Source organism: Labrus bergylta, chromosome 15 (assembly GCF_963930695.1).
Source record: "Labrus bergylta chromosome 15, fLabBer1.1, whole genome shotgun sequence".
In the NCBI taxonomy this organism is placed as follows: Eukaryota; Metazoa; Chordata; class Actinopteri; order Labriformes; family Labridae; genus Labrus; species Labrus bergylta.
The window spans coordinates 26,951,477-27,012,424 of record NC_089209.1 but is presented as its reverse complement, the minus strand read 5'-3'; the positions used below and the strand labels follow the sequence as shown (position 1 = coordinate 27,012,424).

The following is a 60,948-nucleotide window of genomic DNA, read 5'->3' as shown; positions in this document are numbered from 1 at the left end:
TTCAGTGTTTATCCAGCTCTGCATGGGTCTGTAAACCTTTCTGTGTTCTAACCTCCCTCCATTTTTCAAAATCATCTCCAATATTGATCCTAGTTTGAGCACGTTTCTGCTCGTGGAGCTTATTAGAAACATGCAGAGGCTTTTTAGGTCGGGTACAATCACTTCTATCTGAACCACTTCTCTTGCCCGCTTCCATCACTGCAACACCTGTTGACCTGATAACTTCTCTCATATCTGACAAACCGAGGGGCGTCCAAAACGGCCATGTGGGGGTGTCTTAAAAGCGCCTACCTTCTCTGGTCCAAACAAATCCAGAGCATTCAGGAGCAGAATCTAAAGTTAGAAGGAGGACATACTGGCTGCTGCATTGTTGTCAGAGAAGCCAGCACTTCAACATAGCATGTTTCATTAATGTCTGATGATATAGCAAGGAAAACATTTATTTTTCTACTTCAGGAACAAAACCTGGAAGTTCTCGTAGACCTCAGCTCCGTGCCAGTATTTTTACACGAGTAAAAAAAAACGTGCACATTTTCTTCCCTGCTTTTATTTCAAGCCTGCTTCATGATCTGCTTAACAAACCTGAACAATATTAATAAGCAATCAATAAATCAGCTCAGATAAATCATGATTTATGTTTGATTTCTATTAAAAATTAAAATTTACTGAGACTTCTTTTTTTTTTTTTATAAAAAATATTCAAAAACATCTATACACTATTTGGCACCCCTGCAGGTTTTTGAATAACATTCAGACCTTCCAGTAATCAGTGCCATAGCTTTCATTAGAGGATCACAGAGACATTCATACTCTGACAGAAACCCTTCCATTGTTAACAACCTTGCGCTTCAACACTGGGGACTCTTCTCTCTTTTGGTTTGACTGTTCCCGTGCAAACACAGTTTGGGATTGACTTAGGATATACTCAGGCAACAGCCATTTTTAAATACTTCTTTACAACACTCCTTAATCATTTCCTCTTCATAACCTGCACGCCACCGCAGCTTCTCATGCCATTGCCTCACACTTAGGACTCTTGGAATAATGCAGTAGTAAGTGTTAGCCTCCCGCTAATATAAACCTTGACAGTCCTGCTCACAAGATGCAGTGTGCAAGATCATTCTTCACAATGAACACAGTGATGAATGCCATCTGCCCAGTTCAGCTGTTATTCTATTTATAATGTAACAGAAAAGCATGTGGTGTGCTTTCTTTCCAAGGCTGCTTGCGCTCTCTTTTGGTTTTGTTTTCTTCTGCTATTATCGAGGTGTGTGAAGTACGTGGAGAACACAGTTGTCTCCTGCACATGTTTAGTTTTGTAACCCTTTTTGTGTTGTACCTTCACAAACTTTGTCTAAGTGTCCTTGGCTTTACAGACTGCTCTGCCCCTCACTCACTACACGTTTGAGATCAGGACTGCAGAAAGTGAACAAAGAATTGCTAATTGGTAAATGGTTTTACATATTGTATGTTCAGAACTTAGCATTCACAAGTTCTAGTAAGTATTTATTTCAGAAACCAAACAGCAAGGGAACAATTTAGAACCGTGAAACATGTTGCAGTTTGTGCAATTAAGACACACCGTCTAAACTGAATGACTGCTCGGGCTGCACTCTACTCTGGCAAGCTCAGCTGCTATTGGTTGGGAGTGACCAGAGCCCGTTCCTCTAGGAACATCTTGCACTCCCCTGCAGCTCAATAGGCATCTCACCATTGGGGAGACACCTGTATTCAACCATTATCTGACAGATACCAGATCCACTGCTCATTGACTACATAACAAACTACTCAGACGTTTGTTACATGATCAGGATTCTCCCTGACTTCAATGCACTCTATCTCCTCTCGTTCTCGCTCTCTCTCTCTTTCCCGTTCCCTCTCCCTTTCCCGCTCTTTACGCTTGGCCCGTTTTTTTTTCTTGTGCCTCTTTTTGGACGGCGGGAAGAAGGTCAGGAAAACGGGCAGGATGACAAAGCAGTGCAGCACGGTGCAGCCCGCGGTGAGGAGGGAGCACTTGAACAGTGTGTAGGTCAGATTGGAAGGCACAAATACCAGGGGCATGATCCCTATCACGAAGCAGGATGCGTTCTGCAGGATGGCCGCCCCGTGCTCCTCCAGCGCCAGCTTGATGCACTGTGTCCTGGTGTGCTCGGTGGCCAGCACAAAAGTGTACAGATGTGGCGCACAGTGATCCATGGCAAAGTTGAGGGTATAAATAAGGCACAGGATCGAGATGCTGTCCATGCCAACGTTCCACAGGGTCATCAGGCCCAAGACGCCCAGCTCTACAGAGGTAACCGTGAGAATGAGCCAGAAGTTCCCCAAGGGGTTGATGACGAGAAAAAAAGTGAGGATGAGGATTGTGAGCACGCTGAAGCCTGAGGTTAGGATGGGCGATATGACGGACGAGCTGTAGCGATCCATGAATACAAATGTAGGATTGAAGGCGATGAACTTGATGCTGTTGATGAGCATCAACGGGCGAAGCTTCTCCAGAAGCTCCACCACCTCCTCCCGCTTCTTTTCTGTCGTCCGCGCCACCAAGTACAACCTTGAGGCGATAATGTCGTACTCGTCGGTCTCGCGGTTCTTGGAGAATATGATGTCCTCTGTGAAGTGCTGGTACTCGGGGCTGCGCAGGAAGGAGCCTTTGAGTATGGAGATGAAGTCGTTTTTTGTCGACGCGCTCACATTCACCACCCTCAGGTAGTGGAAGAAATTGTCCATCCAGGAGATTTTGTTGAAGCCGTGACTAAGAGTCTTCAGATGCTCCTGAACTGTGGAGTTCCAGTACTCGATGGGCTCATAAATGTAGAACCCGATCACAGGACTGTAGTTACTGAAGTACTTCTGCTGGGTCATAGCATACGTCACACTTGGAGAGTTACTAGCCAGCAGGTTGACCACATTGGATCCGTCGCTGATTTGTAAACATCCCATGAATGAGAACGAGGCGTAAATGAGGTACAGGATGACCACAAACGGTTTCACGTAGGTGTTGGTAATCCATTCTGTGTAGTGCTCGCGTAGAAAGTGCTGGATGAAGTGGTTCTGATAGGGGATGCTGTCGTGGTGTGTGGACAAGTCGTGGCCGTCGCTCATCATGGTTTTGAACCATGTGGGCTGGCGGTCCAGGTACTCCACCGAGGGGATTTTACAACAAAAAACGCTGTGGTAGCGGTTCTGCTCCAGCTGTCCGGCGAACACGAGGCAGGAGCCGTAGAAAGAGAAGACATAGAAGTAGTTGACCAGAATGGCGACGCACATGCTCTGGCAGAAGATCTTCACAGACTCTATGTTGGTGAACGGGCTGGCTCCCATTCCGAAGGTGATGATGTAAAGCGAGCTGGTCATGGTGTAGCATACCATCACGTCAGCAAAGGCATCCGCCACGCGCTCCTTGAAGGGGAGGTTTTCCCTCGTTCTCCTCCAGCCCGCCAGCAGCTCAAACACTCCTTTAGTTCCATGGCCTGGAAAGAAAAGAGAGAGAGACTCAGTAAGAATTGTTTTTGATGTGTTAGCACCGTGACAAGAGAAACTCACATTGTCTGATAGTTGTTTTATTTGCATTGCTAGTGAAATGGTGAATGTTTCACAAAGACTACAAGCTGTCAGACGTGTTGGAATCCACCGGAGGAACATCGTGAAAAGAATTCTCAAGAATACCTCGCACTGAATTTTCTTTTTTCATCAAATATAAATTGGAAAACAGATTTATTTAACGCTTTTTGTGCCTTTACTGGAGAGACAGGTCAGCTAGAGTTTGAAATCAGAGCGAGAGAGACAGAGAGAGAGAGTGGGGAATAATATGCAGGAAAGTAGCCACAAGTCAGATTTAAACTTGGTCCACCTGCTTCAGGACTACAGCATCTTTAAATGCGGTGCATACACTAACCACTCGGCCACCAGCGGCCTCCAAAACATACATTTTTGAGTGACCAATAAAAAGAAAGAAAAAAAGACAATCTATGGTTGTAAATCCACGCTTAACTGAAATCTTTTTTTCACATTCAATTTTATCACATGTGGATCTTATCCACACCGTTAACATGGAGATTCAAACTGATATAATGTAAGCATGGTACTCTGATTGTTGAGGCACATAGGGCATCTATACAACGTCCCACATTCAATTTCAGTTAGTGTCTTCAAAAAATACTTATGTGTGAATTTAAAAAAATGAGAATGTTTCATAATGAAATATATAAAGATATATAAAGCAATGGTGACCTTTAACCCCAGCTGTGACCAGAGGGGACGAGGGTTTAAAATATTTATGACCCAGTCACATATCTGTCACAGAGAATGAAGAATATATTGGTGTGTTGCTGAACCAAGTCAAATCAGTTCAAATGTGAACACTCAAAGGTAAAAGGTAACACATATCAGTTCTTAGGGACAACGTCAACAGACCTCAGTTCAACCACTTAATAATGGAAAATGCGCAGCCACCACCATCAGACTGTTTCGTCCCCACTACCACCGCCGTCCTCATTCATACATGACCTGCTCTGACCTCCACCTCAGCAGCAAGGAAGTGTGGACAACAGGAACACGAGGAATACAAAGGAGAAATCCTTCCAGCATATGATCACACATGCTCTTTTGTAAAGCGTATCTAGACAACTCTTGTTATGGATTGATTCTATACAAATAATGATTGATTGATTGATTTGTATTGGACATGTGAAACATGTAGGCCTACAAAGTTTTTGTACATTTTTACAGCAAAAAGTATAATAAAAATGTGAATTCAAACAGGTTGAATTGATCTACCTGACATCGGCTTCCCTTCATATCGAGGACAGAGGTGTACACGCCCCTCTGAACCATGCATCAGTAAGCATTGGACAAACGGGCTGCAGCGAGCCCATTCATGTACTGTAGGTACTCATGTAACTCATGCAACACTTAAAATATAGACATGAATACACAATGTTCACAGAGGCTCTATAGTGCAAAACTCCCACACAGGAACACCCACACACACTGCTGCATTGTGATGGAGGGGTAAACTGAAGAGAGGGAATCTGTTGTAGATTTCTGAGAACTATAATCAATTTAACGTGCTCTCCCTTCAGATAAACATCTCAGAGCACAGAAGAAGACTGTGTTTGGCTCGTCAGTACGTTTCCCCGCAATCATCAAACTACAATATGCTTTTTAAATCTGGAGACTGGACGGTGATGTGAGAGGGATAAGCTAACCCTGACAGGATTATAAATGTCTCCCTGTGTGACACACTGAGAGGACGTTAATTAACGATAAAGGATTAATCCTGATTCCACTAGATGGCTCTTCCTGCTTTTAGTTTTATTAAGCTTCACTGCGAGTCGATTATTCAGTGTCAGCTGGTAAAGAGGGTGAAGAGAAAGAGGAAATTCACGACCGTGTTGTTTTTGCTAACAATACATCAGCTCACCTTTTAGAGTTCTTTGAGATGTGGAAAAAAAAAGATTGATGGATTGAGTAGGTGGGAACCATTCCAACAACAAAGGATTTGATCAAACATGACTCATCACAATGACAGTTGTTTGAGAATCACTACCTGCCCAGTGTCCCCTCATTGTTGTCACAGCACAATTCAAGTCGTTGACCTGCTCTGGTGTCTTTAATACCTGACAGGATTAAAAGCATGATGTCCTTCACTTACATATAAATAAATAATAAATCCTCTTCAATGACAAGAGTGGCATTTAGATCCATGTTAATGTTAAACATAACTGAAATCAGACAGACAGGTCACAGCGCAGGTCAAGTCTTTCTTTCTTTCTCATGTGAGATTTCATGACTTGAACATAATATTAAGATAATGTTTTTTAAAGGAAGAATGTGTGGCTTTTTGATCCAGTAGATGTCGCCATCCGCCACACTGAATCCTCCGCTCTCCTCCAGCGACACAGCGAGTTGTTAAATTGGAACGCACCATAATTAAGCACTAAGCGCAAAATTGCCTTTGTCTCGAGCTGCATTGTTGTGTTAGCATGCTAATGTTAGCGCTCTTTAGTTAGCTTGTAGCTTCACATTGCCTGTAAATTTACAAAGAATGATCATGATCTAAAAACACTTAGTTGACATTCAAATAATCAGTGAGTATGTTCTTCTTCTTCTCTCTAGTCCTTGACTAAATCAGCTTTTATACACAAGGGGAGGAGCCGACCGTCCCGTCCATGTAAACACAGTTCTGACAACAACAAAGCCAGTGGGACTCGAGCTTCTCACTCTTTGTAGACAGTCATGACTCAGAGACACATTTACACAGGATAGACTGGATTTCTTAGATATATTTATGTGTAAAATGTTGCAAATTCTGCCTTAACTAGAGTTGTTAATCTACAACTGAGCCCAACAGCGCAGGTTTCTCCTCAGGAACCTGAAAAGTTTTAATGTCATATAGGACATTTAAACAACAATAAACTGGTCACTCATTGAATCAGTCCTCACATTTTACATTGAATCCTGGTACACCCTTCTCACTGAAAAATGCAAGAAATCATCAAACATGCAGCTAAAATCACCGGCACCACCCAAATCCAAGTGTCAGAACTTAACATGCGTGCAGCACAAAGGAAAGCCGTCTGCATCACTGAGGACCCTTCACATCTCCTTCACCACTCAGTTCAGCTGCTCCACTCAGGCAGACGTTTCAGAGTAAACGTACAGAAACTCTTTTATTCCCACTGCACTATGCATCTTAAACAAGGCCAGATAAACACGACTTTTAAACGTACTCTGCAGATGTTAATGGAACCTTTGGTTTGATTTTTTTTATTTCATGTGAGTCTAAAGGGTTTGAATGTTTTGATGTTATTTGAGCCTCTAACCAAAGGTGACTATTCTGTCACTATATGATGGACATTAAAGTTTTTTTTAATCTTGAATCTTGAATTAAGGTGAAGCACACCATATCCTTTTTTTTCTGGAAGCCCTCTGTTGGGAAGAACACTGCAGGGCTGCCAGGTTATTACTGCTCTCCAGTAACGGCTTACATAGAGTCTTGAAGCCGTAAGGTGAACGTTTTACATCCTGGGATTACTCCAATACACTTTACCTTATTACCTGAAACTTTGCCTATGTTTAGTTTGCACATGCAGCATTGTGACACCATGTTTGAGTTTTAAAATGTGGATTAGGGTCGAGTTTAATAAAGTTGATTAAATGCTGAACTTAAAGGCAGGGTTGGTTATTTTCAAAAACTAGCATGATTTTGAAAGTAGTATTCCCTCAGTGCTCCATCTACACCCACCCCCTACCCTCTGTGCTCCCTCTAAAGCCACGCCCCCTCACTTACACATCGTCTCATGTCTCATTCAGCGGTAAGTAAACACTAAACTTTATCATAATACATCTTTAAAACACACAATTATTTTACTACTCACAACGGCCAACGACAGGGAGGCGTCTGATTGGTTCATCAGATCGGTACCTCGTGGCAGACATTGGTTGTTAGTGTTTTTACAGACTTACAAGTTTTTACAGGCTTACAAACTGATACAGATGACAGATTTTCTTAGTTCCTTTTTCAGAGCACATGAGTTATTAATTTCTGTCAGGACCTAAAGACGATTTCAACCAAAATCTTTAAAAAAGTGGATCAGGAGACATTGATTTATTAAAAACATGATTGATAGCCTTTGTCCTTATATTTTATAAATCCCTAATTAGGGGCTAGTATAGTCACTTCAACCTAAGGTCATGGCAACTTGAACTGAATAGTTATAGTTTGAGTAATCATTCAAACTTTCATCCAGTGACATACAAAGGAGGAAACAAGGAGCTTTGTCAGTATGCCAGATCTTAAATCAATGATGAAGGGGGAAATAGGATGGCTGGAAGCATGAGTGCCGCTCGATGCTAATCAGCTTCGAAGGAAACCGACAATTCTCTAGATGTCTAAATGCTGAAAGATGTAAAAAGACGTCTTGTGTTTTTATTTGGGCCTCTGGGACATAATGAGATGATGCTGGAGGAGCAGGGCCGAGGTAACAAAGCAATAAAGACACAGAGGAACTGTGTTCCTGATTATTGCTGTTATAAAACAGACCAGTGTCACTGTGATGTCCCCTAAACAAGTGCTCCCTCCCTCTCTCTCACTCTCACACACACACACACACACACACACACACACACACACACACACACACACACACACACACACACACACACACACACACACACACACACACACACACACACACACACACACACTCTCTCTTATTTCCACTTTAGAGACATGACTAGCAGTCTGCAGGGAAGACCAGACTCTCATTTGCTGTTTCTCTCTCCATCTTCGCCCACACAAAGACTCCCCCACACACATACTTTGGAACAGAAACACATACGGACAACAAATGAACAAGTCTGCCTCTCTCAACTCCTCTCTCCCTCTATGAGACTGCGGGTGGTTAAAATGCTTCGGTAGTTGCAGTGAAGGCCTCTCACACTTGCTCCTCAATATCTATGAACAGCTGAGAGCACTGACTGGGGATTTATTTAAAAACAAAAGCCTGCTAGCAGAAAGTGAACCTACAAATACAATCAAAGTGTTTCATTTCAACGTGCAGTGCTGCTTTACTACAGCCTGAGTGAAGATGCTGTTTAGGGCAATAAGGTCAAGGTGTCAGTATTCAAACTGAACATTTAGAGGTTCTAGCATCTGTGGGGAGTAAGCACTGTACATTGTGAAATGACTTGAGCTTGTATCGTTCTTTTCTAGTCTTCTCACCACTCTTTACATTTAAACCAGGTTTCTATGTAAAGAGTCCATCAGTATTAACTAATCCATTCATACACATTCATACGCTGCAGCCAAAGCAGCAGGAGCAATTTGGGGTTAAGTGTCTTTCCCAAGGACACATTGGTCATGTGGCTGCACGAGCTGGGCTCCAAAACGGTCGTGTGGGGGTGCCTTAAAACCACCTACCTTCTCTGGTCCAAACAAATCCAGAGCATTCAGGAGTAGAATCTAAAGTTAGAAGGAGGCTGCATTGTTGTCAGAGAAGACAGCACTTCAACATAGCATGTTTCATTAATGATCATATAGTAAGATCACTTCAAGATTTAATTCAGTACTTATCTTACATTTGGGTCCTTTAACTTCATACTTGGGATGCTATTTGACAGCTTGTAAGAATACAATAACATACAATGATAAAAGGTCAACTGCATTTCCCCCCACATTTCTTCCTGAATATCCAGTGAGATCCAAGCTACCTGTCCCTGTTACATAAGAAACGGTCCAACACCTAGTCCAGGTTGTTTGTCAAATTAAGACTCAAAGGCATGCATAGTTTTAAGTTTGAGTGACTGAGCTGTAGTGCGTTGCTCAGCTCAGCTTTAAGTACTCCAGTCATGTTTTATTTGAGGGACATCATTAAGAACAGGTCACAACCTTCTGATTTACAGACCCAATCATACTTGCTTTAATCACCTATGTGCTGGAATACTGTAATGCACTTTATTTCAGCCTCACTTTGACTCATGCTCTCTGAAACTCCTCGCTTTGCACGAGTGTTCTTACTTTCCCTTCCTCTCTAAGTGTGTGGCCTGAATTCTCCTAATTATCCGGCCATAAAAAGAAATGTAGCAGGTATTTAACCTTTGCAATTTTGCCTTCACAGCATCGGTGATCTTTTGCGCTATGAAAGCTATTTAAAAGCACATCTCCACAGCTTCTGTTTACCCTCTGAAAGCTTTTATGAATCCCCTGTTCACGTTCCTTTTTATCAGGGTGCAGCTGGGTGTCTGCCAGCCGCTGCAGCAGTGTGTCTGGAGAGAGGAAAGGATCAAAAGTAGGGATGTAACGGAATGAAAACAATAGTTCTGCTGGGCAAAAAGTGTAGTTTAGTTTCAGTCACAGCAGAGACAGAAGTCAGAACTACAGAGACCATAATCCTTTGTGCTCTAGTGTAACACACACTCCTAACAGTGTTTGTGAGGAGCGAGAAAGGAGAGCAAACTTTGAAATTCTGGATGTTCCAACGAGGTCGACGCAGGCTTTTCTACCACACTGAGAAGATCAGTGTATTCTCAGAGACTGTCCACATCCAATTCTCAAGGTAATCCGTGAGGATGTTTGTATATATTTAAGTGAAAGAGTGTCATTTCTGTTTTTAGCTTACTCAGCAAACCGGACACTGCCATCTTGTTTTGGTCTATTGACCGATCAGAGGCTGTATATGGAATTAGCTAACATGTAAGGGCCATTAAGAAGCCAGTGCAGCCCGAGAAAGACGTCACAGCCTGCTCTCAGCACAGAAATATGAAAAATAGAACTGTTTTGAAAAGATTCATCCTGTTCAGCTTATTCTAGTATCAGTAGATCTGTGCTCTGAATAATGTGTTGATTGTCCTTTGAATTAAATAAATACTTTCACACACTCCCTGACCTTCCAGAGGGCCATGTACTCCCTGGATGTTCAGGGACTTTTTTGTTTATTAAAAGTGCCTTTTAGGTCATTTGACCCTCATCTCATAGCCTGTTTCAATGTCCAATCAATGTTTAAGAAATTGATTTTTTTTTCCAAGTCTTGAATTTTCTTTTTTTAAATATCGCAATAATACCGTGGACTTGTTATCCTGATATTATCGTATCATGAAACTTTCATATCGTTAAATCCCAAATGAAAAGAGAATGAAATATGATAATCTGTTCCCCAGATGCAGACACAACCCTGAGTGGATTGTAGGTGAGCACTTTTTCACTGTCTGTTCTCACTACTTTCTGCTAAGAAGAGGTGTGTATCTCACACTGCTTCACCATGTTGCCCCTACAATGGAGGCCTGGGCTGTTTGTACCCTTTACTCCTCTTCTGGCCCACATTTCAAAGTCAATGAGACCTTCAGGCACATTTATTTTCTAAAACTTCTGAGGCATAAAAAACCCACATTCACATGGCAAGAGAGCATATCAGTTACTCCTGCCCTGCCCACCTTGGATTCTCTTACGGATGACTATCATCTGTGCAGCGTTTTCACACCGCTGGGGATGAAAAAGCAGCAGATATTGTAAAGAGGTCCCACTGCAGAAGAGAGATCAAAACTCATTAAATCAGAGGATGGGACCGGATGTTGGGTTGAGCAAAGGGTGGTCTGCAAAAGCTATCTTGACATCCAAATCGACTAATGGTTTTTTGAAAATCGAAGAACACTTATTTGAATCAAATGTACATCCCTGAAAAAGAGCTCTTGGGGGCTTTATCAAAGGAAGATGAAAACAAATCGCAGCTCTTATTGTTCCTCCATACCTTTTATGTTCATGAATACTGCCCAACTATTTCACGGTTATGATAAAAAAAAAAAAAAGATCTATCAACATTATTCTAAAAATAATCAGAGTCAACCGCTCATCTTTGACGTGAAAGGACTTCAGAGGCAGCGAGTGACATGCAGCGCACAAAAATACCATAACAGACCAAAAATATCTGGTGGACAGGAGCTCGCCCTTTCCTTTATTCACTCGATCCATTCAATATACATGACCTCAGCACTCTTTGATGCTATTCTTAGTGCTGTTAAGAGGGGTCCTTCTGAGACCCCTCTTAATGCTCCAGGTGAATGCTCCATTAAAAATGGATTAGACCCCAACACACCTGCTCATTGACTCTCATTTGTAAAAGTGGCCCTCGTCCGCTCAATATTCACCCTCACACAAACGGCATATCTACTGAGTATGAAATGTGCGCAGGGGAACTGATGTTCAGGTTCTTATTGGGGATTCTTTGGTTGTTGTTTTAGTTCCAACACTGTGCACAATCAAAGCATATTGGTAATTGCTTTAAGGGTATGTTTTAAAGTGCAAATAAGAACCAAAATGTTTATGTTTAGCTTTGACAGATTATTTACGAGACATACACATAATGTTATAATAAAAATCCTGCAGAGCTGAATTAGAATAATAATATATTCTGTTTCCTCTAAATATGTTATGAAGCATCTATTGACATTATTTGGATGGCTCTTATAAAGTTGGAACTGACAATTAAAATATCTTGTTCCAACTTTTTAATGACCATCCAAATAATGTTAATACCTGCTCTACACAGTATTTAGGAACTATTTACAAAGTATTATAAACATCAGTTACAACTTTACAAAAACCATCCAAATAATGTTGATGGGGACATATTATGAAAAATCCACATCTACAGTGTTTCTGAACATATATTTGGGTAACCTGAGTGTCTACAGTCCCACAAAATGAGAAATAAACCCATCCAGTCCTTTGTTTGTGGTCTGCATAAGTCTTACAACACAGAGAAAAATGCTCTGTTTCAAATGTGCTCTCCTTGTGATGTCACAGTGGGATTCTGGTAAAATAAATCCCCTCCCCTCCCCTGATATCTCCACCCATGGACTCCACCCCCAGCCTAGAACAAAACTTTTGCGCAGGTCAGCCATTTTTATTCTCGCTACAGAGGAGTGATGTCTACGGGGAAAACTCAGGGGGGGGGTCATTACATTTAAAGAGACACACACACCAAAACGGAGCGTTCTGAGAGAGCTGGTTTATACAGGGTCACAAACCTCCTCTGCTGCTTGATTCATGTTATATTTTGACCAAAGCACAGCACAGATGTTTCAATTAGACCACATGGGACTGTTTGAAAAGGTGGAAAAGGGGGATAATATGTCCTCTTTAATAGATGTGCTACACAGTATTTATGAACCATTGACAAAGTATTATAAACATCAGTTACAACTTTAAAAATATCATCCAGATAATGATTCTTGATGGTTTACAAACCCATTAATAACCACTGATAAAGTATTAATTATCATTTAAAAAATGTTTATGGATGCTTTACAAAGTATTAATAGGGTATTATAAAATTCAGTTCCAGCTTTATAATAACCATCCAAATAATGTTAATAGACGGTTTACAAACCCATTATTGACGTTAACTAAGTGTTACAAATATCTGGTCCATATTGTTTATAGATGTTTTATAAACCATCTCCTAAAGCTTTACAAATCATTTGGTAATCATTAACTTTTAAAATGTTAACAACATATATCATAGCATTATTAACTATCATTTCATTGTTTGTTACCAGTTAAATTACTATTAACTAAAGGTTTATTAACTATAAATTAACCCTTTATTGATGATAGTTATTATTAAGTGTTACCGACATTTCAAATATACTTTTGCTGCTCCAGGATTCTTCACTCACCCTGCATATTAATATTAATATCATCATTCACAAATAGGAAGTGTGACTACATTTTGCATGTGAAGCGGACACAATCTTGGCCCTCAGTGAGGCTTAGGTTGCAAAGAGGTTGGAATTATTCACCAGGTTATACCAATTTGGTGTTTTGGGCGTAATCTGACTTAAACCAATCAGAGAGTTCACTCTCATTCCCTTTAGTGTTTCAGTATTGATTCTTCAAGAGAGCAGGCTCTGACCAGCTCATGTCATTTCTCTCTTTACAGTTTGCCCCTGACTGCACAGAAACACACACAGGTTGCATAAAATGTTTTTTTCCACTGATTGTAGTTATTATGTTCACTGAAGCATTCACTCAACATCAGGCACATTGGTGACAGTCTTGCTGCTATTTGGCGCATGCCATCCCACACACTCCCTTTCAATCCATCACTGTGTCATGTCCGGTTGGGAGGAGTGAGCACGAGGAACGCTGAGCCCCAGGAAACTTCAACTGATAATTAATTATGAAAAAAGACTCTAATGCAAGGAAGTAACCTATTGAAGTTTGGAATATAAATTGTTAAGCTGTTGATGGCACCAAAAAGATCAAAGATAAAACAGAAGATGGAACTGACAAATCAAAGAGACGTTCCCCCTGTATCACCTGACCACCTGTACTTATGAGCTCTATAATAAGAGAAGAAATAAATGCTGCTATAGATAAACTACAGCCCTTACCTAATTCCATTAAAGAAGATTTGAATAGATGCAACAAGAAACTTACGGATGTTGAGCAAGCCCTTTCGAGCATGGAGAGTCGGATAATTTCGCTGGAGAAATCCAACGAGTTGCTCCAAAATGAGAACAAGGAGCTGAGAGAAAAGGGGAATCCCACCGATTTCATGGCAACCTTCTTTTAAGAGGTTTTTAAAGATAAAGACCTCAAAGGTAACATAATCAGAAGTGCTGCTTGTCAACATGCAAGGCAGGTAACTGCTTGAGGCCCCAGACCAGCAAGGGACTCCAGCAATGACAGTAGGAAACCTCCCTGACGGGGCCCTATCTTGTTGTGTTCCTTATCATCTCATGTATTATTCCTGTGAAAGTCAAAGTCTGTGAATGAGACGCAGGCAGATATAATAGTGGTTGGAGAGGCCCCCAATTAATTTTTGCCTAGGACCCCAAAATACTCTAGAATTGCCCCTGAACATAATTTCCCTGGATACACTAAGCATCCTCCTGGGAATGGCAATGTAGAAAGAAAAAAAAAGCATTTCCCTTGGTAGACTTTGCTGTATAGGCTCTAGATTTCTTGCTCTTCCAGAAAAGGTTTAATATTTAATCTTGGACCATATCACCACAGAACTATATTAAATTATGTATAGACCTGTTTTATGGTTCCTCTGTGCAGCACTTAATAACAACCCTGAGGCTGTCATACCCCCATCATTCCAGAGCCACTTAAAGCAATAACGTTCATATATCGATCATCAGTCACACAGCCCCACTTATTGAAACAGGCAGGAATTCCCATGAGGCTTTTCAACGTTAGCCTCAGAGATAGCCTCCGCCTGAGACTGGCTGCAAATGTTGAGTGTCACTATCTGTCTTGTCTTCACAGGATAAAAAAAGTACAAGTCCGTAGAAAAAAGAAGATCCAGAAAGAGTTAACTTCCAACAGGTTTAAAATCATACAAAACATTGATAGGTTCATATTGGCGTATATAGATGTGACAGAACACAGAAAGCATAGGGGAAGAAAAAACACAACTTACAAGAAAAATATATTTAGCGCAGAAAATGCACGTTATTGCTGCAAGCTGAAATTCATTTGCTCACTCCTTTAAAGAACAAAATGACGGATATCTGTTTGGTGCGCTTTGGCGCCTGTCAATGGTCTCTGAGTGGAACTGCACCGTTGTAAGTCAAACAGTACTGTTCCCTCTCCCTCGAAGACAACGTGCAGAAACGTTGTGAGAAGCCAAAGAACAATGCTAACTGACAAGGTTCAATAATATTACCAAGTTTTGAGCAAATATGACTCTGGAAGCATCTCCAGCCCGTTTTTTGCAAACTAGCATGTGAAGTATGTGTATGTGTATTCCATTGATGCTATTATGTCTACAGTCTGTGGCTAAATGGACAGTTACTCTCTAGGTACCAATATGTTGTTGACTACACTGTCCACATTGTGAGCAACTCGCATAAGCTAAATTGACTTAGTAATGTGCAAGATTACTACAGCGAATGCAAGTAACCGTGGCTAACTAGCGAGCTAGCATAAACTCTCCCTGGTTGGCAGCTTATTTAAGGTCTTTACCTGAAAAACTTAATGTTACATTACATTTTACTTGGCCCTCCTGAGCTCTCACCTGCCCCTCCCCCTTACCGTGCCAGAAGCCCAGGAGGCCTTGTCCGGGCAGCAGAAGCCAGGCTCTAGAGCAGACGGAGCTCCCCCAACCTTTAGAGAGGTCATCTGGCACTACTACCACCCGACGTCCAGCCACTACAATCGGACCGTGTTGTCCCTCAACCACCGCCCGACGCCCAGCCTCCCCCATCAGACTGTGTCGTCCTTGAAACCACCACTGTCCTCATTCACTCACGGCCTGCTCCGACCTCCATCTCAGCGGAAAGGAAGTGTGGACAACAGGAACAGAGGAATACAAAGGAGACATCCTTCCTGCATATTATCCTATACGCTCTATTGTAAAGCGTCTCGAGATAACAACATAACATTATAAATTAGTGCTATACAAATAATGATTGGTTGATTGATTACTTTAGATAGGATTATTAGTCAGCTAACTTTCTTTTTGGCACACCAAGGTGAGATAACTGGATGGAACTCTTTACACACACTAATTCCTCTGAACACAAGTTAACTCTGATAATTATGACAGAACATCAAATGGCGATATTTCCCAATTGATTTGCTAGTTCAGTCAGGGAGAGACTGACGGGGGATGGCACAGAGCGATAGTTTTAATAATTACCTTGAAGATTCGGGGCTTTTGAGGAAAGATGCAGGGCTTAAACCCTGTAATCCAGCCCCGGTCTCCGCCAAAGCTGTGTGGGAAAACTAATCACACATTTGCCACATTACTCCTAGAACGGTATGCAATACATTTATTATTTATGAAAGACATGGCTGCAGCCCACAATGGTCCCATTAAACATTACTGTATATAAACTGGCTTACAACATGCCAAGTATAAATCCTGCATTGCAAATTAATACCTTGCCATTATGAATTATGAAAAAAGGGGAATTTCAATAGGAAATCAGTTTTTAATGTTTTAATTTCATTTGCGCCAAATCAATTCACACTGCAGCAAGAGCTACATCTTTGGGACTCAGCATACTGCTTCTGGGGTTTATAGTATAAATTCAAATAGTGTCAGTGTCACTGTGAGTCAAATATGACGGACGGGACTACATGATTGGACCCTGTCTTTCTCCTATGGGTGCAGTAGCTGCCTGTTATGTTATGGTAAGTAAATATACAGTTTTGGAAAATCAATACTGAGCTGTTATAGGCCTGACAGAGCTGTCACTTCCTCTGTAATCTCACAGCATGTATGTTTCATGAGTCCTGCCTTTGCTTTTTTTCCCTTTCCACCTCTCCCTGCCTGTTTTTGCACTTCCTTCATCCATCACATATCCAGAGAGTGAAGGAGGTGACACCCTCAGCTCAAGAGTAATTGGCCAGTTCAAAGATGACACGGAAGATAGGCACAGGGGAGACCGACGGCAGAATCAGCTGCTGAATATAAAGCAAAGGTTTACCCACTATCTACCTCATGCAGAGCATATTCTCTACTGGAGCCAAAGGTCAGCGAAAAAAACAAGCTTGGTTGTTCAGAGACAAAAGTGGGATGCTAAAGGAGGCTTTGATAGAACAGATAAAGGGAAATTAGAAACTTTAACAAGCTACCTTCAGTCTCAGAGGGGAGAAACTGCTCTTTGAATACTTTGATTCCACACTATCAAACATTGTCAGTGTTGCAAAAATCTTTCTGTGTTTCCCTCTGGAGGTACTTAGGTAGGAACCACTGTATCAACCACGAGTACTTTAATGATACCAATGGAAATATGTCCATATGGCACTCACAACAAAGAAGGTACAACATGTCTTGAGGTTTGGTATCTTACAAACATACACATTTCGTCTGGCATTAAGGTGAGAAATTAGGGTGGCAGTAGCTCACTCCGTAGAGACCTGGGTTGGTTACCATGACGACTAAAGGCTATGGCTAAATGGCAACATTGAAGAGAGTTATTTATTACATGCTAACTGAGACAGGTTTGTAAAGTTCCAACTTTTTATTTTTGCTTGCTCATGGTTTGCTCTCTAGGAGTGTAAAGCACTAGGGTTGTCATGGTAACCAGAAAAATTTGTAACCGCGGTACAATCCAACTGCGGTGAACCGCCATAACCGCACGTGACTTCACCTCAGCCCACCTCATGTTCAGATGGGTACAAATGCAACTTCACTGGTACCTAAATAGAATGTAGCTTTGCCCCTTTGGGAACATTCCAGCTTTCAGCCAAATGAAATGGGAGAACCAGCTGATTTAGACTAGGCAATTTGTCAAATCTGCATCAAAAACATCTGTGTGAAAAAAGAAAACACATCCAATGTGAAGTCTCACCCTGCAAATAGTATCTGGCTGCAAGAACTTTTTTATTGTGACTTTTATTTGTTTTATTATTTTCTTAACAACGTTGCTGTTGACAATCAGTGACAGACACAACAGTGTGGAGCAACGCAGCGCATGAAGTAGACACTACACAGCTCCTGGTGCTGAAATACAGCCCCATCATGTCACCAAGTTATAACCACAACTGTATAGCGATACATGTATTCTGTAGCCAAATTGTTTTTTAAAAAACAAACTGTTTGAGCTTTTTTGTATGCATAAGGCTTAAGAGGAGGTGATTCTGGTGTTTTGTTTAAACACACTGACTAACAGGTAGCTGTTGCTGTGTCACTGGAAATGAAAAACAACCTACATTAGCCTTTCTGCTAAATTTCCCATTTTTAAACGAGCCCATTGTTCTGCAATATAGGTCGTTGAACAACCAACTGATCAAAAAGTTTGAATGTGCACTGCCAATGTGGGCATATTGCAGGTAGCCCCAGAGAGGTCCTCTTTATCTTATAAATTACTGTTTGCACTAATTTAGTTCATTTGACAAAATACGTGAATACAGCTGACATTGCATATTAGATGGTACTGCATTTCCTAAGACCAACCATCAGAAAGCTTCCTTCTTCTTGTAAAAATAAAACTGTAAAGCACCAATACTGAAGTACTTCCTTTGGCTAGATGTCCTTTGCCATAGAGAGCTAAAATATGGAATTTCCTATTGAACTAAAACAAACCACAAGAGCAAAGTTGACAAAATTTTAACTTGAAATTAAGTGTTCAGCCAGGGTGCTAACCATAACCCTATCAGCTGCTCTATCTCTCTCTTAAAAGGGAAACACAAAGACCAAAAATAAATCCTATAAAATGACTATTCTTTAAATTTCAAAGTGGGGTGCTGCATTCTCAAGTTGAGGACGACCAGCTTGATACAATTGCATACAAAACCGAAGGACTATTAATATATTTGAAAGATCCTTAGAAATGATAATCCTTTTACAATTTAACTGCAAAACATAGACGATTTATTAATTGAGCATCTTCTGATTAAACCGAGAAAAGATAGACATTTAAAGGTGCAGTATGTAGATTTGATAGTGACATTTTAAAGTTGGAGAAGTAAAACAATTCTCTGCTATATTTTCTGAACTAAATACAAAAAATGTATTCAAAGGAAAAATTGGGTTCCTGGAACTCTGTTTGGAGCTAGAAAGTGACCAGGAGAGTTAGTCACTGTTATGGGCCCACCACCATAACTTCTCGTGTAGCATTTTATCTTCAAACAGTGTTCAGGGACCAGGAGAGCGGGGAATCATGGGAGTTCTCTCTGCTACTCCCTCCCTCCCCCCAGTGAAAACGAACTCCGTGGTGACTGTAGTCAAGAAGAACGGGCAAAACCGACCTGAGGAAGAGAAGATGTTGCGTTGGTCAACATCTTCTCTTCTCTTCTAAATGTATCCAATTATAATTTACATGACGTTTTTTTTTATCACAGCAGCGCAAACAGCAACAGTACAGCAGCTTTCAGTAGTAGACCATGCAGCGGTCTTTGACGTAACATCCGGTGTTTCCTAGGCAACGATAAACATTTCTTGTCTGTCATGGCGGCTCATCATGGCGGCTGCCGCGACAAGACACGTCCCGTTACAACTATAAAATGAAGGATTTCTCTGACTTTGATAACTGTTGGAAATATTTGAGGTAACGCAAGTACTCAATACTGGAGTAGCGGAGCTAAACCAATCAGAGAGCAGAAGGGGTTATTTGAACAAAAAGAAAACTACACCAGCAGAACATTGTACAAACGCTAACAGGAGAATTATGTGTCTTTGAAATAGAACACTTTAATCCTGAGTGTTATTGTAGCCTCCATGTAGGAGACAAAGATCATTAGAACCAACTAAGAAGCATTGAGAGAGTAAGATAACTTCTCTGAGTTAAGATAATGAGGTCTTTGATATCACCAGGACTGTGCACAATACAGCCCTGAAGTGTCTCATTCATCTCGCTACAGCCAAAGTGTTTGTTAGCATGTGGCCAAGAGCTATCAGCTCAGGATGAAAACAACTTCAAAGGTAAAAATGAATGTTAAAATAGTAAAAAACAAAAACAGGGCAGCTTAATGAATGCACATTAACTGATTTACACAAAGCATTACAAATGATCTGAAACACAAGTGCAGAACTAATCAACAGGATCAATAACTCCTCTTTTCATTAAAGCCATTTTCTCCAAACATATCTTTAATTATGGTTTGGCTGTTCTTTTGGAGATGTCGGATGTTTTTGTGGTGAGGCTAAAGGACGGGATTTTGAGGTCAGAAAGGTGTCGCTGCAGACTGACACAGTGAATTTATTTCACTGAAGCTCTTTTGCTATTCTAGAGATGCTCTCAGCGGTTCACTCACAAAGTTGTCTTGACCTCTCTGACCTCAACTTGACATCAACTGTTCCTGTAAGTTAAAATTTGTATTTACATGAACTGAGAAACCGGCTACCAGAAATCACAATGCTAGCTTCTAATAACCTCTTCTTGCAATGTGGGCACAGTTCATTTATTGTAAGGAATGCTCGGCAGCCGTTTGTGAAATCTAAAGACAGATCTGAAAATCTGAACAGAGTATTTAATAAAGCTTTGAAAGTTGCATCACACTGACGACTGTGAACAAGCCGTATAGCCCTCACACTCTGATGAAGGGAAAAGTTATCTGAGATGTAAAATTCTAGGCACAAACTTTTGCATGATGCTGCTTTACCTGTAAATGTTCTCAAAACTTATAAAAAACAAAAAATATTTTCCAATTATTTTCCAATGTTTGCCTATTGGAGATCAGTTTTACTCACCAAAAACAAATTCTGACAGGAAGTAGCTAAACACTTAATTCTAGTGTGTGTGTGTGTGTGTGTGTGTGTGTGTGTGTGCGTGTGCTTGTGCGTGTACATGTGTGTGTGTGTGTGCTCATTAAGTAATTTATTATGAAGTATTTTGACTGTTTCACTAATAAACTAATTATAGGGGTTTTTAATTAAGTCTGTCCTTGTTCACTATGACCTTATTCCACTGCAGGAACACTGATGGAATATCATAAATGTTAAAAAAAAAAGATAACTCTGTTAAGGGTATTGTTGTTTTTTTCAGGCTAGTTAATCAATAATTAAATAAACTATTCATTATCATATTTACATTTCAATTCATAAGTCCAATAAAAAAGCTTAATTTCAGTTAGAAATCCCATCCCCCCATAGTTGCTCTTTCAATTGTGATGTCATCTCAACAGGGGGCACCACACTGCCGTTCCACATTGGGTATCAGTATCCATTTCAGTTGTCCCTGTCTACCCTGATGTGGCATTGATTTAGTGATAGGGGTGTGTCTCAGTCAGAACCTCCCCAGAGGAAGGTGGACATCTGCTCCCTCTGAGGTCCTGTCATATGAAATTACTTTAATGAAGTCCTCTCTATCTCCTTCACCCTCCTCGACCTCCTCCCTCTCGATGTGACTTTCTCCTCTGCCTCTTACATCTGGATCTGTTTCAGTCTGCTTCCCCCCCCCACACACACACACACACACACACACACACACACACACACACACACACACACACACACACACACACACACACACACACACACACACACACACACACACACACACACACACACACACACACACACACACACTCCTGTACATCACACAGGTTTTTCCACCTCTCTCTTTCCTCCCTGACATTTTTTTTTTGCGTCTCTCACCACCCCGCCTCCATCACACCTCCCCTTCTCGCCTCCTCCCCCCCTCCTGCCTCTGGGTCACAAGGAGCGATCCAGCCTCCTGTTCCTGAGTCTTACTTAAACTTCAGTTATGTCAGCCGGCCTGCAGCAGAGCTGTAACCAAAGCCGCAGGGATCCAGTGACCTTAAGAGTGCGCACGGAGGAAAGACGAGGTAGGCAGTATAGTGTAAATGGACAAAGTACATCCGAGGGAGCTAAGAGATGTAGGAAAGGGAGCTGGGAAGGAGGCAGAGGAAGACAAACAGAATATTTTCAAATCCTGTAAATACAAATACATATAAAGAGTTTGCGACGGGCTTGTATGTCTCTCAAACTGAATATATGGAATTAAAAGAAGTACATCAATTTAACAGCAATGTGTTTTTATTTTACACAAGTGGAGATGGCTGTTTTTTTTCACAGTGCATCTCTTTTCATGCTGTTATGATCCTAAAGTTGCTTTAAGGAACAACACATTTTTATCCTGCAAATCTTGCTGACAACATTTATGACCCAAATTATGCATTTAGCAAAGAAAAAAAAAAAAAGCCGACCAGAACTGATGTTTCAAAAAGCTGCTTGTGAGTGAGGCCTGATGAATGGCTGCTGCAGTCCTAAATGAAACACCTGCATTCACAGCATCCCCTCACATAAAGAATATACTGTCAGACATTAAACCTTTATATTTCACCCTAATCAGAGGTGGCACCTCAAACCTCAACTCTTTTAAGAAGGACACATGAGCAGAAGCAGCCAATTATACTTTTAAGTGGTTACAATGCCTCCGCTAAACTGACGCCACGATCCTTTTTATTTACAGGAAACATGTTCAAATGTAAATCACACATCAGAAAAAGAGGGACAAGCCTTGATCCATGAACTCAGGATACAGTTAGCAGTCAGAAACATTTGAGAAATATAATGCATCCTCCTCGAAGCCTCTGTGATGAGTTTTTATCTGACTATAAAACATTCTGAAATTCATTTTGATGCCGCTGTAGCTTAAAAAAAATTCAAGACAATCAGCGGATTCATCTTTTATATATTGTGTTGTTGAATGTCTGGAACTGCCTCCATTGGGAAGGTGTCAGACGTGACAACATGCTTAAGAAACAGACTGACATATTCGTGTAAAAAGAGGGGAGGGGAGGGGCAAGATAGGACATAAAAGGAACGATGTGGAAGTAGGGGACGAGCAGAGTCCACTATGCAATGCTATAATGAGAATATTTTACCTTATGTCAATGTCTATGTGTAGTTCAACAGAATGACACTATGAACTTCAGAGCGCAGAACAACATACTGGAGAAGAGAAAACATAATGCAGCAGTTTCACTACATGCACTGAGATCACAGCGGTCGGGGGCATGTCATTCTGTGCAGGGAGTAAACGTCAGCCCCCCTCCCACTCGCTCGAGTTGAATTCCCCTGATTGCTTGTGTCGCATTACAATGTGATGACGTTTGTACAAGAGGTAACTGTGCTCAGGCCCGGTAATGACTAGGGAGGGGGCCAATCATGCTCCGGCACAGAACAGGGAAACTGGGCTTAGTGTGAGAGCGCCCTAAGACCGACAATTTATGAAACATTTTACCGTAGAAAAAAACAATAGCCAATTCATTGTTGGAAAATGCTTTACACATGACAGGACCTCAGCAAACAGAAGAGACATACTGCTTTGGTTACAGGAGGGTGCCAAAATCAACACATGGAGACAAAGAGGAAGTTCTTCTCAGAAGCCAACTTACTTTTAATCAAAGTGTCTGGTGTGTAGCTGCTTCATCTAGAACACATCCAGGGTGTAAATCCAATAGGAGGTTTAAAACCAAACTACCACTAGGACCTAATGTTACCATTAGGCTGTGACTCAGTTGGTAGAGTCGGTTGTCTCCTAACCAGAAGGTCAAGGGAAGTGTAAGGTGCTTGAGCACGGCACTGAGGCCACACTGGTCAAACTAACTGGACTTTAGAGATGAAGCGTGCTTAGGCATGGTACGGGTTGCAAGTATGACCCGCGCCCTAAGTAGTCAAAAGACTAGAAAAGCACGCTACGAGCTCAAGTCCATTTACCATTCTGACAAGGCAACTGCAATAAATGTATTTTAAACACCAGTGTTGTTCTTTGGTGAGTCAGAATAATGAGTTCTAATGACTTCAGGATGTTAGAATCAGTGTCAGTTCATGTGTCACATCCTTTGTTCACTCTTATTCCACCTACCTGCCAAATGATGACATTTGTTTCTAACATTTTATTTCAAAACTTCAAACAGATTTTTTCAACTCTGATTCAAATCATTATGTTCCATGACACCACTGACACACAACTTAAACATCAAACTGAATCCTATAATATATCTAACTGTGAGTCTTTTCTTACACAGTTTCACAGTGATGTGTGTTAGCGGTTAGTTGTAACTAATGGTTGAGTTATACTATAAAAGAGTATACAGTCAAAGCCACCACACTAAGAATAACAACACCCAACGCCTGGTGAAATACTGAAACATGTTGCACTACGATTGAATGTGTACGCTCTGCAAGAATCACAGAATTACTTTCTTTTTCTGTTTCCTGACAAAAGAATGTGATCTTCAAACGCAGCAGTAAGATCCACACAGACACACACATGGAGTGTGGAGACACACATATGGAGACATATGGAGACAAGCCCATCACAATTCAGCTAATTCCTTTCCCAATCAACTCAATACGAGTGTCTACCGCTGATAAGGCCCCTAACCAACCACTACACACACACACACACACACACACACACACACACACACACACACACACACACACACACACACACACACACAGACACACACACAGACACACACACACACACACACACACACACACACACACACACACAGAAGATGCAGTCAAAACCTTTCACAACATGAGCGTCCACTCACCCATAGCAAAGAATGGGATTCCTAGCAGCGTGGAGTTGAACTTCCCGTCTGATATAAAAAAGATTCCTGCAGCCGTGACGTTGGCGATACAGATGGTCAGCACGCCCAGGAGGCCCAGGAACGGCTTCCCCCTTAGACAGTCCCGCATGGAGCTAGAGATGGTGGCGGCCAAGAGTACCAGCACGAGACTGACCAGCACTTCCCCCTTGGCCAAGACGCCGGTCTGGTGGAAATCCCGCCACAGGCTGAAGGAGGTGAGCGACTGGACGTGGAGCTGGTCGGTTGCATGGGGGGCCTCGGCTGTGGACAGCCGGTTGACCAGGGCGCAGAACTCGTTCTCCCAGCGCTCTGCGATGGCATCCTGCACCACAGGGCCATGGTTGCGGAGGTAGTAGGTAATCTGGACAGCACGGGCGAACTTGACCTGCTGGTCCCGGCTGTTGGGCGAGAAGGACACGCCACCCAGCTGGTGGCCGATGAAGGACACACGGCCATCCTGTGGGGGATTTAGAAATAAAGGGGATTAGCTCTAAAGGAACATACACGTTTTTAGTGCCTTTGGTCAATGAAAAATGAAACATTATCGTCTCATTTAACTCTTAATGTAAAAAAAACAACTTCCATGTGCTTTTTCATACGTAATAGGTCTATAAATGATTTATTTGAGGGATGGATAAAGGACAAAATAATGGAAGCAGTGGATGAAGGTATCATCATTCTGGATGAGAAATTAAAATGTGACAGACAGGTTAAGTACATTTGTAAGAAGGTCAAACCAGATCTAAACTGCTTTCATTTTATTAGCAGGGAAGATATACATGCATGCAATGATTTTTTCACATTTGTCATATCGCATTACGTCATGGTAAGAAGCTCCAACTACATAAAGACCAATTATCTCGATATACAAGCAATCAAAGTCATGCTCTCCCAACCTTCAGTGCGGTGATCTGGCACTACTAAAACCCAACCTCCCTGAAGCCACTACCATCGGACTGTGTCCTCCCACTACCACCCAACGCCCAGCCTCCAACATCGGACTGTGTCATCCAACTACCACCAGTCGCCCAGCCACCACCATCGAACTATGTCATCCCACTACCACCAGATGCCCAGCCACCACCATCGGACTGTGTCATCCCACTACCACCCAACGCCCAGCCACCACCATCGAACTGTGTCATCCCACTACCACCCAACGCCCAGCCACCACCATCGAACTGTGTCATCCCACTACCACCCAACGCCCAGCCTCCACCATCGAACTGTGTCATCCCACTACCACCCAACGCCCAGCCTCCACCATCGAACTGTGTCATCCCACTACCACCCAACGCCCAGCCACCACCATCGAACTGTGTCATCCCACTACCACCCAACGCCCAGCCACCACCATCGAACTGTGTCATCCCACTACCACCCAACGCCCAGCCTCCACCATCGAACTGTGTCATCCCACTACCACCCAACGCCCAGCCTCCACCATCGAACTGTGTCATCCCACTACCACCCAACAACCAGCCTCCAACAACGGACTGTGTCATCCCACTACCACCCAACGCCCAGCCTCCACCATCGGACTGTGTCGTCCCCACAACTACGGGCGTCCTCATTAATGAAAGGCCTGCTCCGACCTCCACTTAAGCGGCAAGGAAGTGTGGACAACAGGAACATGAGGAATACAAAGGAGAAATCCTTCGTACATCTTATCCCGTATGCTCATTTATAAAGCGTCTCGAGTTAACACTATAAATTGGCTATACACATGATGATTGATCGACACTTCAGTCACCTGAAACTGTTTTTTTAATAAGCCACTAGTCATCAGAGCTCTCAGCACAATCACACAAGCCTCCATCAGAGTTGAATGTCTGGTCCCAATGTACAACACCGCTTCAGCTCTGTCTGCTTTCTCTACAAAGGGGGTGTAACTACCTACCAGCTTCAAACTGGAGACCAACAGTAATGCTTTTAACAGAGGACTCAAACAACAGCTCAGATTAAAACAACAGTGCTCCCATGAATAGCTTACACAACTGGTTTATTGTCTCATCATGTTGCCTTTGTTTAATTGGTTTACAGCTTATACATGTCATTCATGATGTGTTGCTTCACTACTGTCACTGTATCATTATAGTACATCTTAGCTTTTCTGTCTCTCAAAAGCCTTGTGTGGACAAGTGTTGAGAATGAGCTTAAAACACTCAAACAATGCATCTGGCTCGTCGACTGTGATGATCCATGTCAAATAAAAATCAATCTATTACAATTTAATTTATGTCCTGAGCAGCGTACATCTGACAGGAAGTAACACAAGCAAGGATCAAGACAGGAGGAAACTAGGTCAGTAAGTGTTCAACAAACAGCTTCATGATCGGCGGAGCATCTGTGTTTGCTTTGGTGTTGATTTAACATTATTACATTACATTTACCTTACAGTTGTGGACAGACATGGCAGTAAAGGTTGATGACACTATATGATAATTTAATAATATAGAACATGCAAGACATTGGAGTGACGAGCGTTTGAAGATAATGAAATTCTGGATGGAGAATTGTATAGAGCAGTGAATGGTTTAAGGAGGCAGCTGGGAGACTGTCTGCAAGACGGATCTGTGTTACTGCTGACACAACCTTTGTAAGATGCAGCTGAAAACAATACCAAGATAGATGTTCATAATGTCATAATGTCACAATATAACAGCTCACGTTTTGAAATGCAGCAGTGAGGACAGCTGAGGACAATGGGCAATTTAGTGGTGCCATGTTAGGACCCTGATGATCAGGATGATAACCTCTAAACATGTCTCCCATCATCTTGTTCCATCTAATTAATTAAATATTATGTAACTACAGTCTGATTATTTTCAAGTTCAGCATTTGAGCTCTTTAATTTAACATCAGGACAGTTTAAAACACTCCAACGTCATTGCCTAAAGGTGCTGTTTTCTGACACTCATCCGACCTCTGTTCATCCAATTCTAAATGTTGTGTGTCTTCTGTTTGGATAGCTCCTGATATTTATTTGTATTTTATTTTATAGTTTATTAGATAGGGACAGAAACAATATAAATAGACAAACTGAAAACAGAGTCCGATGCAAGTATCATAGTGTTTATAGCGGCTGGCTCGTTTTTAGAAGATAAAACAGTTAAAAAGGAAAAAGACAGAATGAACTGGGTACAGCAGGATACATTCAGACACACTGAAGCTGTGATAGAGCTACAAACATTTAAACATGAGTACAAGTCTGTTGCTGAACTAACCAGGATTTGGTATCTCTCTTAAAGTGGTAAAGTTTGCAGTGAGCTTCGAGTGGTCAGGTAGCGAGTTCCAGGATTTGACTCCTTTCACAGAAAAAGCTGTTAGAGCAAATGTAAACTTTATAGTTACCACTTGAAGCTGCTCTGCTACAGAACTGTCGTCTCTGTATGTGCCTGCAGAGAAGCTGAGGAGCAAGTCTGTTTAAAAATTTAAACACAAGCTTTACGTAATGGAAGTCCAAAGTCTCGTCTATACCTAAAATGTGTCAGTGATGATGTCTTGATGAAGTCTACTGACTGGTTGGCCTGAGACCAGACAGTTAAACTCGACGCCCCGGGACAGGACAGATACAAAAACAAATCCCATTTATCAGTATGCAGAATGTTTGTAACTGACTTTCTACCACAGATGCATCAGAAGGGTTTTTATTATTATTATTATTTAAAGCTATTTCCACACGTCTGAACATTTTTGGGGTAGAAAATCAACTTCCTTGAAATAATGACTGCGATTCTTTTTCTCAGCTCATTGGAACTCAAACTACTTTCTGACCCCCGAGAAGGTATTTTATCATTCAGTTGCTATCATGCAATGACTGTCGTCCATGTTCACTAATCAGAACTTATATAGGAAAATGCTTTAAGTTGGCAGGCTGAATGACTTGCCAGCTTTATGGCAGCTTTGCTCGTACTTCTTATATAACATATTTCATTTGAAGTAAGCAGTGTTTAAGACGATTAGCCAATCGGCTGCAAGAGGAGTTTGTCTAACCCTTGTTTCATGAATAACTTTCAATTAGTAAGCAATGAAGCTAGACGAGTGTGTACTCGGCCAAGGTGAAGATGTCACCTGAGGGACCCCAAAGCAAAACCTTGATTATGGTTCAGACAGTAATACACTCTGGGGCTCACACACTGAACACATCTAACTAAGGGAAAATGTTGCTTTAATGATTTATTTTAAAGCCCTTCAGCAGTGGATTTAACATACAGGGGTAACAGTGGACACCTGGGTGTATGACCCACTTGCAAATTACACTTGAAGTGTTTTTCCTAAATATATAATGATTTATGCAGCAATACATTATTTAAAGCTTTTTTCACAAGGCCTAACTGAAAATGATCCACAGAAACAGACGATATGTAACTGAAGTCAATTTGATCAGGAATCTAAGTTATTGGTAAACGGAAAATGGACTTGGATTTTTTGTATAGCACATTTAGTGTACTCAAAGCTCTTTTACTCTGCAGGTCACACCTACACATTTACACACACATTGTAGAGGCTGCTGAGTAAAGAGACCATCAGAAGTTACTTATCCATTCATACACATTGATACGCCGCCGTCGAAGCAGCGGCAGCAACTTTGAGTTAAGTGTCTTGCCCAAGGCCACATCGGACATGTGGCTTCAGGAGCTGGGGTTCAAACTCCCAACCTTCCAGTTGAGACTTGGATTTGAAGTGTCAAAAAATGTAAATTCTGTTTGGCGTTTTTTGTTTTGGATTTTGAAAATTTAAAAAAAATCAGAGAATCGAAAAAGACCAATTACTTTGAGTTTTCTGGTGTATCTTTCATCACACTGATTTACACAAGTCATCCATCCTGTCACTGTTCACCAGCCAATCACAGGGCTGACATATATAGACAGACAACCAGCCACACTCACATTTACACCTACGGGCAATTTAGAGTCTCCAGTTAACCTAACCAGCATGTGTTTGGACTGCGGGAGGAAGCCGGAGTACCAGGAGAGAAGCTACACATGCACAGGGAGAACATGCAAACTCCACACAGAGAGACTCCTGTCAGACGGGGGATTCAAACCTCACTCGCTGTGAGGCAACAACGCTAACCACTGTATCGTGCAAAAGTGACACAAAACGTGTCAACCTGATGTTGCAAATGATTGGATTCAGGATTTATCTCTTCTGAACACAGTAATCCAGCACAAACAGACACAATATTCTGTCTCTCAGAACAGAAAGTGATATAAATCTAACGCTGACAGAAAAATAAATCCCTGTGAGTGTTTACTGAAATTTAAGTCCACCATTAACTCCAGTGAAAAAAGCAGCATTACGTGGGCAGCAGGAAATATTATTGGTGGTGTACCTTGAAATCCCACGATTGATAACAATAACTGGTCACAACCAGGTTTGCTTTAAGAGTCATACCTTAATTCATAAAACAAGACCTGCTACATTTTTCATCTCAAAACTCCCCGACTCAGCATTCAGGTTTTATCATGTATGTGTCTACATTACGTCATCTCTCAGTTATTGCTGATGAGTCTAAGAAAGCATAAGCTCCAGTTTTATTTCTTAAATTGCAAAAACTTAAATTAATTTGCAGCAGTGACTTTCCAACATCACTAAATAAAATAATTGTCACAACACATTTATCTATTAAAGAAAGAATGAGTGACTTTTTAATCCAGTAGATGTCGCAGCGGCACACCTCCACCTCCCCCTCCCCTCGGGCAGGTTTGTCACAACTCTTTGCCCTTACTCAGACTAAGGAAGTGAATGAAAGAAGATACTACAGAGCTTGAGTTTAAAACAATAAGCACACTCCTGGGTATCAAATGCTTTTCTTGTAACTTGTTGGTTCGGTTGCTGCTGTTGGTTCGTCCAAAATTTAAAACATGCTGTTGTAAGTTATTTCAAGAATAATGTTCTCATCTTTTTGTATAAGAAAAAGAGAGCTTAGCCCTGCTTGCCTTCTGACTCCTCAAAGCTCTTTTACACCGCAGGTCACACCTACACATTCACACACTGATGGTAGAGGCTGCTGAGTAAAGAGACCATCAGAAATAACTAATCCATTCATACACACCAAACCACCACCGGACGCCAGATTCATTAATTAAAATGCTCTTTTTAAATTGGACTTTCAAAGCACAATTGACGTGTCAATAAAAGCGTTGCAACTTGGACACATTGACTAAGATAAATGTGGATGTCAATAACGCAGGGAAGAAGATCGAACAAAAACATAACATTGTATTTTACCTGCTCTTTTTTATAGTGTCTCAAGATAACTTTTTTTATGAATGTGTATGAAAGGGGCTATACAAATAAAGATTGATTGATTGATAGTGCAGGAAAAGATGCTTTTCCAAATGTTTCAGTATCTTTAACTAAACGGGCATGTCTGTATGAAATGCTCACACTACGGGAGTTTCAGTTATCAGGTCGCTGTAGACTTGATCTTTAACCCCTCACATCTGCTGTTAATCTGGGCAGAACATCAGTGCCAACCGAGGGCCCAGACCACATTTCTCTCGTGATGGGAGAGGCTGTGTGAGGTGTAAACCGTCGCTCTTAGTCCGAGCCCTGCCTTTAAGAGTTATTAGGCTCCATCATTGTTCCTTCTGTTCCGACTGACCACAGAGACAACTTAAAACGTAAGTGATGGAGTACAAAATCTAAAACGCATTAGGAGGAATTTGATTGGATCATTAGCTTCCACAAAGCTTTTTAATTGGTGGAAAAATTATGAAATTCCCGTGAGAGCAGGGTGAGTCATCGGACGTTTAAGACGTCTTACAGGAAGAGAATATAGATGTAAAAACACTGATGATGCTTTATTGATATATTTTTTTTAAACTAAACAGACCTTGAAACAGTTTAAGGACATGTGAAGAGCTGGGATTAATAAAAAAGGAATAAACATGATTATTAATTATGAAATATTGGGCATAATGTTGATAAAATCCACACAATAGAGTTTATCAATCCAGAGTTTTATATTTGATCAAAAGGATCCCAAACAAGCTCCTCATTATAACAGAAATATTATTTTTCATGGTCAGTTATTTCCTCTGTCACTTTATTATGAAGAGAAATAAAGAGAGTGTGAGTCTGTGATTTCCATTCATCACCATGGTAACAAAGTTTCAAGTTAATGCTTTAACCATCACTTTGAATATTGTCATTGATTTATTTTTCCTCCTGAAATGTAAAACTAATAAAAATAATTTCCAGTGTTCCTGAGACATCAAAAAGTATATTTGTTTCCAGAATAAAGAGTTCACAATAAGACGGAAATTATGAATACATAATTAAATATAATAAAGAAAATAATACTTAAATGGGCTGCACATGTTCCTCATGTGAACGTGTTTGTTATCAGGTGATAAAGGGAGAATAACACTGCTCTGTCTGTATTGTGATAGAACTAATAAAGTGAACATGTGTGCAGAAACAAACAGCTGTGTGAGCCGACTGACAGCTGAGTGATCAGCTGATGCTGACAGACGTATAGCTCCAGGTGATGCTATGTATTTTCTCACTCCCTCTTTCCGTGTCTCTCCATTCATCTCTAGTGGGAAGGATTAAGTAGCAAGAAATAGACACAAGTGTGTAGTGCATGGATGTAACTTATGAGACTTGATAAATGTTAAATGGACTTGAGCTTGTATATTTATTTTCTAGACTTCTGACTACTTAAAGCTCTTTTACACCACAGGTCACACCTACACATTCACACACTGATGGTAGAGACTGCTGAGTAAAGAGACCATCAGAAGTAACTAATCCATTCACATGATGCTTACAAAGCAGTGGGAGCAACTTGGGGTTAAATGTGTTGACGAAGGACACATCAGAAATGTGGCAGCAGGACATGGGGATCACACACCGGACCTTCCAGTTGAGAGACGACCAACTCTACCACTGAGCCACAGCCGACTTGAGAAGCACCTCTTGGTTAACCAAAAAGTTTGAGGAAATCATCAAAATGTGTACCAATAGGCCTGGGCAATAAAACAATAACGATAATTAGTGCGATAATTAATGCTCTCAATATAAATATAAAAAACTTCGATAAAAGTTTGATAGATTTAAACCTGTAATTACACCATCAACTGGGAAAGGGGGGACGCTAATGTGCCTTGAACGCTAGTTGCCACCCGACATAAAAGAGAAGATATCATGTTGCAGGGATATGGGTGGGCGGGCTTACAGACGTTAGGAAAGGAATGGAACAATAGCTGATATTAGCGATAGCGACACTGAAGAAAACACTGAGTGTAGCGGCTCAAAGCAGGAGAAAACATCGTCGACAAAATGACAAGAAGACGAGAATGGACAATCAACGTCCGGAGTTTAGAGACATTTTGGCTATTTACAGTCCGACAAAAAACAGAAGAAAGTGCTCGGTAAGAAACGCAGCTAAAACAGACAACACCACAAACCTTTTCCACTGTTTGAAACAATATGACCCGTTAGAACACAGCAAAGGAAAGAAATGACCGGACATCATAAACGAGTGTTAGTGTGTCTTTATTGTAAATAATATAAACAGTCTGTGGTGTGGACCCTCAGTAAGCAGCGAGCCAGTAAGTGTTACTGCCCAGCAGCAAACTGTCATATCAGCGTTTTCCAGCTCCTGTTCTGACAATAAATGATAATTAAACCAAAATTAACCATCTGGTTTATTCAACTTTCACTCTGAAGCAAAAATCTGCCTTTACATTTGAAAAAAATAACAATTTAACATTTCCTAGTCATATCGCCCAGGCCTACGTACCATGCCTGGAACCATGACAACCAACTACCCCAATACTCGTGACCATAAAACATCTGATTTGGCGTAAAAACAGCGTTAACAAACTGCGAATGATATTGCTTCTTCTTAAATGTAACTTAAGTCATTGTTATCGTGTTTATACCATTAATATAAGTTTTATAGTTTGTGTTTTTGAATATATAAATTATATTCACTGTGTTAGCTAACTAACTAGCTAGCCTGCTAGCGGAACTAACTGTTTGCACACTGGGGGAAGAAAACATTGCCATGTTAACAGAGAGCTCCACCAATCAGAGATATTGTATTGTAGTAGAGGCTATTGTAGTTCTTTTTCCCTGATAGCACAAATAAATCTTGTTTTTCTTTAAACAAGGTTGACATCATATAAACTTGTGTCTCCTGAAGGAGCATTAAACATCGTTTTACACTCAGGTGTAGCTCCTAGTCAGTACAACTGTGATGGTTATGACATCTAAAATCCGCTATAAAGAAAATGAGTGGGATTTTGACTTCTGGAACTGTTGATTTTAACAAACTGTTTGCCTGATGAACGTCTACTATCCAAACGATGCCAATAAATGTCTGCTTGCAAGTTAGACAGGGTGCTGGAGTTTACCTTTAAGAGCACACATTGCTCTCCTCCACACCTGTCAGATGCACAAAAAACATGTGTGCAAAGTTTTTTTTTCTGTTATTAAAAAATCAAAAAAATTGCACAGTGTTCGGTGCCTAGGAATTCCATTTGTGTTGCCATATTATTAAAACAGGTATCTTTATTGCTTTGACTTTGTAATATTGTGTCAAAGCTTTAAATTCCAGTATCATGACGACCCTCATCAGTGCATCCATCAGATACAATATGTCTCATCAGCTACTGTTAATTCTTTGTCATTTCATCTAACTTAATAAACCATGGGAGAAAAGAATGGTGAAGAGGTTGAATTAATGCATGATTCAATAACAGCACATTATTTTTATCTGTTTCTTCATAAAGTTTTCAATCTATATTAATTTGAGTCCAATGATGTGTGTCTGTGTAGCTTTGTTGGCTTCATTTCATCACAGTCATGTATTTTTCAAACCTGACAGTTTAAAAAGAAAAATTATAAATCTTTAAAGAAACTGCAGACAGAGCAAACAAATAAAAAATATAGCTATTTTAAGCAATTTACCGAAGGAACAGAGCTAAAGTTCAGCTCAGCAAAAAATCAAACTTTTTTAAAAAGACAACGTCTGTATAACAAGCACAGAAATAAACCCCGGCTGTGACATCAAAGAGGGGGATGAGGCATAAAAAAGTCAGGCGAATGAATTAGCTCAGACAGCTCGTCAAACAGGCAGACAGAGAGCAGAAGGATTCAGGAACATGGAGGCTGCAGAGTGCCTGATGCATCCAGAGTAGAGCTGGAGAGGAGGGAGGTCACATCAACCCGTCAAGGAAAAGAAAAAATGCAATTCATGCTGGAGAGGAGATGATGTTAGGACGAGTGTGCCTCAGTATACTGTACAGTGTGAACAAATATAAATGTGTCAGGTAACTTCCATTATGAGGGTTAGAACTCTCAAGCTTATGATTATCAACGATATAGGGTTATATATGAGAACCAATAGAAATGCCAGATGTTGTTTTTCAGCATTTGATTTGTATGGATTCTCTTCTCTTCAGTGATAAACATAATTGTCATTTCATATATTTATGTTAAGACTGTGTGGTTGTTACTTTGGTGTTTGAACCCAGAGATGAATCATTATCTTTATAAAATGTCGTCTGGAAAGATGTTCAGACCCACGACTTCTAATCCAAACTCAAAGAAGAAGCACCACGAGCAAAATGCCTTCACTTCAACTACAGTCAAAGGTTTCAGACGTCTGATTATCACCGAGGAGAATATATCTATTTTTATTATGAGGTGAACTAACCCTTTACCAGCGTAAATGTTGAATGGACTTACACCGCAGGTCACACCTACAAATTCACACGCTGATGGTAGAGGCTGCTGTGTGAAAGTGTCCATCAGTATTAACAAACTGTGTACTTACATACACATTCATACCCGCTGAAGAAGCAGTGGGAGCAACTTGGGGTCAAGTGTCACATTGGACATGTGGCAGCAGGAGCTGGGGATTGAACCCTCAACCTTTCAGTCTTTCCACCAGGGTTTCCACCAGACTCAGTTGGTAGAGTCGTTGTTTCTTAACCAGAAGGTCGAGGGTTAGATCCCCAGCTCCTGCAGCAACATGTCCGATGTGTCCTTGGGCAAGACACTTAACCCTTAATTGTTTCATCTGCGGTGTATAAATGTGTATAATTAGTTACTTCTGATGGACTCTTTACTCAGCAGTCTCTACCATCAGGGTGTGAATGTGTAGGTGTGACCTGCTGTGTCAAAGAGCTTTGAGTAGTCAGAAGAATAGGAAAGAAATATACAAGCTAAAGTCCATCTACCATTGAGAGACAATTGACACTGAGCCACAGCCACCACATGTGATAGTTAGATGACAGTGTGACTCGTCCTGTCGTAGTGTTCTGCTCTGCACAGGTGCTAACGTCTTCTCCTTGTGGAATAAACTTTCATTTCCATACAGAGAGTCACTCCTGACGATTACTGTGTATTATGACACAGATAAGCACAGGTGTTTAGATGACAGTAGGACCACTAAGGGAGGGATATTAAATTTAAATCATCATCGATTATTAAGAGTGCCTCATTAAAATAATCCTCTCCAAGATGCCACCTTCTCATACGGTAGGAAAAGAGCCCTCTTTTGGATCTGTGAACACATTTTCTCAGACAATTCAATGAGTTTTAAAACAGTTTATCTTTAAGGGGTTGGGTGAAGAAACAATTAATTAAATATTTTGGGAAAAAAAATCAGAAATGCCATGATTTCCAGGTGCTTACTCGAGGTATGAGATGCATTTTTTGAGATTGTTTTCTTTATGGATGTTTGAATGTTTATGTCTGATAAACATCCCCTATTGTTACTCATTTTTCTGCATGTATATGCCTTGCAGGCATAGGTTACAGGTCAGATTCTAACCCATCTCTGTACATGGGGCTCACACACTAAACCCTAGGGTACTGGCGCCTCTGAACGTTTTAAAAGACACATTTTAATACAGGTTTTTGCCTGGACAGTACTGACATCTATCTTTTGTACACAGCCATATTAAAGAAGTTCCGTATATGTGTTGAAAAAGAGTTCACAGCCTGTATTTGACTCCCACTTGTCATTAAAAACAAAACCCACTGTGTATTCTCAAATGTGTAAGGTTTTTTCCATACTCCACTCAGACACTGATGCCACTAGGGTAGCTCACACTGCCATGGCAGCTCTCAATGGAACTTACAACCCGCCATGCTTGAGACCAGGCTTGTGAAACATTAAATATGAGCCTGTGTCTGTTTAGGCCTACTGCATGTGTGGCAGAGTGACATGCACTTGAAAATCAAATTGCCTGGTGTTGCAAAACTGGTGTTTATAAAGCCGTGTGTGTCCAATATAAGGCATGCCTTAAGGCCATATGCCATAGAGACGATAATCCGCATTTAAATCAATCCAATACTTGTTGTAATTGCCTTGTGGTTTGCCAATTGGTTTAATTAGAATTAACACAAAAAACCTAAAGGCTAAAGAGCCTTACTAAACCTGCATGTGATGCAAGCCTGCAAAATATTTTTAGTTTGCATGCTCTCAAACACCTGATTGCATAGGGCACCATCTGCAGAGCACATCTGCACCTGATGCATCTGTCGGGCATGTGCACCTGTATCTATCTACATGTGCAAATGTATCTATCTACATGTGCACCTGTATCTATCTACATGTGCACCTGTATCTATCTACATGTGCACCTGTATATATCTACATGTGCACCTGTATCTATCTACATGTGCACCTGTATCTATCTACATGTGTGCTGCCGCTTACAGCTGAAGTATAGCTGCATGTGTGGAGCTTCATGAAAATCATTAAGTGACAGGAAGATCCAGGCTGTAACCATGTCATGCTGCATGTGCAGCTAGGAGGGAGGGAGGGAGGGAGGGAGACACTGCATCAAAAAAAGGGCAGGATATCCCTGTGTGTGCATGCGTGAGTGTATGTGCGTGTGTGTAAGTGGCTGAGTGAGTGAGGGGCTACAATTAGCCAATAAATTCACCTGCATCAAGTGTGTATGTGTGTGTGAGGTTGGGGGAAGGGGGGGGGGGACTGCAAAGCTGACTGTTAGTGTGATAAAAAGGGTTCCCTCGCTCTTGATACATGTAGCAATCTGCAGCCCCACACATCACAAGCCCACTGCCTTCATTCAGAAATTATGGCAAGCTCTTAAGAGTCAGACAGCTACAGCTATTCACATGCTGCCTGCTGCTGCACTGCCACCATGGCTCTAATGGGGAGGTTTTATTTCTTATTTATATATTTATTTATTGAATGGTTGAGAGGGGGGGGGGTGATCACAGGCCTGTTCGGCATGCATGTAAGTGGCTGCAATGTGCAAAAAAAAAAAAAGCCTCACCTTTAATGTTGTGTTTGGATAGCTCACGGGCACCTTAAGGAAAGTGCTGTTGGAAAGCACCGCCTGTCTGATATCCTCGAAGATGGTGATGATATCATCCAAGAGGCAGCGCTTGTCCCTGTGGCTCAGGACGCAGAGGTGCGCGAACGTGTAATTGAATCCCTTGTAATTGACGCGCAAATCCAACACCTGCTTGTGGACCTGCAGGACCTGGTCGGCCAGCTCCAGGATGTTCCCCCCGGACTTTGCCAGCAGGATCAGCCTGCCATATCTGCCCGGGGTGTGCAGATCCGAGTACAGCTTGTGCTTCGACTGGTCGATGGGAAACAGGCTGTTGGCGAGACTCCGCTCGATCTTGGCGAGGCTGTGAGTAGGGGCGACCAGCACCTCCAGGTCCGTCTCCGGCTTGAAGCGGCTGAGCACGGTAGATCCGAAAATGATGGTGAGGACTGCGGGGACCGTGAGGAAGAAAACGGGATGCCTGCTAACGAATAAGCCCAGCCAGTAGAATGAAGCCTTGAGCCCTCTGTGTATCACTTGCCGCAGCATCCTCCACAAAATCCAGCTTGCAGATGCCCCGTCTCCTCCGATGAAGCACATGTGACATCAGACTCCGATCCCCGGCTTAGTCCAATTCGTAAGAAAATAACACCAGGCTACACCACCACCACCATGCACACACGTTCACACACGCACGCACGCACGCACGCACGCACACAAACACACACACACACACACACACACACACACACACGCACACCACAACACCTGGAAAAACAGCACTGCAGCAATTCGCGGCAAGACGGACGGACACAGACAGGCAGACAGTCAGAATATCATCGTGCATAAGCCGATGGAGACGAGTCCGTGTTGTCTGCTCTCAAGCCATTCCGTCTCCGTGTGATGGAGAAAACAAAAAAGCCGTGGAGTCTCCTTTCGCTGCACCGGCTGCAGTAGCAGCGACGAGCCGTGGCGGCGTGAGGTGCATGTGTGCCTCCTGTGTGCCTCTTACAGCTCTCTCTCACACCAGCAGTGGCGCCTGATTTATGTACTTAACTGTAACCATGTGGCGGGGAAAGAGGGGTGGGGGTGGTGGGGGGCAGGATGCTTGTGCCTGGTTATTTTTAGGAACAGTGGATGCAACATGAGAGTTGTAAAAATGTGTCCTGCAGGTGGCTTAATGGCCAAAAGCACTTGCAGGGATGAGTCACGGTTAGCTTCATGAATGGGGAAAACCCACCTTGAGCACTGCTTTGTGCTGAGTGGTTTATACAGGGCCAGAGCAGAGTGGTGTGACAGGGCCATGCCCCCCCCCCCCCCCCCCCCCCACCCATTCTTTTAAAAAACAGCCTGTCTGTTTAAGTGGATTGGCATGGATGACTCTCAAAGGGACACACACACACACACACACACACACATCCTCTTTAACTCCAGTCATTACCACTTCTGTTAATCAAATATTGTTTTGTTGGAGTCCAAGAAACCTGTCACTGCTCACTAAACTTGCACATTTCCCTGCCTTACATTAAGCCAGTGTGAGAAAGTGATGGGACATGATAATTTAATGTCCATTTGATGGTCATTCTGAGTGCAGAGGGTTACAGCATTGCCGGCATACATACTATGTATGTTCGTGTTTGACCTTGAGCTGGGTCGTGTTGGGTATCAAACCTTCAGTGACATTGGGTTAGTTTAATGTAACATAGAGAATGCCTTCAATTTGCAAGCAGTGCATTTAAGCCTGACTCATCATTGGTGTTTTTTATCTGGCCAGCAGAGGCAGCACTGAGACTCACTGCTGCTGAGCACCATGCTGGTGAGAGGGACGGACACTATAGATTTAAATTTACATGATGTGCATTAGCTGTGTAGTAAAACATCCAGTCTATTTGATAAATCATGGTTCGCATGATACTTCCTCCAGCTAACACCAGATGTATTGTCTTGAAAACCCTTAAAAGGCTTTATATGCAATTTTTTGATCCAGCAGATGTCGCCCTTGAGCACCAGCATGAAACCAAAACAACTTGCGCTGCATTGTTGTGTTAGCATGCTAATGCTAGCGATCTTTATTATGCTGGTATCTTCACACTGCATGTAAATTTACCTGAAATGAGCGTGATCTAGAAACACAGTTAAGCAGTGAGTACAGTATGTTATTCTTCTTTTCTCTAGTCCCTCAATTAAACAACTTTTATACACGAGGGGAGGAGTCAGCCGGCCGTCCTGGCGATGTAAACAAAGTGAAGATAGGACTCTGAAAACATCACAGACAGTGGGAGTCGGGTGTTACACCCATTGTAGACAGTCATGACTCACAGAGTTATTTTCAGAGGATATACTTCATTTATACATTTAAGTGTGAAAAATCACATATAAAGACTTCAAGTCATCCAAACTAAATGACAGACAAACTAAATTGTCAATAAAAAATCTAAACTGGTCACTAAGATTGCCTACCAACCACTGAGTATGTAGTTCTAACAACTCTTGGTAACTATAAGAGGTTTGGGCCCCCTTTTAGGCCCCTCTTACATCTTAAGCTGAACATCCCAGGAGTCAATGCTCGTATACTTTAATACAGCCGAAGTTTCTTTCCATACAGCACAAATATGTTCACAGCAATGCTTTATGGAGGCACAACAATAACTTTAAAACATATTCAAACGATCATTAAAGAGACAGTCTGGCTGTGAATGTGTGCTGGTTTGAACCTAAGAGACATTTTTTATAAAGAATGGCAATAATCCAAAGAAATAAAAAATAATGGATACCCAATATATTTTGACCCTCCCTCCGACGTGGATTACAAATAACATTTATTATTTAAACCGATATGTCTCAGATTATTTTTCTGTCCTCTTGAGCCACAAGAAACTAGGAATAAGGATAATGCAGGGGTCTTGTGACTAGAGTGGTAAAAATAACTTTACTGTTACATATTCATTTTCCGATTAGTGCAGAATCGTTTGAGGTCTGGGATCCTGAGGCAAATTTCCTCTCTACAGCCACTGGAGCAATTAGTCAACTTAAAGGTTACACTGTTTTTTTTTCTCCCCCTTTCACTTTTCTCCTTATTACATTTCTGCTTAGTAAAATCCTCACAAACGCATGTAACTGCCTGCTGTGTTGACCAGATCCACAGACAAGGATTATACCGCCAATAACGTCTCTGTGAGCATTTCATCAATGAACAATCCCAGCTCAGGATTAGAATGAGCTTGTGCTTGTTACAGTACAGTTGTATTCTCTCGGGTTTACAGAGGTTATTATCAATGAAACCTCTTACCAGTGCTTATACAAAGAAAGCTACTCAGAGAAACCCCCTTAAGTGTAAGTGACCTGGACCTGAATGTTGCCAGCACCTCTGATAGTTGGAGGAACAGCGGCGAGGAAGGAGCATAAAAAGTAGGGCATGCACAGTTTCTGCCTCTGCACCTGAATAATTTCTTGGCATGAGTAAGTGTTCATTCAACAGTCTGCCAAACAGGCCTCCTGAGCACAAGCTGCAGCAGCCATATTTGTTCTTATTTGTTTTTCCTTTGATTGTCGTCATGAGCGTTTGTCGATGTCAGTGACAAAACTGGAACCCCTGCTCACAAAGCCAGCACGAGGAACACTGAATGATTCAAACGGGTGCACTTTGAGTGACTAAATCATTATTCTGGATTTCCAGCTGTTCAGAGTTCTAGAAATTCAAAATTCAGAAAAGCCTTCACCCCTGAGAGATCGTTTCTCCCAATTCAGCGACCTGCCCATGCCATGTATTATAATATATATATATATATATATATATGTATATATTATAATACAGCTGTCATGTGAATCTACTAATGCATGGTTGAAGCATGAATCCTCATCAGTATGCACAGTTTATAGTCACTAACATGCTTCAGACTTCTACTCTGGTGGTGTGTGGGTCTTCTTCCCTCATCCCGAGGTGGTGAATCTCATTTATGGAAGAACTTAATCAGAGGCGCACACAGTGGCCACACTCGGCTTTATCGTTGATGCAAGATCCCTCCTTAAGAACCACAGCTTGGTCAGTGGAGAGAAGGTCACCGATGGTAACCCTGAGGTGTTGTAGCAACGTCCTGCAATAAACCAATGTGGACATAACGGCCTCTTTTCAACTGTCATTGTCGGGGGAAATCTTCATCTTCTGATGCAGTGTTCTCAACTTCAAGGGGGAAACACAAGAAAATGGTGCCTTGGTTGGGGCACAGGAGGTGATCTGCCTCTCCAGCTACCAGACCAATTTCCTCACTGGGACTTGAACTGATGATCTTCTGGTTCCCAACTCAAGTCCTTACAGACTGAGCTACTGCCGTCCCCAATGTATGAAAATGATGCTTCATGGCTATTTCAAAGTTTAAAGCTGTGTTTTGTTGCTTGTTTGCATTCAGCACATTGATAAGTATATGATTTCTGTTTTATATTCTTCATTTCCAAAGGTTTTTCACCTAACAAAGCTAACTGAAAGCTAACAAAGCTAACTGCAGAAAATCAACTTTCTAAATAAAAGGAGAAAAAAGGGAAAGTTTGTATTTGAGTGGAATCCATTTATTTTTTCAAATGATGAGTCAACAGTGTGACAACCACAGACAGACAAAAATATATCAAATAAATAAGAACTCACATTAATATAATTTATTGAATAAATATTCCTTATACTTTTATTTATATCAGATGGACACTTCACATAACAACCTCTGTCTTCAGTGTGAATGTGTAGGTGTGACCTGTGGTGTAAAAACTAGGAAAGTGCTACTAAATTAATGATTTGTTGGTATCAGTATACATATCACCAACATGTGTATGTTTAAGTTGACATTATTAAACTTTATTATTGTTGAGTCAATCCCTCTGTGTTTTTTTGGTGGCAGTCCTCACAGTTAGGTCTTCCTCACACTCAATGTGTGTCTGTGCAGTGTGCGCGGGTGTGTATGTGTGTTTGTGTCAGGTCTGTGCGACTTTATGAAAGTGATTTTCTGCCTCAGTGGCTAATGCTAGCAATGTCCTGTAATCCTGCAGGGTGCTCTAACGGCTCTGCTGTTGTCCTCACTGCTAATCAAAGCCATTCATCAGCACCTCAACAAAGACTCAGACACAAAAAAAACAGGCCTTACACTCAAATGCACCTATGCTATTTTATACTGCGACGATGCACATGCAACAAAAAGCCAAATTTTCATACAAACTGCTGTAATTGTGTATTTTATCAAATCATTTGTTGCTGCTTCTAAACCTTACTTACCCTTGAGATGCACAGTCTGGTTAACTGAGAAGACAACAAAAGAGCTCCTGTCAGAAAAAAAACAACAACAACAAATAGACTAAATACAGAAAAATCAACTGTGACATGCCTTGTGCCCCCAAAGTCAAAAGCACTTTACTTTATTCTCTCAACAGTCTAGGTGAAGGCAAACATAGCACATCTTTTAGCAAAACTAGATTTTAGCTCCAAACATTTCTTTTCCTTCATTTTGATCATATTTTATGCACCAAATTGTAACTATGATGGTAAATGGACTTGAGCTTCGCAACTAATAAGCATCTTGTCTGGTTCAATAAAACATTTAAAATGATCCATGTTTTCACTTATTGTGCCAGGCATGGCTGCTGCCTTGTTTCTAAGGGACATATATGAGGATGGCATTAATCATGTCATCAGATTCTGCCCCATAAAACATCAAGCTGATTTTACAATATGTCAAAAAAATATCCTTTAAACTCGACAGCTGCTTTTTATATTTCTAGATTAACTTCATCACCTAATTGCTGAGTCATTGCATTTGCTGTGAGAAGAAAGTGATTCTAATCCTGAAATCAAATGGATGCACATCTGCCTCCCTGAAAATAGCTCACAGTCAGCACAAGGAAGATCAGCGAGTGTCACTTTGTGTCCCAAAAATACCTGCACACAATGAGGCTGTGTGATTCTATTTTTGTCTGTGCTCTATCAATAACTTTGGGGGACAGTGACAGTGAATGAATGTCTCCTCCTTGCTGGATGACACAACATCTAGAGCTGCTCTAAATCTATCCAGAGGAGGACTGCATGCTGCACAAAGCAGTTGCTGTCATTGCTTTATTGGCTGAGTGACAAAGTTAATACCCCTAAAATGCATACACAAACGACCTCCGCCTAATCATGTCAAGAACAAAGTACTTTTGTCACTGAGTTTCCATTCTTCTTCACTTCAGCTTCTCATCTAATGACCGTTAAGCTTTACAGAGAACCAAACTTTGTCATGGAGTTTTAGCTAAATTTAGCATCCTTTTGGCTAATTCATTCTCAAGAAATCTTAATAACTTGAAACACTCTCAAATGCCTATAAATGTGACTTAGCAAAAAAAAACAAAAAAAAAAACAAGTAAAGGGTTTGCTAAATGAGGGTTTGGTAGTGGATTTCACTGATTGATTCTGATTATACTCCATTGTTCCCTGCAGACTATACACCCTAATGGGTCCTCCACTGTTCATAGTAAGCCCACTTAACACAAATTGGGTGTCATTAACTGGCCTTTATTCTCTGCCACTTTGTCCTCTGACACATATGTTACCAAATATAGTCAAACATTTACCCCCTACCCTTAAAATAAACAAAGAAACGAATAAAAGCAACAACTCCCAATACAATGTCAAGTTCTTCTAAAAACAAAGGAACTGGACCCAAATGCAGAGACCAAGAAATTATTTATCAAACTAAAACTCAAAAGTAAAAAAACATGGCTTACTTTGAAAAATCCAAATGAAAATAATCACAAAAGATAACCACATGAAAAAACTGACCACTAATGCCTGGTACAAACTAAACGACTTTTAAAATCTTAAACAATTTTGAAAATGTGAGAGACCCCACACATGACAACAAACCGAATGACCGATGACCGATTCACATTTCAGATCTCATAGTGTGTGGTGAACAATTACACGATGAGCTCAGCACACCTCACACTCACTGATTCATTCGCCAACAACCAGAGTCTCGACTATCACAACGTGTAATCTCGCACGGTCAGACGTGATTTAGGCGTAAACAAACATGGCGGGCAAGCTAAATGTAGTTAGCTGTTAGCTGGTTCATCAATTCCTTGTCAGTTGGATTGTGGTTTGTTTTACAGGACACGTTGTATATAACTCATGTTGTTGCCACAAATCAACAAGTTGGTCCTGAATTCATGACATCCATTTAACTTTATGCTTCGCGTTTGCTGTTATTGCCATGGTAATGTTTGTTGTGCTTCCTGCTTCAGTCATCTTGCTTCCCTATTAGCTATTGTTCCATTCCACGAGAAGAAGAAGAGAATCTGTCAGAATAGTCTTTGGAACATCAGATAAACAGGCCTTTGCTGACTTTGGTCGGAAGGGGGGAATCGGCCCAAAAATCGGCCCGATTATCTTGTTGTCTGAACCCCGCTTAAAATGGGGAAACTCTAAAAACTAACATAGACCAACTACTAAAAATGAACTCACAACAAGAGGGAAGGAACACTGAGACTAAATATACAGGTTTAATCAAACACAGATGAGACTAATGACACAGGTGAAGACAATCAGGGAAATAAACATGGAGGGAAAACACACAGAGGCAGGAAGAAAATACAAAAGCAGAAAAACTGTGGACAGGAAATACAAAATAAATCAAGAAACACTAAAGACACACAGAACTCAAGAATCTAACAACAACAATACAAACTAAAACATAGAGAAACACAAGTATAGGAAATAAGGAAACAAGACTTAACTAGGAAACATTAAGATAAAATACAAGGGAAACTACTAAAACAAGAAAAATAAATCTAAACTCTGAAAATACAAACGCACAACTAAACAAGACAAAATCATGACATACAATTATTTATCTCTAACTGTTTGACATTAGAAAGTCCTGTCAATTTCCCCAAAGGTCAGTTAATGAGGAGCTGAAGTAACGTAGCTTGCTAAACACGACTACAATGTAGAAGTCTTAATCTAACCTTGCTCACCATGAGACAGGAAGTAGCTTTTGGTGGGGCTAATTATACTTGTGAATTCACCAAACTTTGTAGACATGAGCCCAGTGGAGAAATTGTACAGTGGTTATGGATGTTGTTGGTGCATGGGTGTTGCTAAATTACTCATTGGCGCCCCCCGACAAAATTTCAAGAAATCAGTTCAAGCAGCAATTTCAACATATGATAATGAAATTTCTTAAACATATCATATCATGTCAAGATAAAAAAAAATAAGCCTTAAGGATCCGTTTCATTTATTGTCAACAACAAGTCTGCCATTTAGAATTATTTGGCTATGAAAGATTTGTAACATTTACTGTTTTTCTAAGGATTAAATCCTCCTTGGATGTTTATCCCATCCGATCCACTTGAACATTTTTTACACTAGAGACATGAATGACAAAGATTTATTAAAAATCCTCTTGATAACTCAAAGAGCGTGGCTGTGGCCGCTCCTCAAAGTTTAATGTCTCCATCACCGTGAAATAGGCAATTTGCATTGACTTAAACATATACCTGTCAAAACATTTGCTGAAAAAAAGTGAATATTGATGGTGATGTATACAAATCAGACACAATCTCTATTGAAACGATAAATAAATCCACAGTAACACATATTGCTTCACTACACACATTAAAGACTTCAATTAGCAAGGCGATGTAGCCACATGGGTTAATTGCTCGTTAAAGGTGTGCATGTGTGGGAGAGGCATGCTATTGCTAAGCTACACATTTAAACAATAGCAATGTTAAATGCAAACAATCAGCTTTCTTACACCATGCTGTCTGAATTAATGTAAACAATATCATTTAGCTTTTTAAACATCTCTAACAATACTTAAAAATTAACAGTCTCTCCAGTAAAGCTAACTTTAAGAACTATATGATATAAACACACAAAGAACTTACTTGTAGCATTGACGCACAAGTCCAACTCTGACCAAACAGATAAATATTACTTATTGACTGGAAAAACTTTTACTCCCATTGCTGACTTGCTCTCTCCCTGCAGCTTCTCCATACGTGCTCCTCTGTCTTCTAATTATCCTCAGCCTAGAGTTGTTAGTCTTAAAGGGACAGGGGCCTTTTTTACAGCCGCCTCCAGATTCACAGAGTGAATTTGAACATCTAAAAAGACGTAGGGGTCTATGCTGGGACAGTTACTTCTCATCAGGGAGAGCAGGGAGACTTATGAGCTTCACCACTGGTCGGATGTACGCTGTGTCCTTTACCAACACTTCAGCCAATTGGACTTGCCAGTCGACACCAGGGAAAACTTGAGTAACCTTTCCTACAGGCCAGCGTGCCCTCTGCAACTGATTGTCTATGATCATGGCAACTTCCCCCACCTGCAGGTCCTCAGCATCGGTCTGCCACTTCTGACGGGCCTGGAGATCTGGAAGTTAGTGCTTGAGAAAATGTTTCCAGAAATGATCTGCCAAGACCTGGCTATGTCTCCATCTTCTTCCCCAAATCTCAGTTCCATCATAAGGCCTGTTTCCACAAAGCGGTCTGGTTCAGTTCGGTTCAGTACGGTACCCATTTATTGGTGTTTCCACTGTCAAAAGTTGGGAATGGTACCAAAATAAGGGATCCGTACCTTCCTACTTTTTTGGTACCCTTCTGTTGGGGTACCAAGGGTACCGATCAGACCCTAAAGGGTCCCTTGAGTTTACTGTGTCCCATTCTTCTTCTTTGTTGAACTTAATTAATAGCGGGCTACACGGTGTTAGGCTGCTAAGATGTCACACTATTTCGTAGCTGACGTGTCTATCTCCATCCATCTTAAACTCTGCTTACCAACTAAGGGTACAGTTAGCTGTGGAAACGCAAGCAAGAAGTTACCATACAGAACTGAACAAAACTATACTGAATAAAACCAGACAGCTTGGTGGAAACTGGGCTATACACAACCTGTGGTAGGGTAGCATCCTGCCGCCCCTTAGGGAGGCCGTTAGGGGTGATGAGACCCGGGTCAGCAACGTTGAGGATCCCCTTGATCTCGATGAGGACAGAGTGCAACACCTCTTTAGTGACTGTTTGGGTTCCTAGATTTAAGAGATATAATCGCTCTTTCCCAATAACCTCTGAAATGTGGTGATCCTGGAGGATTGAAAACAAATCTGATCCGCTGTTTGGCTAGTTGATCTTGAGGCTCGGGATGAATGGCTGTGAAGGACTGCTGGAGCTCTCTTTCTCCTCCTCTGAAATGTGTGCCTTGGTCACACAGAAGCTCCCCACACCGTGCAATAAAGCGTCTCAGTGACATCAGGAATGCATCAGTATCTATGCTTGTGATGAGGTCGAAGTACACTGCTCGGGTGGTCATACATTTAAACAATATTCCCGAACTTTCTCATTCCCACGCCCAACATTGATGATGTACGGTCCAAAACAATCAACGCCTGAACAGTAGATGTTGTCTTGTTTTACAAAGTGGAGATAACGGTCCATTGATACCATCAACATCTATCATTGAGCCATTTATTGATGAGCCTCTGATTATTGGGATTTGAGTCAACAACTTGTACAAAGCCCCACCCTTTTGTCAACCTGCAGTATGAAAGCAATATATGTCATACTGTTTGCAAGGGGGAAGGTGCTGTTAGGACACGGTGTAACATTCCCACGGACATTTATGATAATGATAGAAGACATAATGCTTAAAAAATAGTTGTAGCTCTTAGAGTCACATTATCACTTATTATAATGATAATGGGTGGATAAGGTTGATATTAAGTTGGCGTTTCGGGGGTCCACAGCAGCAGGCCATCTCCATAAATGATCCAGAGGATCTTTTGAGACAAGGGAGCTAAGGAGCTTCCATGAAGATATATGGTTAGTAACTTACATGGTACATGAAGATTACAGATAGCAACATGCAGTATGGTGTGAGTGCATTAAGACAGACAGACAGACAGACAGACAGACAGAGGAGCTTAATGTGTCTGGTCCCCCGGCTGTCAAAGCCTATAGCAGCATAACTATGAGCTGGTCCAGCCCTAACTATAAGTTATATCGAAAAGGAAATTTTAAAGTGGGAGAGGGTTTCTACCTCCCAGACTCTGACTGGTAGATGATTCCAAAGGTGAAGGGCCTTGATAACTGAAGGCTCTACCTCCCCTAGTATATTTAGAGACAGTAGGTACCACAAGCAGGCCTGCATTCTGGGAGCATAATGTTTTTGAAGGGTAATACCGCACTATTTGGTCTTTAAGATGGTGCCTGACCATTATTTTTAAATTATATTCTATATTTTATAGGGAGCCAGTGCAGAGAAGCCAATACAGGAGGAATGTGGTCCATTTTCCTAGTTCTTGTCAGTTCAACTGCAGCATTTTGGACTAGTTGAGGAGTCTTTAGAGAATTACCAGAAGCCTGATAAAAAATAATTGCAATCCATACTAGAGGTAACAAATGCATGAACAAGTTTTTCTGCATCATTTGCAACAGGATATGCCAAATTTCAGAGATACTAATTCAAGGTGTTAGTTTTTGATGCATTTGGTGTCACTTTGTGTTTGTTTCCCCTCCTTTCTCCTTTCTGTTTTCTCTCTTGCAGTGTGTGCAGTTGAGGGCATGGCTGGCTGAGCATGAACGAAGAGCACCTGAATCTCATCAGGTCATCACTCAGGCCTTAAAGACAGATCAAGACTCCACTCCTGTGCCAGATTATTCCCTTTGCAGTCGGTAAACTGTGTCACACTCCTAGCCTAACCTTGAAGAACTTTGAAACTTTTTGCACCAGTGTTCCGTAGTGTTTGATCATCAGCCCCAAACCTATGCTAACAATAAGTCTATGATAGCTTTTATCATGAGTTTACTGTCTGACCGGGCTTGGGCTTTAGCGATTTCCTCCAATGATTCAGTCGTCACTCAGTCCTATTACACTTTTGTTAGTGAGATGCATAAGGTATTTCATCACAGTGTACAGGGTAAAGAAGCCAGTAATCTGCTCCTCTCTCTCCGTCAGGGTTCGGGTCCAGTCTCCCAATATGCAATTGACTTCTGCATTCTTGCAGCCGAGAGCGGATGGAATGAGGTTGCTATACAACCAAGTCCCTTGATGAACTCATTTCTTTAGCCATCCGGTTAAACAATCGGCTTTGAGAGAGACGTAGGGAAAGGGCAGGAAGACAGGTTTTACTTTGTGCTCGTGTCACACACCGTACTGCTCCCTTGTCCCTCCAACTTTCTGGTTACCATCAAGAACTAATTTCTCTATTTGTAATTCCCTCATCTACTTCTCCCATAGTCCTCGGCCTCCCCTGGCTCAAGCTACACAACCCCGAAAGTGAAACCAATCAAGGACAGAGCCCTCTCACTGCCTCCACATTGACCCTACTACTACTCCGTAGATTTGCTCCTTGGTGCTCCCCTTCCCTCCAGAAAGCTGTAACCTATCAAAACCTGAAGGGGAGGCTATTGAGCATTACATCACAGACTCATTGACTGCGGGCCTCATCTGTCCTTCCTGCTTACCAGTTAGAGCGGGTTTTTTCTTTGTTGAGAAGAAGGACAAGTTTTTGCTTGCATGCATAGACTACAGGGGTCTTAATGATATCACTGTTAAAAACAAGTACCCACTTCCACTTATTGATTCAGCTTTTGGTCCACTGCATCAGTCCACCATTTTCTCAAAATTAGATCTCCGCAATGCCCAGAACTCAGTCAGAATCAAAGAGGGGGATGAATGGAAGACGGCTTTCAACACCCCTCTGCGTCACATTGAGTATTTAGTCATGCCCTTTGGCTTAACCACAGCTCCAGCCGTCTTCCAGGCACTCATTAATGATGTGTTACTTGACATGCTCAACAGATTTGTGTTTGTCTACCTGGAAGACATTTTCATTTAGAGACATTGATGTACATGTGCAACATGTGAGACTTGCTCTGAAGAGACTGTTAGTTTTTTAGGCTTCGTGGTGGAGAAGGGACAGCTGAAAGCAACATGATGGTAATTAAATGATGAGAAGACGAAAAGGGTATTCTTAAAAAATTAAAGATCTCTTAATGATCCATTATCTTAAGGAGTCGAGTACCATTGCTTACATTACCTCAACCTTTCATTCAAACGATGAATTTTGGAATTCACACAAACTTGCTGCAACACAAAAACATGTAAGAGTATCAGTTTAAGGACACTTCTGTGAAAAAAGTAAGTTGTAAGCACATAACTACTCATACTGATCCTATGCACCGTTAAAGTCATGCCATATTAAGCTATCAAAATTAAAAATGTTTTTGATGGTTAACATTTGAAGAAGTAAGTCCTGATGAGTGAAGGGATGAAAATCCTTTACCTGGGTAAATCCAGCTTACCTTCTAAGCTTTCACTTGTGTGTCTGCACTTCATGTCAGCTGATCAGAGAGTTTGAGTCAAAAGAAACTCATGACGGTGGAGCAGTGGTGATAGGCAATGCTCTGTCTATGCACTGGTTAAGACTGACCTGACTGACCACAGAATCTGGGGTTGTTATGAGCTGCAAGGGTTCTGGAATGACGGACCAAAGGACCAAAGGACCAAAGGACAGAATGTTTACTTTGGAATACATGGAAACATGTCAGTTTATATGTCGCCATGGAAACCAACCAGCAGGAAATTATTTTTTTGCTTCAATATACATAAGACAAGTGCTTCTGAAAAAAAAGGAAACAAACCAAGTCGCTGCGTGGCATTAAAATTTGTGATTATAATGCTTTGTGCAAACATATTTTTTTTTGTTTTGGGTGAAGAAATGTCTGGGGAGACGTGGACAACACAAGTTGTATTCTTCAGTGACAGCTGGAGGTAAGATTGTAACTATGAGCATTAAAGTTGTAACGGAGAATGTGGGTACAAGACACAATCCATAGGCGGCAAATCTAAAGCGAATATCATGCATTAAGAAAAGAGCACCAGTGAAATCAACAGCGCCATTCTGAAAAGTTTAATGATTTTAAACTTGAGCACTCAGAGCAACCACAAAAAAAAAGACGCTGGGTGCTGCACTTTTTCTCCAGACCGCCACTTTCCCCTGCAAACACTCTCTACTCGTTGAAAACAATTGAAAAAAGATGCTGACGCTCAGAAAACGCTAGGTGGACAGGGAGCCTAAGACTAGAATCTACTGTATATGCCCATGTGTCCATAAAGGTGTTGTGTTGATTTCAGCCATATCACTGTGTAGACTACTCTCTAGCTAATTTGCTTATGCATATTCGTTGGACATGTCTGTTAGCTCAAGCTGAAGATAGAGCTATAGATTCTGTCAGAAGTACAAATCTAGCTGCTCTGATGGGGGGCAACAAGATGTGAAGAGACGCTAAAAAGGAACCATGGAGCTGACATGAATCACACTCCAGGCAGTCATTTGATTTGCTAAAAAATATTAGTGAGGACACATTTCATGGCTAGCTCTTTGTTAATTTTTTACCTCATTTGTCAGCAAGCATTCTCCTCCCAGTCCTTTTGTCTACGATAAACATACCCGGAACCATCTTATAAGAGCAAATAACCATCATTTCACAACTTTACATTATTGATATAAATGTGATGAAGTTATTCTTCGATGGTCAGACAAAGTAATAATTTTCCACAATGATTAAACTTTTGTTTTGAGCGAGCTTTCATCCTACAATGGCACCTGAAAAATTCATGTTTCTAAATGAATTTATCTAAAGAGCACAAGCAAAAACAAAATAAATGCTGCCTTCAGCAATTAACAAATGAACATGGACATGGATTTTATGTATAGTTCGAGTTTTCTGATTGACCTTGTGAAGTTTCGTTCTTGTTTGACTCCTTCCTCATGTCATTATTTAGAGATAACAGCGTGTAAACCAATGCACAGTTTTAATAATTGATGTGGGAAGCATACACACATGCAGTACTGCTTGCACTTCAGGATGATGCAGAGCATGTTTTATGAATCTGCAAATGCAGTACATAACAACTCCCTGAAGGGCTGGATTTAAAGTTGTACAGCAAAGAGGGCGGGAGCTTGAGATACCCTTCTGGGTTTCTTCCACCACTCACCCACATGAAAAGAGCTTTTATTCCACAGAGACAGAGCAGAACAGCCAGGGAGAAGAAAAATAAGTAGGATGTAGATGATAGAAGTCGACTGCTGCTGTGTGGGGGGATGGAGGAAACCCTGTGCAGAGTTAGCATCTTTCTGCCCCCCCCCCTCCCCCCCCCCCCCCCCGAGCCTCACTTATGCTCTTACATTACATCACTGTACCTGCAAGGAGAATAGAAAACACAGAGCAATGCCCTCGTGACAGGTGGGCTTGCAGGCAGCAGGATTTTCAACTTGATAAAACTACCTCTGTTATACTCCCTATAGGCGCCGGTTGTCCTCACCGTCTGTTCTATAGTGTGCCAACAGTTGTACTGGCAGTCCCTTAATAGAAGGCTTGTCACCTCTTCTTCTCACACACACACACACACACACACACACACACACACACACACACACACACACACACACACACACACACACACACACACACACACACACACACACACACACACACACACACACACACACACACAATCTAGAGAAGTGACAGTGGGTGGGGCATTTACACAGTCTTTCCAAGTATTTCCTAGAAGAGAAAGTAAAAAGCAAACATAGCACATTTTGGTTCCTTGGACTGTCAGTCTCTTCTACCTTAGAGGTCGATTGATTCCACAGCTAATTGATCTTTTTAATAACTCTGACTGGGCCTTTTACACCACACTTTTACCTGTCAGCCCTAGCAAAGTGATTGGTCCAGCCACATCCCTTGGTGATTAAGAGTCTAGTCAAAGGGGACATTTGAAATATCACGAGTTATTTTTACAATACGTGAATATTCTATATGTTTAAAGCTTGCTAAAGAAACTAACTGAACAGCTGCTGTATGAATAAATGTGTAATAATAAAGAATAAAACAGACTTATTCAGCCAAATTAAAGCGCACAGGGTTAACTCTGTAAAAGCTCTGTAGAGATATATATTGAGACGTGATGTCAGGGTCACACTGGTTTTGCTGCCCGAAGCTTCTCAGGGATGGAGTTAAACTCTGAGAGCATTAATGGAAAAGTTCCAGTCGTCTCTGCTTTTATTTTTTACTCGACTTTTGACTTGCCAGGATGTATCTGCCACAGGACTCTGAGCTAAGCAGCTGCTCATAAAAAAACTCAAAGTACCTGAGATTAATCTAGACTTACATCTCACTATGACTGCATGTGCTGCAACAATATTTCCTCTGCTATCAATCTTTTAAAAGGAAAATAAAAACATTTCACACACACACACACACACACACACACACACACACACACACACACACACACACACACACATACACACACACACACACACACACACACACACACACACACACACACACACATATATAAATATATAAATGCTGGTTTATTGTTGGCCAATTATATTCACCTGCCATTTAGTCTATCACCCTGAGGTTAATTAATTGTTAATGGTTGGTATCATTCTACAGCTTTAAGGATTTGAAGGTTTTTTCATAATTAAAATGTAGAAAAATGCAATAATATTTCTGAAGCTTAAGTTTTCATTTGTGAATGTAACCAAAAGGGTTAATATGGATGTCATGGTTTACAATTTACCAAAGAGAGTGGAACCATGTGAAGACGACTTGAAGATTTATTAGAAGAAAGACCACAATGTCAAAAACAACAAAGACTTACTTCTGAACAGAGTGCATACATTGGGACCAAAAAATACAAAAGCAACATGGTCCAATTTAAAGTCTAAGAGCCAAGGAGAAGCCACAAGAACATCAAAACCAGTTGTGACAAACAAGGCACGGTCAAGTGATGACAGCAATCTAAAGGGCCGTTTAGACAGGATGCAGTAGGCGCTGCACGCCACTCTCACAAGCGGAGTGCAGCGGAAGGTTCCTATGAGGCTCTAATGAACAAAGTCATGTGACCAGCCAAACAAGGGCAGGAAGTCACAAGACAGGACACATTACCCCCAATTCACACGTACTCTGTGCATGCCGCGGTCTGTCAGCGGCGCACACTACGTTGTACTTAGCCTCCACTCTAGTCAATCATTGTGTTCACACAGCGCGCGCTGCGGTACGTCTCCGGAGCGAGCCACCAACGCCACTACGCTCTGCTCCTTTTCAAATACGCAGCGAGTCTATTTTCACTGGAGTACGCTGCAGGCACGCGTCAAGCTGGACAGAATATGACAGCCTGAACAGGAAGTCAGACAAGGAAACGCACAGAGCATCCGGTCAATTTCAAAATGAAACACAATATACGGACTCGCGATCGTATTTTTCATCACTTTATCAACATTACGTCAAAACAGGAACTGAATTAACAACAATTCATCCTCAGAAAGACAAAGCAACATGTTGTTTGCATGTTTCTGTCTTTATTCCCGCGGGATCTTGTAGTTCTCGTGATGTGTCATCACATCATGACATGCGCTGACGTCCCAGAAACAGATCCAGTGTGAGTGGGCGCGAGTCGTTCGATGGAGCAAAACCGTGGCGCTGACGGACCGCAGCGTATATGGAGTATGTGTGAATTGGGGGTTAGAGGCGAGGGCTAAAACATAAAACCGGAAAATACACACCGAACAAGAGTTACTGGTGACAATGGAGTCAGAAACAGTTTTTAATCTTTAAAAGCCTTTATTCATTATAACAGGTATTCATCTATTTGAAGTAACTCACCTCCACATGTGAGTGTCACACCAATGTGAACAACTGAACATGTGAATAATGAACACACAGCTTTCTATCTGCTTCTGGCATCCTCATGTGACCCTTGATTTATAAGATGACATATTTCTTCAACATGAGGTTCATAAATAACACAGGTGGAAGGTGTGATTGTGTAAGCTGGGGGTACAAAGTGCTTCTGTCTGTGCATGTGGAAAACAACATTGTCTTGAACGCACTGCAAAGCGGCATTTCTAAAAAAATATAGCCTCTTATTAAATGATGTTGGAGCAGTCATTCAGCATCTTATTAATCATTGGCAGTTGTTGCACCCGATGCAGCACCGTGCTGACAAAGCACTTCTGGAAATATATAGCCCTCCCAGATAAAGGTGATTTCTCATTGCATTCCTCCTCCGTCTCACATGCATGTATTCTGTCAGTCTCCTGGAAGTGTTCTCCACCTCTCCAGTAACTAAGGTTTTCAATCTGCTTCCGTAAAAACTTTAATCTCTTTAAAAAAAAAAAGAAATCTGTTTAGCCTAAGGCCAAATACAGCTATCATCCAAACAGGGAAAGCCTCTTTTAAAATGAAAGAAAGCTTCCCCACGGCGGATGTGAAGGAGTGGCAAAGAAATCAAATTAAAAACAAAAGTTACATCAGCACTTTAAAACATGTTTATAATGTTTTATTTTGTTTTTCATTCAAATATAGGTCAGCGGATATTCAAAAATATTCTTCTGCCAAATGTAATAAAACAAAACCAACAGTGAGTGAGTTCAGCATACCTTTTACTTTTCATGTTCAGTCAGTGCAGTTATCCTGGAAGAGCAGATGAGTTGTACTCACTGCCTAACAAGGACAGGAGGTGTTGTCCTCCGTTTGTCCAATAAAGATGAGTCGGGGGCTTCAGGCCATTGCACACAGAGTCAGTTATTTTTTGTTCGAAATTGACATTTGTTAAAAAAGAAATACTATCTCAAGTAATGTCAACCATGTTGGCACACTGACTCTTTTGTCCGTTTTTTTTTTTTCGGAACAAGTTCAACTTTCTCAAATGTTTCGCAATTAATCTGCATCGAAAACAAAACCACTCAGTGTGCAAAGGCCTTTAGTATTACCCTCCTCTCAGCACCTGTTAAAAAGTCACTCTGCCAGCGTGCTAGCCCGGCAACAAATGTGTTCATGCAATCAGGATATGGATGTAATGTAACATTAAGTGACTGCTTTGACCTTTAGACAACTTGATTTCCTGTATTGACTTAGTTTTTCTATTTAAAAAAAATCATTTTATTTGGCTTTTAATCCATTTAAAATCCTAAATTAAGCAAATATAATAATATAATAGCATTCTTCATCACATACATTTCTTAGGGGTGCTAAGGGTGTGCTTTGGCCATCCTAGGGTTAGCTATAGCACCACGAGACCCTCCCTGGAGCAGCCTGATTACTCCTACTTTCAGTCTTAAAGCTAAGCTAGGTTAGCCTCCAGTTCAGTATTGAATGATTCATGTATTTCCAAAGTGTTGAACAATCTCTGTAAATCGTCAGTACGGTTATTATGAAGGTGTAGTCATGAAGTCCAACATCTTCGAGCCATCAGAGATTAAACCATTCTATTCACATTTGTCTTCCTGGTCTCAAGGCCTCACCAACATTTATCTTACTTGTCCTCTGGCTTTCCTCTCATCCCTCTTTATGACCTTTATTTCATATGTGGGAAGTTGCTCATTTCTTGTCTTTGGTTTTTGGATCCCAACCCTCTCTTTTAGTGAGAAATGAAGAAGCCTTAATGAAGAAGAGGGATGAGATTTTATTTTTGGTATACATTTCTGTACCTGTTCTGGTATCATCCTTTGTGTCACACTTATCTTTCCCCCAATGTGCCTTTCTGTTCTCTCTGTGTCATCAAACAACCCTCCGCCCCTTTCCCTTCCCTCGTCACTCTGGTTGAGGTGACTCATTTGGCTGCTGTTGATCAATCTGTCTGGGTGAAGGTCATTGGATTTTCTTGGGGGGGGGGGGGGGGGGGCTCACAGCAGCATAAATCCACGGGGGGAAGACACTTAAGAATAGATGGTCTCTCATCCAGAAAGGTTTCCTGAAAGTGATATGAACGGATATAAATAGAACAAATGTGACCATCTTGTCATGTACACTTTAGGGGTGTGCAGACACGTCCATATCTGTATCTGTAATCACATATGAACCTGGAAGTGGGCATGGTTTATAGCATACAGTAAGTGTACTTTTCTTTTTTAGCTTTTTTGCAACAATTATCACAGGATGAGAACAGAGGTAAATCACAACTGAACATCAGATGAAAGGAAGTCATATTAATCCTGGCAATGCATTCAAAGCATCACATAGATTTAATATGATTAATAATTACGAAACATATTTCAGATTTTTAGTTTTAACTAAAGTTTGATGAACTGTCTGGACGCTTCAATGCTATTTAAATATTCTGAATCATAACGAGCACATCTCTTTCTGTGCCTTTCCAAATTCATCTTCGGATTCAGGCTCATCTTGAACACACTTGCATGTAGATATTAATCCTTACACTGACGCGAATAAACAAAGACATGTTGCAGCGGATTCTGATTATGTGAGGAAATGGCAAATCGACAGATGATTCAGAAGTTGGTAAGTCTGGACATCAACAAGTGAACGTTTAAGTGAACGCACATATTTTATTTGCTAGTATAAACTGTAAAATTCCAAACTCCAGTCAATGATTGTGCTCCACAGCGCTGCGGCCTGTTCTGGCAGGCCGTCAACCAACAATCTTGAGGAGCCTAAGAGAGCTCAAGAGCTCTCAGGAAAGTAGGTGGTTAGTGACTGAGATTTACAGATAGATACATGCAGTAATATGATGTACTGTATATGCACAGAGAGAGAGAGCGAGAGAGAGAGAGAGAGGAGCTCAAGGTGCCAGTTTCCCCGGTAGTCTAAGCCTATAGCAGCATAACTAAGAGCTGGTCTACACCAGCACTAACTATAAGATTTATCAAAAAGGAAAGTCTATTCTTAAAAATACAGACTGTGTCTGCCTCCCGGACCCCGGCTGGAAGGCGGTTCCAGAGGATAGGAGCCCGACAACTGAAGGCTTTACCCCCCATAGTACACTTGGAGACTGTAGGTACCACCAGCAGGCCTGCATTCCGGGACCGCAACGCTCTCGAGGGACAGTACGGCACTAGTTGCTCCTTTAGGTAGGATGGTGCCTGGCCATTTAGCGCTTTGTAGGTGAGAAGAAGGATCTTGAATTCTATTCTAGACTGTATAGGGAGCCAGTGCAGAGAAGCCAGGACAGGAGTGATGTGGTCCCATTTCCTGGTTTTGGTCAGTACACGAGCTGCAGCGTTCTGGACCAGCTGAAGAGTCTTTAGAGACTTGCCAGAGCACCCTGACAAAAGAGAGTTACAATAATCCAACCTGGAGGTAACAAATGCATGAACTAGTTTTTCTGCATCATTTTGCGACAGGATATTCCTAATCTTGGATATATTACGAAGGTGAAAATAGGCTGTTCTTGAAACTTGACTGATGTGAGAGCTAAAAGACATATCTTGATCAAAAAGAACTCCTAGATTCCTAACAGTGGTGCTAGATGCCAGGCTGATGTCACTAAGGACAGTCAAATCACTAGAAAAAGTCTCTCTGAGGTTCTTAGGGCCTAGCACAATAACTTCAGTCTTGTCTGGTCATCCAGGTCCTAACGTCCTTAAGGCACGTTTCTAGCTGACATAACTGACTGGTGCCATCGGGCTTCATTGATACATAAAGCTGAGTATCATCTGCATAACAATGAAACTGTATGGAGTGTTTCCTCATAATATTTCCCAGAGGAAGCATATATATATAATGTAAAGAGAATTGGTCCAAGCACTGAACCTTGTGGGACTCCATGGCAAACTTTAGTGTGCATCGAGGACTCATCATTAACATGTACAAACTGAGATCGGTCTGATAAGTAGGATTCAAACCAACTTAAAGCAGTCCCTGTAGTTCCAAGCAAATGCTCCAGTCTGTACAACAGGATCCGATGGTCAATGGTGTCAAAAGCAGCACTAAGATCTAACAGGACGAGCACAGACAGAAGTCCCCTGTCTGAGGCTAGAAGTAGATTGTTTGTAACTCTAACTAGTGCAGTCTCAGTGCTATGGTGGACTCTAAATCCTGACTGAAACTCCTCAAATAAACTGTTGTCATGGAGAAAGTCACACAGCTGTTTAGCTACCACCTTCTCCAGGATCTTCGAGAAAAAAGGAAGGTTGGATATAGGCCCCTACAGGCCTATATCCAACCTTCCTTTTTTCTTAGCCAGAGTTCCTGAGTCCAGAGTAGGCTTTTTAAGTAGGTTTGATTACCGCTACTTTAAATGCCTGGGGTACATAGCCTGCCAGTAGAGACCAATTGATCATATCTAATATAGAGTTGCTAACTAAGGGAAAAACTTCCTTAAACAGCTTGGTTGGGATTGGGTCCAAAATACAGGTTGACGGTTTCGACGCAGAAAAAAATGGGATATAGTTCTGAAAGGTTGATTGGAGAAAAACAGTCGAGACTAATATCTGGTCCTGGAACTGTCTCTGCCGTATCAGACGTATCCGCACCAGGTAAGGAAAGGACGTTACCAATTTTGTCTCTGATGTCTAAAACTGTTGTTGAAAAAACTCAGGAAGTCATTACTGCTGAGGGCTAGAGGAATACAAGGCTCAATGGAGCCATGACTCTCTGTCAGCCTGGCTACAGTGCTGAAAAGGTATCTAGGATTGCCTTTGTTTTCCTCAATTAGAGAGGAGTAGTAGGCAGCTCGGGCGTGACGTAGAGCCTTCATATATCTTCTATGACTATCCTGCCAAAAAAAATGGGATTCTACTGTTTTGGTCGAGCGCCATATTCTTTCAAAATTCCGCGACGATTGTTTTAGAGTACGGGTTTCTGAGTTGAACCATGGAGCCACTCTCCGCCGCTTGACAACCTTCTGTTTCAGGGGAGCAATCGAATCCAGAGTAACTCTCAGCGAATCCACTGCACTATCAACAAACTGATCTAGCTGAGAGGGACTAAAGCTATCATAAGAGTTTCCAACTGGGTTGAAACACGGTACTGAATCAAAAACAGCTGAAATAGCGTCTTTAAATCTAGCAACAGCACTATCCGACAAACTTCTAGAGAGCACACCTCTTTCAGGCAGAGGTAATTCTGGTAGGACAAAATCGAATGTAATAAAAAAATGGTCTGATAGCAGAGGATTTTCTAGGAAAACTGTAAGGTTATAGATTTCAATTCCATAAGCTAAAACAAGATCCAGGGTGTGGTGAAAACGATGAGTAGGTTCGTTTACACCCTGGGTGAAACCAATAGAGTCTAACAGTGACATTAAAGCTGTGCTCAGGCTATCATTATCAACATCCACATGGCTATTGAAGTCACCAA

General features: G+C 41.4%; 1 protein-coding gene across 1 annotated transcript; it reads right to left on the bottom strand.

The window, feature by feature from the left end:
• Nucleotides 1–282: 282 nt before the first annotated feature.
• ptchd4 (patched domain containing 4) lies at nt 283–42,721 on the bottom strand. Its single transcript, XM_020644023.2, has 3 exons — nt 37,810–42,721; nt 24,494–24,989; nt 283–3,470 (listed from the first exon to the last, which is right to left on the bottom strand). Exons 1-3 carry the CDS (start codon nt 38,407–38,409, stop codon nt 1,789–1,791), a joined length of 2,778 nt encoding a protein of 925 aa, XP_020499679.1. The 5' UTR covers nt 38,410–42,721; the 3' UTR covers nt 283–1,788.
• Between the last annotated feature and the right edge of the window lie 18,227 nt (nt 42,722–60,948).

What these genes read in the sequence shown, in the direction of transcription:
- ptchd4 (XM_020644023.2), bottom strand. Translation starts at nt 38,409, where the DNA reads ATGTGCTTCATCGGAGGAGACGGGGCATCTGCAAGCTGGATTTTGTGG. An exon ending in ATCCAAACACAACATTAAAG is followed by an intron (nt 24,990 to 37,809) that starts GTGAGGCTTTTT and finishes AATCCCCCACAG; the next exon opens with GATGGCCGTGTGTCCTTCAT. An exon ending in AATCCCATTCTTTGCTATGG is followed by an intron (nt 3,471 to 24,493) that starts GTGAGTGGACGC and finishes TTTTCTTTCCAG; the next exon opens with GCCATGGAACTAAAGGAGTG.